Here is a 70,247-nt window from a genome sequence, read left to right on the forward strand (position 1 = left end):
CACTACATTTCGTGGTGACTTGGGCGTTGTCCAGCCCAGGAAGTAGAGGGCGTGTCTTCAGGAGCTACACTCACCTGTTCCTTTGTGATATTACCCCTTTGCCCTGTTTGGGATAGAATGTTCCATGGAAATGTCCTTGGTGTGTCCCCTTCTCTTGCTCTGCCCTTGGGCATGGCCTTCCTGGATGTCAGTCCACCTGCCAACAGCAGACGTCACAAGCGGGACTCAGCCCCCTAAAACCTGACCCCTGGCCCCATTTAAATGGCTTCTCCTCAACAAAAGGGTTCGGTGCTCTCTCTCTCCCCCTCCCTCCCTCTCTCCCTGTCTCCATGGACCCCTAAGGTCAGAGGAGTCATCACAGGACCCAAAGAAAAAGGTCTCTCTGTCTCTTGTGTGATGATTTCGTGCAGCCCGCTCCCCTGGAGTGGCCTGAGTGTCTTAGTTGGGAGAAACAGGGAACACGCCACCCACCTGCAGAGAGGAATGCCGTCCGCCCTGTGTGCCCAACGCCCCTGTGGCCTTGCCTTCGCTCTCACAAGAAAGCAAGCACCATCCGCAAGCAGTCCTGCCAGCTCTCAGAACGGGTCACCTCGTGGGCCCTTCAGTCTTTCAACCTAGGAGGGGAAACTCAGGAAGAGAAACAGCGTGGCCACCCACCCCTGCTAGGTGGTCTTATTCTTGAGAATAACAAACCACCAGGTGCCCTACGTGCTTTGCTGTTGACAAAACAGCTTCCCGTTTCCTCAGTGTGTGACTGTGAGAGAAAGAACTGGAGATTGGACCCAGGGGTGCTCCACTACTGAGCCCCTTCATTATAGGTTTGCAGGTCAGTGAAATGGGGACAGCATCGGATTAGGGAGCAAGCCTGCTGTCTGTCTGGTTCTGTGTTATGGAACCGTGAACTCAAGGGAGGGAATGTGATACCTCGTGTTTCTATAAAGCTTATTATGAGACAAATGGAAAGACCCTGATTCACGTATGCTAGTGTCCCCGTTTGACAGACAGGATCATGGAGCCCTCAAAGAAATTCACCCAATGTAATAAACCTGGCAGGTGAGGACTGGAACCCAGGTCCCCGGAGGCAAAGAAAAAGGAAAGAAAACAGAAGAGAAATAATAGGCTATTCGGCCTTTCCAGCAGTTGATAATTTTAGTATCTGTCCTGAGTAAGCTTGTTTGTTTTGTCTCATTTGCTTTTAGGAAAGAGAAAAAATAAAGAGAATGGGGGAAAAGAAAAGATAATTATAAATTATGAGGGAGGAAGGAAGGGGTCGGGACATCAGATTTAGGAAATGAGTTCCATCTAACAAGCCCAGCCACCCACTTTTCATGCCAGGGGCTGAGGTTTGTGCCAGGGAATACTGAGAAGGTGGTTGCTCTCCGAGAAGTGGCAGAAGCAATTCCGTGGGGAGGTTGGAGGAGAGGGGGAGGCCGGCAGGCCAGCAGGGACGAGGAGTGAGGACAAGGGGACAGAGGCCCCTGAGCCAGGGAAGGTAGCAGGCCTCACCAGGCAGGGCCAGTAGAAAGAGGGGTGCAGAGGAGGGGCGGCAGGTGGACATGAACCTGCTTAGAACCCCTGCAGTGGCGGGGGAGGGCCTGGGCACAAACTGGCTAGAAAATGCAGTTGGACCAACAGACTGATCATGCCCCCTGTCCACCCCCTCCTCTCTCCAGAGTCACAACGAGCAGCTCTCACTTCTGTCCTGCAAAATCAATAGCTTCTCAACACGTAAGTCAGAGCACACAGGCCTCGTCAAGTTCAAGTTGCCCGGCCCCACTCTCAGGAAAAGCCAAAGGGTGGCAGTGGCCTCCCAGGCTCCTCCCAGCCTGGTGACCCTCCTGAGCCCCTCCCACTAACAGTCCTCAGCCTGACCTGGTATGACCCCCATGACCCCCTGGTTCTGCTCAAGTGCTCCAAGCACCCTCCTGCCTGGGGTGCTGAGCACCCTAACGGTGGCCTGCACCCCTCTTCTCCCCTGTGCTCACTCCCCCTCCTCCAGGTCTCCTCTCAAGGTCACCTTCTCAGAGGCACCTCCCGCCACCCCTGCTCCCCTGGACTCCCCACGGGGCTTCTCTGTCCTGTTTGGGCTTGCCCCACTCGCCACCACCTGAGTGCTCTATTTCCCCTCATGTTCGGCATCCCCACCCCTGCTCTGAGGCTCACACGCCGGCCTGGGTCTTCTGTCCATTTTGCTCACTGTGTCCCTAATGCGTGGAAGGTCTTTGTCGCACGTTAGGCATTGGGTTGACTTTATGAATGAATGAAGAGGGTAGACTGCTAATGTCCTCTAGATGCCTCGCTCCTTCTCTCGGGACTCAACCTCTCAACTAGTGGATAAATACATATAAATACAGATGTCCTGTACATTTATCTGTATAGATATATACAGTACACCTTGAATGCAGGCAGTCTCTATCCTTCAAACTTTTTATTCATTGTTTAGGTACCATTTTACAGCACAGATGGTGGGGGAGATTAAAGCCGATCCAGTTAAGAAATGAGGGGAGCAGTGGTCCTCTGAGGGTGAGAGACTGCCCTCCCGTGCCCCAGGCTTTGGTGTGACCATCACTTGATGTGAAGAGGCTGAGACAGATTCAGGAGGTGGTCAGAACTGCAGCCTGATTTGGTGACTTATCAGAGGGCAATGGCAGGCAAGACAGAGACCCTGGCAACATGGGGGTCCCTCCTGACATCACACAGGAAGGGAGGAAGATTTGGGGTTAAACACAGTGAATTGAGTTTGAGGGTTTGTGAGTTCTCCAGGAGGGACCCTCCCACAGACAGTGGGATACAGTGGGGTCCAAGGTCTGGAGAAAATCAGGGACTTGAATATTGAACCTGCTGGTTCCCTCTAGAAAGTGGAGTGTGAGTGAAAAAAACATCATTGGAAAAATCCTCAAGCACTGTCATCAGCTCATGGGGCTCGGACTCCAAGTGGGAGTCCCAAACTGCTCTGGGCTTGCTTTGTCTTAGGGTACAGCCAGAGAAAAAACTAGACTGGACCCAGGGGGAGGTATCCTCCCCAAGTGGGGAAGGAAACCCATTAGTGCATTCCTCACTTCAAAGCAAGGCAAGATGTGGGGCCAGACTTAACTCTGCTGTTGAATCGATTGCAAAGCCCTGAGTCAGGCGGGCAAGCTTGAATCTGTTCTTGTTCACATGGTGCCTGTGTTGTTCCAAGCCTCCCGGCTGGTCCTGTTTGTCCTGTGAGCCTGGCCTATATGAAACCTGCTGACAGCCTTGAAATTAGGTTTGGTTCTGGGTCCTTTCAAAATGGATGCCCTGGGGATATATTTTGGTTTAAACAAATTATTTTCATCAACATGCACTGCAAAAGGGAATCGCCAATTCAAGGCTCTCAGCCCCAAATTCACATTTTCTACTTTTACCTTACATGGGTTATATACGTACATGTCTCCCTCTCCTCTGTTCTGGAAGGACACCAGCCTAGAGCCCAGCCCGGCACCTGGCATAAAAGATACACCATGATCAGCCACTTTGAAATTGGCCAACATGTGAATAGCAGTCCCTGTAGTGGGGGAATGGGAAACATTGTGGCTTCCGTGTTGAAAGGCATTTTACCTACATCATGAGTGGTAAATAACAGGAATCCAATCCACTCCAACCTGTGTTGTGTATCATTGTTAGGAGGTGTGAATCAAGAATCAGTGGATCATTGGGGTGTTTACCCGATTTCCCTGGAGCTGCAGAGTTTTTATTAAATGACAGTTGGTACCTACAGCAGAGTCATCTAGGATCAGGAAACGAAATAAAGTTCTAATTACTTTGATTTTCTTCTAAGAAGAGCACGCTAGGGAAAGGTCTTGGACCGTATAGCTTCAACGAGGTGTGGCATGTGCTTGGGGTGCTCACGGTCTACATTACCCTTGACCCCCATCATCACAGACAATTACAGTTTCCATCACCCTGTGAAATGCTTGTCCCACCACGTGTTTCAGGTTGGAGATTCTCAGTACCGAGCTGAATTCACAAGCTCACATGGATAACAAGACCGAGCACTTCTCAGACACGGTGGCCACGACTCCACATGGGTCTGGTGCTCACTTCTTTAATCTGTGCCACAACCCATGGGCAGGTGCACTGCGTCCCCCCACTTGCAGATGAGAAGACTGGGGACAGAGGAGCTAGGTGGCTTGTCAGCTGTCTGGCTGCAAAGCCTGTGCTCTGGACGGTTCCCAGGCTGCGGGGTCTGGAAGGGGTCCAGAGTGACTCAGGCTCACCTCAGTGACACCACCGATCAGGCTGCCCTGAGGTCACAGCTTCTCCTCCCTCCTCCCAGCCAAGAGATACCATCTCAGACTGGCTTCTTGCTGGATCTAAAGGCACTTTTGACACCTGTCTGTCTGGGATTTAGTAAGCTCCTGAGTCCCCTTTGGAATAAAAATGCACTATTTGAGTTATTAATACCTTGAGGAGGAAGCCCCTCAGCTTAATGCCAGACTAGACACAAATAACTTGTTGAAATACCGAGCTCCTCCCATTGAGTTGCCCAGAAAGTGGGTTCCAAGTGCCATCACTTGCGAGGGGTCCCCTTCTCAACGTGAGACCTTCTGGTGGCAGTTCATCATGGAGGAGACTCCAGCTTGGGAAAGGAGGAATTGAAATTTGGGCCAACTCAGTTTGGTAGAAGAGAAATGAAAACCTTCTTTTCCCTACCTCATTCAACCTGTCCCGCAGAAAGCAGGAACGACAGGCCATGAGCCTTTCTCCTCTTTGGCGAACTCACCACTAGGATTCCTGTGTCCTAAGGAGCTTGCCATCCTCAGGAAAGGAGGCAAACTGGAGAATGCTCCATTCACTCCTCACAGTGGAATTCTGAGCATCTGAACACGAGGCTCCCTACTGTTCCATTGCAAGAGGCCAGTCAATAGTCAGGGTCAGCCAGGTCCTCTGCTACTCTGCAGCCACCATCCCACCCCCCAGCTTCCACCCCAGCTCAGGAGCTGCTGAAGAGCGGGGTCCCTGTCAGCAGGGTCAAGCCGTCACTGTCCCTCCCACCTTCCCTAATTTCCAGTTAGACACCACCTCCTTCCAGCCACTTCTGCTCCTTGGAGAACTGAAGTAAGATGATCTCCTAGGAAACTCCCGACCTATAAAGCTAAGAAGCTGAGGAGGGCCCAAGCCCAACCCAGAGCAGAGGGTGCTCCGTACCCTGCCAACATCCTCCTGAAGCATTAATCCAACCGTGGACAAATGCAGATCTACTTCACCGACAATTCTTTGCTTTATTCACAAAACATGCTCAAGCATGTACTACCCCATGGCCGGTGAGTGCCAGGGCTGGGGACTTGGTGGTAATGTTAGACAGCTCCTCTCCCAGGCCAGCTTCTCCTCCCCCACACCTGAAAGCTGCCATCACTACTGTCCGTTCTGAAAGAGGAGCTGGGTTTAGGTGTTTCCAATGGCTCCTCTGCACCATTAGATCTTGGACCATGGAACAAAACAGGAAATGCGTTGGCCAGGTGCACGGACACAGTTGTAGGACGTGGCTCTGATTAATAACAGTTCTGTGTATCGGATATGTGTGAGCTCATTCTGCCTTAGAAAGTTGATCCCTTGTGCTTCTCTTAAGTAGGTAGGATCAGGTTCACCCGTCAGGTTTCCTTTCAGAACATGCTGTTCTTTCAGACTTGGCCAGGGGCGGCTCACATTCTGGACGTTCTTCTCATGACTGGCGTGTGTTGGGAATGCTGTTAGACTTTCATCTTCTCTCCATTAGTAAAGGCTTCGGCAGATCCAAGTCACAAATAAGGGTGACCTCAATGGATTAGGAAGCCCATATTTTCTGTAGGTGGTTTAAGAGAAATGGAATCTGCATCATTGACCTTCCCTAAGACTACAGAACTGAGAGGTTTCAGGGCTGAAGGCAGACCAAGAAATACCACAGTACATGCAGTACATGGCATATATGTTACCTCCACACAGAGCTAGTCCCAAGCAAATTCCTAAAGCTGGGAGAGCTGGCACTGGAGATCTGACCCTCAGTTTCTCTTTTCTAAACATCCTCCTGCTCAGATTACTAGACAAGAGGAAGAGGATCAGGGGAGTGGGAGAGGATGGCGAGGGAGGGTCGTGGGAGTGGGTATGATCAAGGTATGTTATTCGCATGTACAGACATGCCACAATGAAAGCCATTTTCCTGTGTGATTAAAATGCACCAATAAAAATAAAAATGATTTTAAACAAAATAAAATTCCTCCTGTTCTCAGTCACTCCACCACTGCCTAGATTTCATGGGATGAAATTGGGTTCCAACCATACAACAAAATCCTATGCAGCCGCTAAAAATCACATTGAAGAAAAATATTTAGCAGCCTGCAAAGATGCCCAAGCACTTCCCCAGGCCCCCAATTCTCAACCACAGTGAAAAATTTGCCAAATATTTCGCCCTGGTCACTGTTTCCTGAGCATGTAAACCACACCACTTCCTGCCCCAAGTCAAGGCTCATCAGACTTAGTTCCAAGAACTGGCTCACAAAGAATGAAGCAGACTGTTTCCTGTGCACTCAACCAACAGCAAGGACGTGGACAGTAATAACTCACTCCTCTGGTGAGCCGTGAAACGGGGATTTCCCCAGCCTCAAGACCCAAGCACTTGCTGGAGGTTAAGTATCTGCTGGGAGGTGCCTGTCAGTTGATACGACTTTGGAGCAAGATGTAAACCCCCGGCCCATTGCTTTGGGACAGGAGGACCTTGAACATGTAACTTACCTCCCTAAGGCTCAGTTTTCTGCATTGGTAAAACAGGACCACAGGAGCACGTACCTCACAGGCTCAGTTGGAAGAGTGAATGAAAGGTCTGGAAAGGACTCAGCACAGGGACTGGGGCTGTAGCTCAGGGGCAGAGAACTTGTCTGGCATGGGTGAGGCACTGGGTGGGATCCTTAGCACCACATAAAAATGGAACAGATAAAATAAAGGCATGCTGCCCATCTACAACTAGAAAAACAAGATTTTATATATATAAAAGGACTGAGTATAGTTCTTAGTAATCAGTAGGTTCTTGATGAACTTCAGCTATTATTCCAACTGCTCTATCTCAAATTTATCCTCCACTCTATGCCTAAGGAAAAAGTTAGGGGTGGGGTCCCGGGAACAGGAGTGGGAGAGTCTCATCCTCAGGAGTAGGAGGAGATCACAGGTTCTATGGGGATGAACAGATTCTAGTCAGTCTTAAAAGGAAACCAGGAGTCAAGGGCCATCTTTGTAGGGTCCTCCTAGTTATTTCTGCCCCAGCCTTGCCCCCCATGAAAATCTGCAGGAGAGGTTGTCACTGCCCTGTGGGTCACAGTAGGGAAGTGGGTCCTGGGGACTCCTACTTGATCTGGGAAGGGTCTTCTTTAAGTATAAAGATAGAGGGAGGCAGGGAATGGAAATGGCCCAGAGGAAGAGAGAAAAGCCAGCCCACACCACCACGTTGTGGCCGTGGCAGTAAGATTAGGGCAGTTGGAGACACAAGGCTGGCCCGCAAGGCAGCCTAGGGGACACTTGGCAGGACCTGGTGGGGTCCACAGGCCTTTCCCGTAGGAAAGCCAAGGCTCGCTTGGACTTGGCGCATGTCCTGTTCATCTGAGCTTTACCAAAAAGGCAGATTTAATTCAAGGAAATGAAAATATTTCAAGAGCCCTCGAGAGCCATGAGGCAATGTGGATGAACTGCTTTGAAGGAAAATGCCGTCTGGGCGAGTGGCCAGAGGGCTCACCTGCCTCCCAGGGCTCTCAGCCCAGCCTTTCCATAAAGTCCTGTATATATATATATATAGAGAGAGAGAGATAGATATAGATATAGATAGATAGATAGATAGATATAGAGAGAGATCTTTTAGTTGTTGATAGACCTTTATTTTATTTATTTATATGTAGTGCTGAGAATCAAACCTCACATATGCCAGGCAAGTGCGCTACGGCTGAGCCCCAATCCCTACTTTTTTTTTTTTTAACATTTTTTGTATTTTTAGATGTAAATGGACACAACACAATGCCCTTATTTTCATGTGGCTAAGGATCGAACCCGGGTCCCACCCGTGCTAGGCGAGCTCTCTACCGCTGAGCCCCAATCCCAGCCCCCGATCCCTATTCTTGATGTCACACTTCTCTGGGTCATAAAGATAAGACATTGGTTCATCATGATCAAATTATGTATTTGTTCCAAAAATGGACACAATTCCCCACTCCCAGTTCTGCAAAGCCTCCACAAGGGCCAGCTGAGCCCCCGCGCGGCTCTCACGTGGAGTGACCTGGGGAAACGAGTCAGGTCGAGGTCTGGGGAAGAGGGTGAGTGACAGGCTGCACACCCCCAGGCCTGCTCATTCACTGAACATACAACAAATGTCAATGGCATGTCCAACACGTGCCAAAGAAGACATCAAGGAAAACGGCCCAGGCCCCCACCCAGGAAACCAGAGTCCACGGAGAGGGGACAGCAACCCAAGGGTAATGACAGTACAGTGCTGCCATCGTCAGAGCAGGAAGTGACCAGGCAGGAGGAGAGTTCTGTGGGGTTGGGAGGAGGCTCTGGGCAGGAAGGCAGAGCCACACATGAGCCCCGTGGCCAGGCTGAGGCCACCCCTGCCTGGAGGCCTGGAGACCTCTGCAGCCTCCAGCCTTCTTTACCTCCTCTATTCTCCACCAAGCCTGAGGCCAGCAACAGGCCAGCAGCTCCCTGTCCTGCTCCACAGAGCTCCTGGACCCCTCACCAAGCCCCAGTGGAGCAGGATGCAGGGTCTTGGCCACAGTTCTCAGAAGTTCTGCATCACCAACAGCAGCTGAGATTCCAGAAAGGAGGCGAGACCAGACAGGACACACACGGCTCCCTCCTCCTAATCACCACCTCCCTTCCATGTTGCAGCCCTCCCTGAGCCTCGGCCTCCCTACCAGGTGGGAGCCCTTCCCCGGGCTCTGGCTTCCCTTGGTCCACGTTTGCAGGTCCCCTCACATCAGCCAATTACCTGCTCTAATATTTTCATACCCTAAAACTCCTCTGGAAGGTGGAGATTTCTGTAGTTCCCAGTCAGAAGCTGCAGTTGAAGCCTCAGTGGACCAGCCGAACCTTGCTGAACAAAGGCACCTAGACACCTCCTTGTGGCCGCATCTGCCTCGGGGAGGCACTGAATGCCCCCAAGTAGATGGGAGAGGGCAAGTGGAAAGCAGAGCCCTATTTCCCAAACCTTTCCAGGCAGTGACATCCCGGTGACCTTGCAAGGACAGAGATGTTGCAGTAAATGCCGTGTGTCCAAAGAGACCGTCCACGGGCAGAGAACAAGCCTCGTGCTGACAGGCGGGCTATGGAAGTGGAATCAAGAGCTGCTTCTGTGTATTTCAAAGTCTCTCCGGGGATTTGAGGAGAAGAATGTCAATAGTAAGTAAAGGTGAAATCTTGCGAATCAGCTAGAGCACAAGAAAGTGGGCAAAATGCCCCATGCTGGTGCTGGCTGGCCAGCTCCTACAGGGCCACTCTGTGTGAAGTCATCAGTGAGTGTGTGACCTGGTGCAGTGGCTGCCCGGGCCTTGGCACAGCCCAAGCCGAGTCCTCCCTCCCCTGGCCCCAGCAGTCCCTTGGCTGTCCTGGGAACCCCACAGAGCAGCTTCGCAGCACTCCCTCCCTGCTCAAGCACCCCTCAAGGAGGAGAAGAGCCCCCAGAGCCAGAGAGTGCTGCGACACAGCTCCACTCCTGGCTCCACCCCTGGGGTGGACGGGTTGGGGGAACGGGAGGAGGGTGTCCAGCCTCAAGTCACGGCCAAGACCACTCAGGTAGAAATCAGGCTTGATGGATGGATGGTTTGCTTGTTTGTGTTGAATGTTGACCTTTTCCAGCCAGACAGGCGGGCTGCAGGCTTGGCCTACTTGCAGAGTCCAGCCCAAAGGGACCTGCAGAAAGGTGGTCAGAGGGAAGTCGGCCTGGGCGGCTGGCTCACCTTCAATTCCCCTGCCACATTTGGTCTCTTCCCCGGGAAGGCGCCTCTACAAGGGCAGACAGAGGCACCTTCCGATAGTTGGAGGGTAAGAAGGAGAGATGGTCAACTAGAGAGCAGGGCCAGGGGCACTCACGGCACTATGGAGTCGGCTGTCACTGACACCCCCCAGTGAGGACACAGGTGCTCCACTAACCAGCGTCCCCTGCACAAGACACCGAGGCTCCCCTCAGTGGACCGTTTGGCTACCGCTTCCCTCGATCCTCGGGAACTCGTCCACCATGGTCCGTGCTCAAATCACAACGGCTGCCAATTTACTTACCTTCCCTGACATTCTATACTCCCATCTTGACACCTTGTCTTGACACTGTATCTTTAAGGTAATATTCCTGGTTGCGAAGCCCTGAGTTGTGATTTTTCTATTTTGTTGGTATAAAAATTACCTCATGAATACATGAATACATCTTTGTTTTTTGAACACTATGTAATTCAAAGACACATCCAACACCCCCAAAGAATTTTCTGCTAGTAATTATGCATATCAATCACTGTCTTCAGACTTTTTGATAACTTCCCCATGAGTGAAACATTTGGAGTATCTGCCCAGAAATACGTTTACTTACAACTTTAACACGTAAATCACTGTCCATTCATATAGCAAATATTGCTACAGTTCAGTTTCTTTCTTATCGTAGATGCAAACAGGAGAAGCTGGAATCGTCATGTTTTACTCCTAAACCAGCCTGGATTCCCTTCCAGGAGGCATCCCCGCGCCCGCCTTCAGAGGCTGTAATGTGAAGAAGGGTCCCACGGTGAGGCCATCGTCATCCCCAAAGCAGAGCAACATTGCTCCCACTCAGTGGGACCCTTCCCCAGTCACTATGAGTGTGAGGTCCTCCTAGCTGAGGTCACAGGGCTCTTCAGCTAAATCAAATTGGATGCTAGGCATCCGCGACCTCCAGTCCTCTCCTGGCGCTAATCTGAGCCTCTCCCTCTCCCAGCACGAGCTGTTGTAACTACAGCAAGTTGACTTGTGGTCTACCTGGCTTCCTTGGCTCGCCCCCTGGTGGGAAGGCAAATGGGCAGTGGAATGGTCAAGTTCATGGGAGAAGAGCAGTGCCCACAGCCCAACGGCAGCGTTTAAACCACGGCCGGGGACAGTACAGCTATCACACGTCAGACCACCCACGGAGCCGGATCTGCTGCCCCACCCATCCACATACTGACCGGGCCTGTCTCTTCATGAAAAGACAAGGTGGATGAAAGGCCTGTTTAGATCATAAAAGGAACGAGTAAGTTCCCACGTACCTGTGATCTAGCCTCTTTCTATAAGTTATAGATGCCGGGAAAAAATAGACATGCCCTACATGCTTTTAAGTAGCACTCTTCCTGCTGGGTCTCAGTAAACATTAAATAAAAGATATTCTAAAGCGATCCACCCAGCTGCTCTGACTTAACGCTTCTCAAGTGCAGGGCGTGGAAGAGAACACAAGCAAACAGAGCAAGGCAAGACGCAGAGAGCACGTTGCCAGGCAGGGCGTCTGGCAGCAGCCCTGTGCCCGCGCCACTCCCCTGGAAACCACGTCTTCAACAGGCCTGTATGGGCCCTGTCACCACTCAGTGAACCACCCACACCCCCTGGGCTGGAGATGGGGAGAACGACTGACCTGGGCCTGGCCGAGCTCTACAAGATTGGCAAGCACAGACCTGCCCTCGAAGGGGTTCACCATCTGAGTGGGAAAACTTATGGGGAGGAGACCCTTCCCTGGCTGGCTGCTCCCCACAGGCCTCTTGGGACCTGCTGAGGCAGGGCAGGAGCGCAGCGGCCATCAGCCTTGTGGAGCCATACAAACTGAGTCGCTCCAACATCACAGGGACCTCCCTGTTCTCGTTACTAGGTTATGAAAGAGCTGACACAAACCAAAACCCCCTGTCTGAGCAGGGGCGGAGCCATGTCCCTAGGCACTCAGAGAATCAGACTGTGCAATCTCCATGGTAACCCCTTTCTCAGCTGGTAAAACTAGCATGGTTGAAAGCTTGAGAGCCGTAGGTATGGGCCAGACACTGCAGAGCACTAAGGGATCCCGTGAAACCTGTCATTCAAGCCACACAGGAAGCAGGAACTCCACCGAGTCTTCAAGACCAAGGGAGAAACAGCGCTGGCAGCGGAGGACGTACCGAGCCTCCATCCCTTCCTGGGTCCACTTCCCACACCTGGGCCTGCTTAGCTCAGCCCTCAGCCTTCACAGTAAGCAACGTTAAACACTCCAAAAGTATTTACTAAACACTGCTTGTCACTGTCCTGGGTTCTGGGAACACAGACATGAACAAAGCAGATGAGGCCCCTGCCTTGGTGGCACTTATTGGGCATCTATATGATACAGGTATGATATAGTGGCAGATGTCAAGTACTCCAGGGAATCCTAGGGAGGGTGGCTGGCTGTGGTGACTCGTGCCTGGGGGGCAAGCTGCCACACCCTGAAGAGACCTCTTTTGGGGATGGCAGTCTGAGGCTGAGGGGTGACCTAGCCCACCTGGAACTCTGTGGTGATTCACATCAAATGGGATCAAGGCCCAGAGGTCTGGGCTTGGAGGAGGTGGGAGTCTTGGAGGGAGCACTCAGAGTTCTGGGCCCTTCTCCCACTGACACAGTGAATGCTGAAGGATGGTGGTCTTGTCCAGAGCACATGGGGCCTGCAGTCCTTCTTCAAGCCTGTAAAAAGATACTGAAGCCAGAAAGACCCACCAGTCTCCTCCAAACAACAAAGGAATGAGTAGACTATGACAATTTTCACTACCATCTGTCTTAGGATTATTTTCACAATTTCATAACAAGTTGCCCACTGAAGCACAGGTTTTTCTTAGTCCAAAGAATTCTATAATTTTGCTCTGTTCCGGCACCACCAGAGATTTGCTCTGCAAAGCAACCAAGCTGTCCCTGGCCAAATGCACCATCTAGTGGTCAGTGCTGGAATCACATAACCCCTACCACCTTCAGACAGCTGTCCCTCTGTACCCTTTGGGTCAGTTCAAAGACACCCCGCTGCTGCAGATACCAAAATCCACAGATGCCCAAGTCCTTATGTAAGACAGCACAGTATTTGCACAAAACCCGCACAACTCCCCACATTCTTTAAATCATCTCTAGACTATTTATGACACCTAATACAATGTAAACACTAGGTAAAAAGTTGTTTGACCAGAAAAAAATATTTTTTTCTGCATGTTCAATGCAGTGAAGAACCGTGGACACTGAGAACCAGCAGAGGTTGCCCCTACTGTCTCTTTATCATCTACTTATTTCTCAGAGATGCAACAAAAATGTTTCCTCTCTCAATACCCATATTTTGCCATTAACTCCCTCTTCTGCACTCAATTTTCCCTCAGTTCTCTTGGAAAAACTTAGAAGTTCACACAGAAAAGTCCCACTTAAGACCCAGAGTCCTTTCAGTGGCAGCTGTGTCTCACTGACCCCATCTCCTACCCAGACCCTGAGCCACCCACTCCCTCCCTGGCCTTCTGTGGCTCCTTGAATGTGCCACAGAACAGGGCTGCTCACACTGCCCTCTGCCCAGAGCATCCTTCCACCCCTATCTCTGCATCCACAAGTCCTTCCTTCCTTGGGGAGACAGCCCCTTTAAAGAGAGCTGTTATTGCCATTGTATCCAAATTCTAATGGCTTATTTCAGTTTTTCTCTTCAAAGCACTCATCACTATCTAATATTTTTATTAGTTTATTGTGGGAATACCTCCATAAGAAAGAAAAGTTCTCAAAAGCAGAAACCTTGTCTGTCTCCTGATATATTAAACCACAAGGATCCAAGCCTGCACGTAACAGGAATTCTCTCCATCTTCCCCTGCCCCCAAAATGGAAAATCCATTTTCATAGTCAGTATGCATCGGATCAATACCTTTGAAACAGCAATAACAAGAAAAAGGAAACCTGTTGACTTTCAAGTGAAAATTAGGCTCAACAAAGAGCCAGTAAAGCTCTAAAAATTGCTGAGAATCCTCTTTGAAATTTTCATGTACAACTCTCCTACTTTTTAATTAAATACATTTTCCTCAAAGACTAACATTTAAAATGAACATGGTTTATGTAATTTCATTCTTGTTTTGTTTAATCTTTGCCACTATACCATTACAATCTTCAATCATTGATTTCAAATATATTCTATGTAGCTTCGTTTTGAGTTATACTTTGGCTAGGAACCTAATTGCTGGTAAGTAAGCTATTTCCAAGTGAAAATGGTTTTTCTGAGTTCTAAGCAACCCACTTGCAAAGGACATTTTGAATTATAACCCTTCTGCAAACTAGAGACATTTTTTAGACTGCTTTTAAAAGCTTTAAAAACCCCAGTTAATTTTGCTGTGAACTTTTCCTCTAGACAGCAAAGGATAAAATAAGACACCAAGAGCAAAATCAGCAAGGAGGGGCATACATGGCCCAAATAAGCCCTTAGTTCCGTGCAAAACGGGTTTCAGAGATACCTGCTGATCAGACACTCTGGACAGAGGTGCCCACAGAGGCAAGCCATTCCCATCCTTAGGGACTAAACAGAAAGGCTGTCAGATGCTCAGGCTTCTGCAACGAGGAATTCCATGAGGCATATCGAATGTGACATGCAGCCCAGGATGACCTTGCTGCCAGCCCCGTCACAAAATGCAGGGGCAGGGATTCAACCTGCCGGTGAGTGATGCACCAATTGTTCTGGTTTAAAATAGCCTCCTTTCCACTGTGAAAGTCTGGGCGGGTTACACTCAGTTCTTCTTCTCTTGTCTTCTCAGAGACGCACCAAGATGGGGTCTGCTGTATGGGGGAGATCACAGTGGTGAGTGGAGGGGCCTCGGATCTGCGTGTTCACGTCTCATGAGCCCCTCACGGGTGGCTCTTGTTCACCCTATCAGCTCTTCCTTCCAAGGCCTACAGCCAAAGTCTGCAGTGAGCCAGATTCAGAGTCTGCCTCTCTGCCTTGCCCAGAGCCTGGAGGCCCCTGATGACTTGGCCCCTCACCAGCTCTGCTCGGCCTTTGTGGTCTGCAGTTTGGGATCTGTGATGCTCATATGATCCCTAGTGGCCAAGATGACCTACGTACAGCCTGCACCAGAGGGTGGTTGGGTAACGACGAGGGTGGTCGATAACCCAACCACCTGCTTTTCACTTCAGGCGACAGGGCGAGAGAGAATTTCTGGGTTCCTCTCATTCCATCTGGTACCAGGGCAAGACCTCTGGACGCTACCCTCGGGGTCTCCCCCAACTGCACCTCCAGTTTTCTGTGCTCTGATAAGTCTCACCTATATGAAGCAGGGAGCATCCTCCCAGATCCCAAAAGGAAAATGGGAAAATGCACAGGCTTCCCCTCCATCTGTCTGCAGGAATGGTGACGCAGGACCCCTGCCCCCACATTTCCCCTCTCCTCAGAGTTCCTTAGGACCCCGAGGGTTCAGAAGGAGCCTCCCTGCAGCCAACCTGCCTTCTGGGGCCACAAAACTTCATGCTCCAGTGAACTGCAGAAAGCTGTGTCCCTCTAGCCCACGGAGAACCCGTGACCTCTGTCTCAGTCAGCTTTTTTGCCATGTAACTAAAAGACCCCACCAGCACAATTGTAGAGGAGGAAACGTTCGTTTAGGGCCCCACAGTTTCAGAGGGCTCCGTCCATAGACAGCAGGCTCCATTCCTTGGGGCTCGAGGTGAGGCAGGAAATTTTGGTGGAAGAGTGTGGCAGAGGGAAGCAGCTCACACGATGATTGGGAAAAAGAGCAACACCACTCACCTGATACAAATATGTACCCCAAACCACACCCCCAATGCCCACCTCCAGCCGCATGCCCTGCCTCCAGTTACCACTCAGTTAATCACATCAGGGATTAATTCACTGATTCGCTTGTCCCAATCATTTCTCCTCGGAACCTTCCTGCGCTGTCTCAGAGGTGAGCTTTTGGGGGACACCTCACATCCAAACCATAACAACCTCATTCAACTTTAATGACACTAAAGGGGCTAGAAAGTCTTGAAAACTCCTCTCTCATTCATAAAGCCTGTTTTTTAAAACTATGGGACATTTTAAAAAATAAATAAAAGATTTTTTTTAAATGCTTTCTACCTGGATGTCAAAAGCTGCATTCCCGTTATGAAAACCCTAATCCTCCTGGGGCGAATCAGCGCCTCTAGCAGTGCGGTGGAGACACCTCAGGGAATGCATGGGACCTGCTTTGACAGATTTCAGAACTCAGCTCCCATCCCAGGGCTGTCGCGTGCTTCCCTGACCACGCCCTTGTGCAGGCTCCAAGCAGCACAATGGGCTTGTTACCTGTGAGAAGCTGTCCGGCTGGTGCGGCTCCTGTCCTGGGAGGAGGGAGTGGGGTGAGACCAGGGGGCAGGTCCCTGGCAGAAGAGCTGAGATGCTGATCAGCTCTGCCCTGGACTGCAGAGCTGGCTCTGAGGGACGAGGAAAGTGGGATAGTCCAGGGGAAGAGGGAAGCCCAGGCAAATAAGCATCCCATGCCAAAGCACGGAGACTTCCACGTCTGCCATGTCCAGAGGACTCCACACAGGCCATGCAACTCAGCGCGGGGAGAGGCTGGACACAGGGTTGGACAGCAAAGGTCAGAACATGACTGGTGGCACGGTCAGGAGGGCCAGGAGGGCCGCATGCGTAAGGAGCATCCTCTGGCTTCAAGGTGCAGGGTGGGAGGCTGGAGAGCAGAGGTGTGACTGACTAACTAATGCTGACTGTGTGTGTGATGTCCAAGTGTGTCTCACCCTCACCACTCCCTGGGAGGCAGGTGCCATCAGAGTCCTCCTCTTTTAGAAGGATCCTGAGGTGAAGACAAGCTCAGGAGTCCTCCTCAGGCCCATGACAGGACCAGGCAAGGCGGAGTCTGACTCCAGAGCCCAGGCTCCTGCAGTGGTCCAAGGAAGGTCCATGATGCTGGGATTTTGCTAATGGCACCAAGGATTGTGCTGGGCAGAATAATGCCCCCTCAGCAAAGACGTCCACCTCCTAATCCCCAGAAGCTGTGACGGTGGAGTTTTGTGGCAAAGAGAAGTTAAGATCGCAAATGGAACCCTTCAACTACCTGAAAATAGGGAGATGAAGCTGGACTCTCCGGTGGGCCCAGTGAAATCCCAAAGGTCCTTGAAAGTGGAAGGAGGCAGAATGAAAGATCAGAGGAAGAAATCGATGAGAAAAGCAGAGCCAGGGAGCAGTGACGTTGCTGGCTTAGGGACTGAGGAAGGGGCCGGGAGCCAAGGCACACGGTGGCCTTTAGAAGGTGGGAAAGGCAAAGGCAGGACCCTCTCCCCAGGGCCCAGAAGGAGACACAGCCTGCCACGCCCTTGACCGTGAGCCAGTGAGGCTGGGGTCAACACTGTGGCCCACAGACACAGGACGGTACGTTTGTGCCATCTTCAGCCCCTGTGGTCAGTTATGGTGCAGTCACAGAAAACCAGTTTAGAGATCACTGATTCAAAGCACAGGATTTGGAGATCCCGTAGACGATGGGGGCCCTGCTAGCAGACGGCAGTGGTGCCAGCATGAGGTAAAAGAAGTGGATTCAAAGAGCCTCTAAAGATCCCCCTCAGTTCTCTGAATCTAAAGTCCTGGAGCGGAAACGCGGAGCTGATCCCATGGAGAAGGCTGACCCACCGTGGACTCCTGGCCTTTCTGCCTTTTTATTTGACTTCCCTCCGTCTGTCTGTCTCTTGCATCAGGAATCTTGCCAGAACTCTTGGCATTTTGTTCTTCTCCTTTTTCTCATCCCACGACTACCAGGTTCAGAGCTTCAGTGAGCCAAAGAAGGTCCCCTTCTCCCTCCTCGGCGGCAGCTTCCCATTTTTTCCTCCTGTGTGCGCGCCAGGAGGAGCCGACTGGGGTGCAGACAGGCCTCCAGGGCTCGCGCTCCTGGGAGAGGAGCCCTAGGGTGAAGGGTGGCAGGACTGGAGAGGAGCCGAGGGAGGACGGGTTGCAGGGAGAGAGAGGGCAGATCTGCAGTGGAAGCCCTCTCCCGGCACACCTCCCCTAGCCTTGGCCTTCAATCCTGCTCCCGGTGAGCAGGCTGATTAAAAGTTGGGGTTCAGAGTTATGGACTTCGCTGAGACAGAAGCCAATGGAAGAAACAGAGACGGGCAGAAAGGCAAAGGAAAGAGAGGCTGTGGCGGTGAAACCCCCCATCAGAGTCCCTCCCACTTTACCCCAGGCCCATTTTTCTTCCAGGCTCGTCATTTCCAAATTCCTGAGAAATCCATGAATCTTAAAGTGGCCTCAAGTCCGCTCTTAAGATGACCCTGCATCGATTAACTGGTTGCACTATTAGCTAGATGTTATATTTTTATACTCGATTAAACAAAGGAGATGTGTTTTTAAAAACCTATAATAGGGGCACATTTCAAACGTTACCTATTAGCCAGGCAGAGGAGACAATGTCCACCCAAAGACCCTCAGAAGGACCAGACCATGTAAACAGCGTGTGAGCACCACGCTGGCGCCCCCCCCCCCATTCCTGAGCCTTCCCACGCCCACCCCTCACAGAGTTTCTTGAAAAGGAGAGCCCAAGCCCCGGGGCAGGACCAGGATGCACCCTGGAAGGCCCCACCGGAGCTGCTCCTCCTCAGAGCTCTGCCGCCTGCTTGCTCATAAACCTCAGCGCGCTTGCTTCCTAACACAGCCTGGAATTCTCCGCCAAGGTGAACATCTACCTAGACCGTGTCCAGGAGGACCTCCTCAGACTCCTGTCCTGTGACAAGATGACTCTGGTCAGCTGGGGAAATTGCTGACTTCCTGATAGTTGAGTTTACTTTTGGAGGAAAGGGAGGATTTCATTTAAGAGCAATAGACATCAGTGTAAAGACCACATTCTGGGGAGGAAAGTTCTGTCAGTTCTTCAATTTGGCTGTACATTGTTTTCTATGTACAGAATGACCGCCATCTATTCCAAAAGTATTGATTGAACCAGGTGCTCTAGCAAGGAGCAACATCAAGGACGTGGTCCCTGATCTGTTAGGATTTATAATGTGTTTAGAAAAACAAGACATACAACCTTGAAACACCATAATAATAGCCACAAGATTTTTTTAGTAATTTTCATTCATGATTTCATCTATGGTTAGATTCCAAAAGGCAGGGCTGGGGCTGTAGCTCAGGGGCAGAGCACTTGCCTGGCACATGTGAGGCACTGGGTTTGAGCCTCAGCACTGCATAGTAATAAATAAATAAAATAAAGGCATTGTGTTCATACACAACTACAAAAAATATTTTTTAAAAATTTCCAAAAGGCAGGAAAACAAACAAGTCGGCAGAATTTCAGGGGTGGGAGATGGCAGGTCAGACACGGTCGTGGAAGGCTGTATGGAGGAGGGGGTATCTCAGCCGGGCCATGAAGAGAAGGGCCAGAGAACTGAGAAAGACTTTGAATGTTTGCAAAACTAGAGGAGCAGAATCCTCGCAGGAGGCTGGGAGGACGGTGGACAGTCCAGTGGGGCCAAAGGGAAGACTGAGAGAGGATGGTGCCGGATTGTGAAGACTCCGGGCTTCTCAAAGGGCACTTGCTGAGAGCTTCAGAAGCCGCAGGACCATGGTGCATCCTCCTCAAGAGGCAAGCATCAGCAATTTTCTCGGAGCTTTGGAAAGAAGATTAAGTCTTTTAACTGGTTTTGAATGTTATTTTCAGAGAAATGCAAATATTGGCATATTGTTATGCAAAGGACACACTTGCATGAATTTCTAAGATAAAAATACTTCAAAGAATGTTGTCACTTGCAACCAGGACCTCAGCCCTGAATGGCCTTCTCAGGGGACTCCCTCCTCTCTGCCAACGCCAGTCCACTGATAAGCTCGGGAGTGTATTCCTGTTGTTTCCAGGCTCCCTGCTCCCTGCGCTGCCTGCCCCCCCCCCAGGTTCTTATCTTGTCTCAGTCAGGTTACTGCAGTTGGTTCCAGGCTGCCTTGTCATTTCTCCTCCCTCCCTTTCTCCTGCACCACATCCAAGGTCATCTCTGTAAAAGGAAAATGGAAGGACACTCCTACCTTGCTAAACCCCTCCAGCCTCCCCTCCCCTGCGCTCCAGCGCCACCCCACCCACCCCTGCACACATCCAAGGACCTGGATGGCCCGGGTACATCCTTCTGCACACAGTTCTTGTCCGTCTGACCACCTCATCCTTTGAGAAAACATTTTTTGCGAACATTGTCCCAACAATTCTCTTCATACTATGCAGTTCTTGAACTGAAACCTGAATAAGTTGTCCCAAGGAACTACCTTTTCTTCTATTGCTGGGAAAACTGTTCATGCTCCACATTCTTCAGCCCGGGTTTCTTGAGGATCATCAGGAATCTGCAAACATCTTGTGATAAGTAAATATTTCTAAAGCAATAGAAACTGAACACCATTTTCTTAGATCTTTTTCTTCCACATATCTAATCCTAAAGCACAAATTGCTTAAGATGCATCAAGAAATGTACATTATTGGCTCACTGTGATGAGTTGGGCGTCCTTTAGGTCATAAGGATGAAGATGTGAAGGAGACACAACCTGCTCTGTAGAAGCGACAGTCTTGTCCGTGTCTCCATTCCCAGGGTCATTTCCTAACTAACTACTGGGGAATGGAGATCTCACTCTCGGTTGCAGCAGGAAATGAGCCTGGCAGAGCCCCCAGAGACAGGGCTTCTGGGCAAATCTAACCACACGGAGAGATTCGGCATCGCTGGCCCACAAGGGAAGCTGGTTTCTGATGAAATCATGAGCTAGCAGGCCGCCGGCTTCCCCTTCGTATTCTGCAGCGACCTATTCCACAGGGTCTTTGGGGAGAGGACAGGTGCAGCGGGGTCACTGTGCCCGTGTGAGCTGGTCCACCTCTTCTTCTGGATAGAGACCCTTGAATCGAAGAAACAGACCCCGATACAGTAAGCCACAGTGCCCCCTTTAGCTGGGGCCAGGCACCGTGGTGGTCATCAGCTGTGCCTGGTCATCCTGATCAGCTCAGCGTCTTCCCTCTTCCCCACGTCAACCACCCACCCACCTCTTTAATAACGCTGGCCCGGGAGAACTGTGCCAGTCCTGTTTCTCTCAGGCCTGAGGTAGTAAGCTTCTTTCTTCTTGGCTGTCGTGAAAACCTCCTGCTCCGCGGTGACCAGAACCAGCTTGGCCTCTGGCTCAGATTCGGTCCTCAAGCTCCACGACTCACTCACTGCCTCTCACAATCCAATAGGAGTTTGCCCAAGACGACGTCTTCCCCAATCTCCTTCATCCTGTCTTCTCACAATTTTTAAGCTTCTAAAATCTGCATTTTATCTCAGCCGACTGGATAAAGCTTATAGGGCCCTTGACATAGATCCAAAAATGTTAGCAACCACGGGCAAAACCCAAGTGGAATCAGCGAGCGTCAATCTCTGCGTAGCTAAACAGAGAAGGGAAGGCGCTGTGCGACCCAGATCCGTGCCCCTGTCAGCGCCTGGAGAGTGCACGGAGCATGGGGTTGGTCAGAGCTGGCACATGTCCCCCAAGAGCATCCGCCCCCCAGTCAAGAGGCAGAGGCCCTTCCTCAGTCTCAAGGGAGGTGAGACCTTGTTCTCGTGCTGCCTGAGAATGTCACCCATCCTTGAAGCCAGAGGAGCCCAGGAGGTCCTGACACCCAACACGAATGTCTTCTAGCAGCCCCAAATGAGAACAAAAGAACTCCTGAGCCCTGGTCAGTCTATCAGCTGGCAATAAGGCCCTCGGACTTCTTAACCCTGATGTTGACTCACCAAGGACAGAACAAGATGGCCCTGGGCCCTCCTGATCCTTGGAATTCCCCTCTTTCCTATTTTACTAAAAGCTCCTAAGTTAATTAATTGGTCATATAAATACAACCAAATTCCCCAAGAGGAAAAATAGGTTTAATTCTCTTCCCCAGCAACCAGAGCCGCTCCAGGAACAGCATGGCCTGAGACACAGGGGTCATCTGCCCCCTCCGTCACCCCAGCTCCCACTTGCTGGCCCGACAGGTGCTCCGCTTGGCCTCTGACCTCCTCAGCAAGCCCCTCCCCGGCTCAGGATTCCCTTAACCTCCAGCAGAGCTAGGTAATTCTGCTGCCCAAGACTGGACGAAGGGGTTAATTCTGGACTCACAAATGCTTCTTGGGAACATGATTTTGCCTGAGCAGGCATCACCCTGCATGGCTCCCCCTACCCCGCCGTGGGGGGAACCTCTGTGTGTTCTGCCTCCTGCACAGCAGAGCACCTGGTGGTAAAGAGCTGACCTGGGTTCAGAGCCTGGCTCTCCAACTGACAGCAGAGTAAAATCAAAGTTAGAAGCCTGTCTTATGTAGAGTGTTCCTGTGACATCCCATACACTAGTGCAGAGAGCCGTGCCCAGCACAGAGTACGTCTGTGCCAGCCACCTAAAAACCCAGGTGAGCAAGCCCATCTTTTATTTCTCATTTCCGCCTTATCACCTGAGCAGACAGAGGAGCTAGGAACTTGACAGGTGTGTGATACGTACATACTGACCAAGCAGCTTCTCCAAATAGGCTGCATCCTTCAGAGCTGATTAAAAAAAAAAAATCCTCCCAAGAATTCCCATGGAATGGCCTACTTGTGGCTGCTGCCTGGACCAGGCTGGGAGCACCACCCCTTGCTCTCCTTGGCATCACTGTCCCTTTAAGAGCACCCGCGGCCCTGCAAAGCAGCATGGCAGCAGGATGACTCAGCACCGCCTGCAGCCGGTGCTCTCCCCAGTCCTGGCCTAGTTCCACTGGGGTGGCAGCCAGGCCCTGCGAGGACCCCACAGCATCCATCCTGGGCTGCAGCCTCCCCGCAGCCTCCGCAGCCTGATGCTGATGCGAGTGCAGAAGAGCTGCTTCGTCTCAGCTGCCCTTCAGCCCTGGGCCAGGCCTGTCACTGCAGCCTGGGCAGGGAATCAGAGCACGCTCCTCCCGTCAGTCCTTCTGGACACCGGGCCAGAGTAAATGCAAAGCTGCGCCCCTCGGTGTGAAGAGTGTCCCCTTGATGACCGACCCACCAAACCTGACGTGGGGTGGGAGGATGGGAGCGCGGGGAGCCCCCCATGAGTCCCTTGGTGTTAAATGGGAATCATAGGCTCCGACCATTTTCTGGAGACAATGACCTCCTTGAGCAAACTACATGGAGTTCCAGTGACACCCCCAGCCCCTGGCCTGCATGCAGTGGGTGCTCAAGCAGTGTTTGATGGCTGATGGTTGATGAACAGCCAAAGCCTTTAGGCAGGGGTATAACCCTGACCACCTCCTCCCCTCACCCAGGTCTCCTCTGCCTTCACCTCTAGGTCTCCAGGGCCCTGGGTCTTGGGCAGGGAGGAGGAGCTGGCCCTCTCTCTTTCCACTGGAATTTGGTGTTGAAGATGCTCCCCGAAGCCAGAAGATGCAGGCTGTGAAGAAGGGCACGCTGCGTTCTACCAGCTAGACGAAGGTTGCGGGCACCTGTACCACCCGATGCTCTGGAGGGAAGTGCCAGTTCCCAGGAGGGTGAAGTGGCCTGACCTTTTTCAGTGGGTGTGGTCACTACGAGCCTCTGTGACTGAAACCAAGGGGGTTCCGTGGGCTTGTTCTGTTCTGCTCTAGTCTACCTTTTCTCCCCAGCTCTCTCTTTGGTCACTGCTGCAGCCCAGGCCTAGCCAAAGGCTCCTGGTGCATTCAGGTGAGGGGACAGTTCCACCTGGCAGGCAGTCCTGACCTGATATTTTGCCCTGGTCACTTTGGAGGCTTGCAGACTGCAGAGATCATCCTGCAGGCCTCCCTGTGCAGGAGCAGAGGACAGCCTGTTCCAGGAGAGACGGCGCCACCTGCCGTCCTGAACACTCTCGGCCCGCGATGCCCTGATTTTGAAACCTGCAGGGATGTTTTTTCTAAGCTGCTCTGTGCTTGAGGCTCAGAGCTCCACAGGGAGCAGAGACTGACGTGGGCACCTGTAAAATTGGCACCAACACCACCCGTGACGCCCAGGAAACCCTGGCAGGACCCTCGTGGCCCACCCTCCTCCTTCCATACCGTTGGGTTTTAGAACAGGAAAGGGCCTGAAGGGGCTTGAGGTTCCACTGAGGAGCTGAAGGGAGAGACAGGACCCAGGTGGCACAGAGGCCCAGGCACCCCACAAGCACTTCCCCCAGGGGGAGCAAAGGCGGATGGGATTGGGGCATTTCAGCTCTTTCCCTCTCTGCCTGCAGCAGAAATTTTGCAGCAAAATTTTCTTCTCGGTTGCTTTGTGATCTGCATGCTGGTCCTGGTCACGGTCCTCTCTTTGAGCATGCTTTGCAGCATAGCCATAGACTGAAAAGCCCAGGTCCCCTGGAAGGAGGCCCCAGACCTGCCTGATCCCCGCAGCCGTCCGGAGGGCTGCCTGCCAGTGAGCCCCAGGGGGCTTGGCCCCTCGCCTCGAAGTCTCCCACCAACCTCAGAAATCACATCCACTGCCCTGGCCCTGAAGCTGTCAGCCACCGGCCTCCTGGGGTCCTATTCCAGGAGACCAACATCCCGTCTTATTCTCTGATGCTGCTCCTCCTCCCCCCACCAAAATCACATCAGCTCTTACTGTTCTAAGGTTTTATTTCTGACCCTTATCAATAAATGGATGAGATAGCAAATAACCATGATTTTTCAGTTGACAGTTTCCTGAGATTTCTCTGAAACAGGATAAAAAGGATCCCTCTGTGAACAGAGACCCTGCTTTGCCCCCCTGATGAAGGCCCCGGGAGCGGAGCTTACAGGAGCAAACGCAGCATCCAGGATTCACATGACCTCTCTTTTCTCATCTGCAAAACGGGCACAACAAGGTGCTCCTCACAGGAAAGTCCTCGTCTAATTGAGGATCAAATGAGACAATAGGTTCCGTAAAACGCGTGGGCCGAGGCTGGCGGTCACCATGACATTCACCATCCCACCAGCTGCCTGGACCCCAGGCTGGTCTTGCTTGTCACTTGGTCCCCAGTATTGTCCATGGAAAAACTCAGATCCGCCTTCTGTGGTTCGGTAATTATTTAGTAAGTGCTTTCGTCAACAGGCTGTTGGTGACCAGAGAATATAAAAGACAAAACCCTCAAGGAAATGGAGAGGGGTCCTAAAAACAGACCATGTGTGACAATCTGGGAAAGTGCCAGGAAGTGCCACAAGGAAGATGCGCGGAAAAGACTGGGGGGGTGGGGGAAGGGAGGAAAAGTCCCGCCATCTCATCATTTTACTGCAAAAACAGGTGGACACAGGACAAAACCTGGACTTCCAGGGTGCTCTTAGGCCCCAGCCAGTGCGCTTCGGCCACAGGCCTCTGGGCCACTCCCCTCACCAGAGAGCAGGGCCAGGGCTGTGTCCGGCTGGAGCCAGCCCCCCCCCCCCCCAGGCTCTCCTGCAGGCCCCAGGCTGAGGCTCTGGCCCTCCGCCCACCGACCTTCATGTCACTAGGGTCATAAAGCCTAGAAGTGGTCGTGTTTTTCTGTGCGGCTCCTGCTGGGCTGTCTGCAGGGGCACTGCCTCCCCATCCCTGGTGCGGAGGGCCCTGGGGAAGGCCATGCCTGCTGAGACGGCCATGCCGCCCACAGCGCCTGCCTTCACAGTCCACCACTTTTCTTCTGACAGCCAAGCCAAGGCAGCAGGCTGCCCGTGGGCGTCTGCTGGCCGCACGTTTGGCAGGGAGTCTCGGGGGACGTTCCACCTGGCTCTCGTGCCCAGCCCACCAGGGACCGAGGCGGCAAACCTGCCTGGCAGCTGGCCGTGAGCAGGGCTGGGAGGGTCCTGGAGAGAGGCAGCTGCTGGGAGGTGGGCCTGAGCCTCCTCCCACGACACCCGGCAGGACCCACGCTCCCCCCAACGGGCTGGGAGAGCACTGGCCGAGTGCTGAGCGGCCAGCTGGGCGCCTTGAGGAGCCCTGCAGTGAGGCCTTTCCCAGCAGGCCCTCAGCGCCGCAGTGAGCAAGCCGGGCCAGGTGTCGCCAGAGCAGTGACAACCGAACAACGGCTTCCGTGGACGCCATCACTGAGGAGGGGAAGCGGCTCCTCGTCAGGAAGACGCATGTCACCAGGAACCACATTTTTTTCTACCTTTGACTGTTCCTAGAAAAGGACAACCGCTTAGGCTGGACTCTAGAGGTCCCAGGGGTCCTTTCCAGGTCCTGTAGGCCCCACCCACACTCAGCGTCTCTCTGGGGTGGCATCCCAGCGACCCTGGGGTCAGCTGGGCCTCCCCTCTGTGTGCTCCCTGTGCAGACTGTTGTCAGCTAGAGGTGGGTTCCAACTGTGAAGGTCATGGATGCAGAACCGAGGTTCTGAAGCCTTGCAGGCTACCTCAGCTACCCTGAGTGTGTGTCAGGATTTGGAGATACCTGTCCTGCTCTACTGAACGGGGTGCTGTGCTGGGGGGTAGTTCCCATAAGGCCCCAGGCATTTCCCACCCACCCTGGAGTCAGAGAGCTGCTACTCAGAATGTGATCAGCGGAGACCAGCAGCATCAACACCTAGAGATGGCCTCTCGGCCTCTCAGGGAGCACACCTCAGACCCACTGAATCTTGCTTGAGCCAGATCTCGGGTGAGGGTCTGCACACTCAAGTTTGAAAACCAAGGCTAGGACCTGGGAATCCAAGGTCAGCCAGTAACAGAATGTCCCCTTTATCAGGGTCAGTGACTCCATGCCTGGTCTGCTGGGCAGCAGAACCCAGAGCCATGCAGCAGGACCCTCCAGCCAACTTCAAATCCCCCCTCTGTACCTGGCCCACAGTCACTGCCCGCAGGGGTCCTGGGGTGGTGAAGGACACACACCCCTGTACCAGACTGATGTCTGGGGCCAAACCTCAGACCTGCCACTTCCCAGCAGGGCAGCCAACAGGAAGCCACCCAACCCTCCAACTCCTAGTTTCTGTGTCTGTAAAGTGGAGGATTCTGAAGGGTGCCCCGGGGTCCTTGAAACGCTCCCTGTAGCTCATGACCTTCTCATCCATCTCAGCACACGGGAAGTCGCAGCTGGAAGTGACCTTAGATCACCTGATCCAAACCCCTTTCCTGCTCTTCCCAGTTTACGCATGGAGACCCCATCCAGCCAGGTAACCCCGGAAGGCAGTGCCCCGAGGAGAACCCAGAGCTCTCAGGGCTGAGTCTGCATGCCTCGCACCATAGTCGGGGGTAGGGGGTCACGCGTAGGTTGGTGGCCCAGGAACTCAATCCAAGAGAGAGATTTGCATACCGTAAGGGTAATGGGAGTGCTCTCAGAAATAACACGGTTGTGGGGTGAGAGGGGCAAGACTGGGAAAAGTGAGAAGTTGACCCTTGCAGGAAGCGGGGGCCAAGATGTCCCACAGCGAGGCAAAGCAGCCGGCCTTCTAACTCCACCTTCTAACTCACTGAAGGTGGTTCTGCCAGGCCCCCTTCATGGGAGAGTCACCCTGAGAAAGGGACTCAGATGTGAGTCACCAGCAGCTGGGACAGGCACCCCGGCCCTACCCGGAGATTTGAGCAGACACAGCACCTGGCACCAGGCGCCTTTAGCCCCAGCCAGGTCACCCGCTTCACAGGTAAGGTGGCCCCTTCCGGGAGCAGCTCATCATTCTGGTGCTTTCTTCACCTGGGGAACTTCCAGAAGACGACCTCGTAACTGTGTCTGACCTGTGCCATCAACTGCCACTCACTGTCGCCCTCCCCTACTGTCTGCTCTAGATCCCTTTGACCCACCCCATCCCTGAGGACCCTGGGCCCCAACCACCCCTCCCTCTGGCCTTATCTGCCCTGATCCCCTCACCTCTGACTGGGCAGGAAATTCCAAGAGCTGCCCCAGAGTAGCCCCTGAAGCCAGCCCTGTTCCTTCTGCCCCTTTTACATAGCAAAGTGCTACTTGCTCCTGGTGCCAGGGTCACTGGCTGCCAGCATGATGACCCCTTCCTCCGGTTGCTCTCTTAGGACAAAAGAAAGAAGGAAAAAGAAAGAAAAAAGATGGCGATGGCAGTTCAGAGTCTGATGAAACGTCCACCTCTGGGACCGTCCTCTGGACCCAGCAGGGAGTCCCCACGATTCCACCAGGGAGGCACAGGGAGAGCTGGCGAGCAGGGCTACTGCCACTTTCACCCCATGACGCTGGGATCCCTGAACTCCACTTGGGGGATGGGGTCCCCTGCTGGGGTGGTGCCTGTGGTGTGGACCTCATGGGTCACCCCGATCCTGCCCTGGGGCTGCTCTAAGTCACATGCCCATGACTCAGACACCAAGACGGCTGAAGACAGGCGGAGGCCTGCTGTCTGCGTGGTCACCCAGTGCCTCTGTGGAGGGCTGCTCTCAGGGGAACGGACACTCCACACAGAGACTCAGCCCTTGGCCCTCGCCCCCAAGGCTATCCGTGTCCTCCCCCAGCACCTTACTTCTTTACCTCTCTTTTCTTTCCGGCTCCTGACCGACCACCCAAGCTATCTTCACTCCTCGGGAGCCCGTATATATCTCTGATCTGCTTCTTCCTCTACAGAATGGAAGCTAAGTCTATTGCCCGAAGTTCCACCTGTTGAGAATTCCCCTGTCATGACTCTCTTCAAGGGCCACTCCAGTAGAGATTTAGATCACACAGCTCGTTTTGAAGTTTTCATCTGTGTAGACCAGCTGCTGTGGCCTGGATGTGTCCCCAAGGGAGGTGTTGGGAGGTGGTGGGATCTTCAGGCAGTGAAGCCTAGTGTAAGGAAATTAGGTCATTGGGGGTACTGTCCTGCGAAGGGATTAATGTTGTTCAGAAGGGACCCCAGTTAGCTCCCATGAGAATGGCTGTTAGAGAAAACTGCCCTCCTTGCTCTCTGGTGTCTTGTCTTACCACGTGATCTCTCTGTCTCACACACTACTGCCATGAAGTTATCCACCCTGGTGTCGTACAACCAGAGAGCCCTTGCCAGAGGCAGCACCATGTTGTCTGAAATGTCAGCCTACCAAACTGTGAGCTCAATAAACTTCTTTTCTTTATAAGATTCCCAGCCTGAGGAATATTGTTATAGCCATGGAAAACAGACCAACACACTAGCCCATCTATGAGCCATCCTTGGCCTTTGCCTCCTCCACAGGCTGGTCATGAGAGAGCCTTCACTGCAGTCAGGGTGTCTGTTGAAGGAAAGAAACAGCGGTGACCCAAGGGTCTGAGCTGCTTGTGGCCTCCTTGTGACCTCCAGCCCTGCTGGAGCTTGATGAGCCATTTGCATCATACAGATAGAATTCAGCTCAGGGTGGGCAACTCCCACCAGCCACAGGCTGTTCCTGAAGAGGACTCAGCTTGAGTTACCAGCAGCCAGCAGGGCTGTCGGGGAACTGAGTACTTTGACCCTAAAGGAGGAATCTGAAAGGGCCCTCCAGGGTGCACTCTGAATGGGCCCTGTCCAGTAAGAGCCCATGGCACCCCTGGAATCCCAGCACCTGGGAGGCCAGGCAGAAGAATAGCTGGCACTCAGGAGTTTCAGACCAGCCCGGGCAACACAGGGAGGTCCAGTCTCAAGGAAAAAGAAATATATATTGTGAGCCACACATGTAACCTAAAATGTTCCAGTAACCACATTACAAACACTGAAAAGAAACAGGTAGAATCAATATTAATACTGTGTCTTGTTTAGCTCAGTAGACCCAAGACATCAACTCGGCCTGTGATCAGTGCTTCTCAACCATGGAGATATCTTCCATTGTTGGGGTTTGTCTGTGGGTTGGTTTTCCTTGCTGAGTCTCTGAGATCCCGCGGGTGTTCCGCTTCAAGCACATCTCAATCTGCACAAGCCATTTTGCAAGTGTTCAAGAGCCACTGTTCTGGAAACCACGGCTGTAGGCAGAACCCAGGCCTGGGAGGGTCCTCGCCTTGACAGGGCCCCAAGACACCCCTGTGCCACAGCTTCACAGGTGCCACCACTGCTTGCTGAGAAGGTTCGATTTGAAAGGAAAGAGCAATGGTGGGCAGATGCTCAGCTCCCTCTGCATCTACCCTGTAATTTAATGCTAAATCCAGCTTTGGTTTCTGTGGCAACCAAAGGAACCAGTTCTCCCCGGCTCAGCTCATCGCCCCTGTTGGGTTGCTAAATGCCGGTGCCTGCAATGCACTCCGCATCCCAAATACCTCAGCTCTGAGGCTCCCAGAAGCCCTGGATTCTGAGCTCCATACACAGGCACAGGATGGAGTGTGGGAGCTTCTCATCCCAGAAAATGCAGGAAAGGCGGGATTAGGGAGGCTCCATCTGTGGAGATCTTTAGAAGTGGGACAGATCCTCCCTGGCCTGGGGAGACTCACCAGGGCTTCGTGGAGCAAACGGGAGCCTTAGACTTGAGGCAGCGCTGCCAACCCAGGAAGCCTGTGGAGACTGACTGTCCCAGGGCAGTCAGGAGCTGGGCTGCTTTGGTTGGGATTGGGAACCACAGACTGAAATCCTGGCTCCAGCACTGCAGTAGACCTGGGAAGAGCGTCCTTGTCTCCAGGCCCAGAGACAGAACCATCCTTCAAACCCTGGGCTATCCCGGCCAAGGCCCCCGGACTGGAGCAAGTGGTCCAGGGACCTAAAGGACGTCCGCCTCTCCCTGTTCAGCGTGGTGAGGTGCAGAACAGGACCCTGGCTCCAGGGACCTCTCCAGCCTCGAGTGGGCCCAGTCCCCACATTCCCTGGCCCCCACTGCGGCTGTCTCAGGCCTCCCTGGGTGCCACAGCTTTCCCACCACCCACCCCTGCCTGCCTGGCCCCTGCCCGCCCTTCAGTTCTCAGCCCAGGAGCCCTTCTCCGGGTTCCTCAGCCAGATGAGGTCTGGATGCGTGAGCACTCTCCATCCCTGGACACACTCTGCCATCACTGCAGACCCACCTGTGTGGGCATGACCGCTCGAGTGGCCGCCAGCTCTCCAGTGAACACTGAGCTCTCAGGAGCAGAAATAATTCCTGATTTTGCTCAGCCTTTCATCCCAATGCCTGCTACAGTGCTTGACAGAAAGTAAAACTCTCAATAAATATTTGTGGCATGAATGAATAAATAAATAAATGAATCTCAAGTGACAGCTCCTGACAAATGGCAGAGTTTCCACGGAACTCTCTGTTGAAAGACCTCTGAAGCCCAGGGACTGTGCTCAGCTCAGAGAAGGTCATAATTATGGCAGCACAGCCCTGGGATAGGAGCAGCAGCCTGGATCCTCAGGACTGCCCTCTGTACCCCAGGGTCAGGTTTTCTTAGACTCTAGGCAGCTTCCTTGGATTGGCTCAGTACAGGATTGAAATCCTCAAGGGGGGGGGGGGGGTCCTCTGAGCATGTGCACTGTCAAGTTCTGAAGCAGAATATCTTCTCTTCAGGGGCCTCCAAGGAGATCAGGGCGACAGCACCCAACATTTACAGAATATGCTACCAACATCTGCAGCCAGGTTGCTGAGGCCACAGGTCCCCAGACTCACAGGACAGGGCCAACCCAGCCAAGAGCAGAAGACAGGCCAGCCCAGGGCCTGGCCCATGGGCTCCCTCCCTGCCCTCCGCCTGCCCAGGGACAGATCCGACATGGCAGCCCACACAGACCTGTGTCTGCTCCAACTGCTGACCCAGAATCACACGTCATTTGGCTCAGGACTGGTGAAGGGGAAACCAGGGCCTAAGGACAGTGGCTGTTCGTGACAAGGAGCATTGAGCCATGCTCCTTCTTCCTTCCTTTTCTTACAGTCCCTTTGGTCACCCCGGGTGGCTCAGTCTTGGGCTTCTGGGCTGCCCTGTGAATGCCAGCCACTGCCTGGGCCGCACAGTGCCCAGCCCTCTCTGAGCAAGGCCCCAGGCCTCTCCCTCCCTTCTCTCAGCCACTCCTCTGGCTCGGGCTCTCCTGCGGCCAGCAGTGTTGTGAGGGCAGTTCTCTGGCTTCACGGACAAGTGAGCCCTTTCGTACTGTGACAGCCACGCGGCATGTGGTCTGTTGTCAGAGGGAATTTTAAATGCACACAATTTTTAAAAATAAACCATGGCATGCTGCCTGTCAGACATGACCTGGCCTGGGCACCTCCCTTTACAAGTCTCTCATCCTGGGAATTCATCCACCCCTCCAACCCCCAGGAAGTCCATGGCAAATCAGCCCAGGTTTCGGGTCTGGGAAGAATTGGAACGTGGACCTGGGCTGTAAATGCCGCGTGAACCTGCTCTTGTTGGTTCTCTGCCGCCCCATCTCACTGCAGTGGTCCTTCCAGGACGAAGCGCATCAGTCCAGAGACCTCAGGAGAAGAGGGTGGCAACACCGCTGGGCAGCTGCGCCCTCAGACACAAGGAGGAGACCCAGAGCAGGCTGAGGGGGGTGCTTTATCAGCGCTTCCAGGTTGACCAGCTGCCTGACCCGAGCACAAGTCTCCAAGCTGGACAATAGGCTTCTCAGCTCAGGCTGGACACTCCCAACTTGCACTCATGAGGCTGAGGTTTGCCAGTCTCTCATTTCTACCAGGGTTCTAGGTGCTTGCTCCAAAATCATGTCAAAGTTATAGGGAAAACGCTCCACACCTGGCACATTCTGCAAAAGTCTGCACAGTATAGCAAAGGCTGGTTGGGCTTTGAAGTCAGAAGGGCCTGGGTCTGAATTCTGGCCGTCTTCATGCTCCTTCCGCTCTAAGCTAGCAACAGTACTCTCCCTGGTCCAATTACAGTGAAGGTCAACGTGGTGCAAGACCTAGCGCCCGGCACAAAAGAAAGATAAAAACAATCATAAATACTAACTTTTCTTGCCCTTACCAGTTCTTCTAAGTTCACTTAATTCAGATGAGACTGCGTCTTCAGCTGCTTTTCGAGGTACAGAATCCCGAGGTCAGAACGTCAGTCTGCTTGGCTCCGCAGCACAGACAGTGTCTGGAGGGCGTCTGGAGCTGTGCACATTTCCAAGCTTCAGAACCCAGGGTCTGTTGTGTGTCAGGGTCGCTTTTGCATGCAATTAGAAGGCCTGCAGGGGCCCTGAGCTAAATAGCTCTGCACACTTACTAACAGACCCTCACGGTGCTGGGCACAGGGTGGGGGTTCCATAGTCAGCTCGTGTTGCTGGACAGGGGCTCTGCCTTCCTCTGGTGAGGGCTGTGAAGGGTCCTCAGCTGGCCAGTTTTCATCTGTCCCAGTGACACCCACCTGGCAGACTGTTAGGCAAGCTACCAGGGCCACATGGGTTGGTCAGCCCTTCACTACAACTCACTCCCATTCTGCAGGTGCAAGGCCTGACACATGGCCCCAAGAGAAGAGGACCTCCACTAGCCGCGCTCCTCTGTAGAGCAAAGACACTACTTGTGCCCCTTTCATTGACCCTTCACAGCTGTGTTAGGAGGTATCACCATTTTCCAGATAAGGAAAGTGAAGCCGTAGGCAGGTAAAGCAGCTCTGCCAAGGTCACAGATGTAAGAGGCGGAGCCAGGAGATGGGGTGACTCACACCAAGGGAAAAGGAGAGGGAGGAGGCCTGGACTCTACCACTAAGTAAGTAACTGAGTAAGCCAACACGGCAGCTGGGCCCACTCCAGCCCAGCGAGCCCCTGCAGGACGCCCAGGGCCCTCGTGGGCGCAGCGGAGTGGACAGGCCCTCTGCTCCACAGGGCACCTCAGTGCTCCAGGCTCTTTGCTGCTACCCGCTCCTCGCCTGCAGAGCTCAGGGCTGCCAGGCTCCTCCCTGCAGGCAGGAAGGATTGGCTGCTGGAGGTGCCCTCACCTGCACCTGTCCGGATGCAGGGCTCCCAGGCCGCCTCTCACCACTCACGTCCTGGCGGCTCTTTCCCACGCTGGGTCTTTCCACACGGCCCTTCCCTCTCAGTTTTCTGCACAGTAGGGTGTTTCCTGCTCTTACTCCCAAACTTTCTTCTTTGCCACCATGGAGCTGCTGGGCTCAGAGTTCAGGGGACAGGCCGCAGCCCTTGGTTCACGGGTAAGACGAGGCTGGGAAAGAGGTTTTCTGGGTGACTTGTCTTCAAGGGTCAATGTGCAGAGCAGGCATGAGGAAAAACACCTGCCAAGGTCATTATTTCTAAAAGGCTTTAGACAGGGATGAGGACAGACAGAGATGAGAGCGTGGCCTCAGAGGCCGCCTAGGCCAACCCTGGCCTCTCCTGAGTCCGGCATGTGGGCCTCAGCTGTGTTTTGACTCGTCCCTTTCTCCAGTGTCCTTCCCTCACTGCCCGTCTATGGGCCCGTCCTTCTTTCTCGGATTCTGGCTCCTGCATCCTCATCCAGAACCTCCCCGCAGCCTCCGCCCCCTGCAGCCCTGGTGAGCTGTTACCCCTTGCCACTCTGACCCGCCTGCAGCTGCAGCCGGAGCCCACAGGCCCCTGCTCCCACCTGACTTGGAGCAGGCTCAGGACCTGACACACTGCGCTTTGCCCTGGGCGCTTGCTTGCTCCACCCACTCTGCCTGGCAGATAGCACCCACTCTGCCTGGTAGACACCACCCGAGCCTGCAACCCAGTTTCCCCGTCACCTGTCCCGTGGACACTTCTAGCTCCAGCTGTGGCCCTCTCTGGCAACCTCACCCTAAACACACTCACACACACACACACACACACACACACACACTCACACACTCACAGTCACACACACCACAGTCACATGCACTTACTCTTACACACACTGTCATTCGCACGCACTTGGTCATCCCCCTCACCTTCTCTGTGTCCAGGTCACTGTTTGTCTTGATGAGATTTCCCTGTAGGGCAGAAATAATCAGCTTGTCTCTGTGCATCTCTTCACCCCCTAGCATCTGATAACATGGCCCATACCTTGTTTATCTTTGTCTCCCACACAGGGATTTGGACATAAGAAGTGCCAATTAATAGTCATCAAATTGATCATCAGCATCAAAAACAAATACAAGCTGGGAACAGTGGCACAGGCCTGTAACCCCAGAGCCTCGGGAGGCTGAGAGAGAGGACTGTGAGTTCAAAGCCAGCCTCAGCAACAGCAAAGTGCTAAGCAACTCAGTGAGACCCTGTCTCTAAATAAAATACAAAATAGACCTGGGGATATGGCTCAGTGGTCGAGTGTCCCTGAGTTCAATCCCCAATACCTCAAAAAACAAATCCAAATGGTAAGTAAAAATCTGGACATCGCCTTTCCCGCAGCCGTTCTGTAATCACATGATTTCTCTAACTTCATCAAGGACTGAATGCAGTCCTGGTGGAACTACGTGTCTCGGCTGTCCTGTGTGTGCGTGAGTCCTTCCTGGCTGACAGCTTCCTGGAACCCAAATTGCAAGTGCAGCTGGAATCAGGGTGTCTGATGAGAGGCAGCTGTCACTTCTCAATCTGCCATTTCCACAAACACTGCCCCAAAGTTCTGAACCTGCTCATCAGAGAGAGCTGATTCGTGGGATCTAAAATAGAAATTCTGGATGTAGAACAGTTCTGCTGAGGAAAATAGACACAGAAAAGAGGGTGTAGCTCTTCGGGGCCTTCCTTAGGAGGCCAAATCAGGCACAGAGCCTGGGGGCCCCGGGGGCCCAGTGGGATAAGGGGAGGGAGATGAGGGTCCAGGTGGAGCCCCCTCAGTCCTGAGTCCTTGCTGAAGCACACAACTCTCGCCTGTTCAGAGACATTGTGTCCTGGGTCACAAGTGTTGGGATGGAAGCCCAAACCAAGCCTCAGGGACCAGAACTGTGAAGCCCTGCCTAGGACCTGCAGAGCACTTTGTGACTTGGTCACCACAACCACTAGGTGGACCCCTGGCCTGCAGCCTCCTGGGCACACTTCATTCCTGAGCCTTCCTCTCTCATGTAGCAACCTCCCGACCCCTGGCTGCCTCCAGTTGGCTGTTTTTGGTACCAGGGATTGGATCCAAGGGTGCTGAACCACGAGCCACACCCACAGGCCCTCTTGACTGTTGTTGTTGCTGTTGTTTTGAGGCAGGACCTCGATAAGTTGCCCAATCTGTCCTGGAAACTGCCCTCCTCCTGCTCAGCCTCCTGAGTGGCTGGGATCGCAGGTGTGGCCACCACCAGTGGACTCTCAACCACGAGGTCCACTTGCCTTCCCTTTGTTGGCCCCTGGCCTCTCGGCGCCTCCCAGGTTGGGATTCCTCAGGGCTCGCGTCCAGAGGGCCTTCACTTCCCCATCTCTGAACCTTCACGGCACCGCTCCCACCCCACCCCACCCCACCCCACCAGGACCCATGGTTCTCCACGTTGAGCCAGATCCCTCCTCGCCCTGCATCCCTGGACCCTGCCAACCCTGACTCCTGTGAGATTCCCACAGCGTCTCAAATCAGCCTGGACCAAAACCAAACTGCCCTCCATTTCCCAATCCCCCGACGGGGAAGAACAGAAGAGGCAAGACGTGTGGCTTCGTCTAGTGTCTCCCAACTTCTGCGGGGTGCCCTCCAGGTGTGACACACCTGGGTGGGCGAGTAGCCCGGGAGCCACCATGGCCCCAGCTTCTTCCTGCTACTCCCCGTGGCAGGCTAGCACCACCCTCCTCAGGTCACTCAGCTCTCCATACACCTCCCCGCACCAGGCCTTTCGCCTGCTGTTCCACTGCCAGAAAGCTCTTCCTTGCCTCCGCCTGCCTCCTGGACCTTGGGTGCACTGTCACTCTCTGGGCGAAGCCATGTGTGACGCTGTTGGGGTCCAATCTCCCTAAAACTGCTAGACTTAGTTTCCGACTTTGCTTTGTTGAGCGGGGTTTGACTGCTCTGTGCCTCACTGTATCCTAGGCCCCACGGCTACCCCCCCCCCACGCCACGCCCGTCGGTAGAAAGCAGAGCCACGTCCGCATGTCACACCCTGCCGTATGATGAGCACCCACCATCGTCCCTGCTATGCAACTCGCTGTCACACAAGAACTTGTCTATTGACAAATAAGCAAACAAGTGCCGGGGTTGCCGAGAACCTCGTGCACCTGCTGGAGGGCTTCCCCAGACCCGCCTCATCACCTGGAGCTGCCTGCCATGTCCTTCTGTGGTTCAAACACTACCCACAGCAAGGTGAGGAATAAGGGAATCTACCTTCTTGTTTTGCATATTTAAAAAATAAAGAGTATTCTAGGAGTTTTGGGGGTAGGGTTAGGGTTAGGAGGAGGTGGCCACAGAAGAGTTTGATAACAAAGGCAAAAAAACAGAACTGTGGGAAGCCATATAGGAACAATGGGTTTGTTTGAGCCCACCTACGGCAGGGGGGCTGCCTTTCTGTGACACGCCCTGGTTGGAGAAAGCCCAGGTCATGCGGGTGCCCTGCCTCAGCTCACAGCCTGAGGAAAAACGCAGCCGAGGTGGGCGTAACCTGCCAAGCACGGAATAACAGATTTACTACCAGACCCTCCCACACTGAAACCTCACCCCTGCCTTCGAGGTACCTCCCCTTAAATGGAGAACTGGGGCCTCTTTCAGTTGTTCAGTTCCGTTCCTATCAGGGCTGGAAGACCCATCAGGTGACCCGCTTTTTAAATCCGATCTCTGGCCTTGTCTTTCTTGTTATTTCAGACTTTTTATTTTCCTAGGCGGCTCACACCTCCTACAAGGAATCTGTCCTGCCAGGGTCACCTCAGCACACACAACACCATCCCAGCACTGAGAAATGGCTGTGGAGATCTGTGGTCCTGGAGCCACGCTAAAAAAAAAAAACATTTAAAAACCACCACCTAATTCTTCAGGACAGTGTTTCCCAGCCCTGATCAACTCTCTAAAACCAGTTCCCAAAGAGCCAATTCCACAGACAGACTTGGGCAAACTGGTCCTCCTTGTCTCTCCAAGTGGCATCCCTGCACTATCATCATCCAAAATGATTAAAAACGCTGCCCCAGACCAGGGACCCCGAACCTGAAACCCAAAGGCAATTCTCCTGTCAGCCGAAGTTTGAAGCAGGAGCAGGTCCTAGAGAGCAGACCACATGACCTGCCCTCACCTGCTCAGGGCCACCCCAGGCAACAATCAGAACCTGCCAAACACCGCGGTGAAAACCTCACTCCCCGGAAAGCGCAGGGTCCTGCTTTCTGCATCTATAGGAATAAATCTGCTTTAGCAAAAAGGTCATTTGGTGCCAAGGAAGGTGGGGAAAACACTCTCTCTTTGGACCTGAGCACAGGGCACTGTTGCTACAACTCTCCAGCCAGGGCCGGGTCCAGGACTGACCTGGGAGTGGGGCCGGCAGCAGGCAGAGCTGTGCAAGGTTTTGGCATCTAGGAGTTGAAGAGGCTGCAGCCAGGGACAGCCTCTAGGCCTGGGCTCTGAGCCTCCACGTGCACAGAGACGGTTAGGAGAAGGGCAGAGACCAGAGAACTGTTTTATATGGAAGGTAACTGAAAATCCTTATTCTACAATGAATTCCTGTGTCCCCTCTATTTTCGTCACTCTAGGTGACGGCCCATGGAGCACAGTTCTCTGCAATGCACCCCTCAGTGCAGATGGAAGATTGCCCACCTGGAGGTCAATGGTGGTAATACCAACAGATGCTCCTGTGGCATGGTCACTATAAACCAGGGACTCTCTGATCGCTGGTACAATTCCCGCAACATTCAAGAAGAGTAGGTGGGATTCTTAACATGACACAGAATACAAACTTTGACTTGAAATGCTTCATAATTTCCCCAAGGCCCTGCAGCTGGGATCCGAATGCAGCCCTGTGCCTATCCCCGAAGCCAGGATAGGGCCAGGAGAATCTTGGGCAAGGTAATGACCACGGTATCCTACCCTCCCCCACAGCCACCTCCCAGGGCTCGAAGTCCTGCTTCCCTCCCGCCCCCACCCTAGGCCTCCTGAGCCTTGTCCTGCCAAGATCAAGCCACAGTCCCACGTCTTGGCTCTCCTCAATAGCGAGAATCCACAGGTCTTTGGGACTTTTTCTCTGGGTCCCTGTTTTTGATCTTCTCTGTGTGGGGGTTTTCCTTGTTTTCCTTGCATGTTGAGATCTCACACTTCACGTCCAGGTGGCTTCCTTTCAGACTGTACTCTGAGGGACATGGTGACCTCTGTAACCAAGATAGACATATGCAAGCATCCACTTTTTAAAGAAGCACTGTATGTGTCTCAAATACAAGTAAAAAGTCTTTGCACCGGGCGCTTATAACAGGCAGGTCAGCACTAGGGAGGCGTGAGGCAGGAGCATGGCCCCTGGGGGGTTCCATCTCAGGAGGGTCTACGCAAGACGCACGTGACTGACACCAGGAAATGGAGAGCAAGAGTCTCCCAGAGTGGAGTCGAGGTCTCCACTGCTCTCACTGCAGCTGCACTCCCAGCCCACCTGAATGCACCCAGCTCCCGCGGCAAGGTGTTGGCAGTGTGTACACTGTGACGCGATCGCCGCGATCCAGCTAATGAGCAGACGCATCCCATAACTGCACGCAGGGCCACTGTGTGTGGGTGTGGGGCAGGCGGTCAGATTTAAGGTCCACCCTCCCGTTATGAAGCAGAGTAAGCTGTCGTGCCTCGGAACGTCAGACTTTATCCCCCCAGCTAGCTGTGACTTGGTACCACTACCAGCAGGCCCCTGGCCCCACCCCGCCCGTCCACACCCCGTCCGTCCACACCCTCCTGGCTCCAGCCTCTGGTGACCACAGGCTACTTCCACGAGTGGACCTTTGTAGATTCTGTGTATAAGAGAAGTCACATGGTATTGCCTCTGTCCTGGCTTGTTTCATGATGCAATGTACCAAATGTTTCAAAATAGCCAAAAGAGGGGGTTCTAAACGTCGTCACCACCAAGGAGTGATACATATTTGAGGTGATAGACACTAATCTGATTTGATCATCCCACAACATACTTATGTCAAAATATCTCTTTGTACTCCATCAACATATGCAATTAATTGTCAATTAAAAATGAAACTAAAAAAAAAAAACTACCCTCTCAGCAAATTACAAGTCGACAATGTGGTACTGTTAACTATCACCCTCATGCTGCAAGTCAGCTCTCCGGCAGTTCTTCATCTTGTCTAACCACAACTTTGCATTCTCTGGCCAAGGGGGGACAACCTCTCCCATTCCCCCTCCCCTGCCCCTCTATCACAGGGCTCCTCCCTTCTATTTTAGAGTCCACGTCTAAAGGAGGGTTTCAGCCTCTGTGCATCACCCTGGACAGATGTCACTAGTCGTTGTGAGCGCAGGCGGGAATGCCCTGGGAAGAGGGCAGGGCGGCTCCTCAACCCATCCCTGAACTGGTGCGGGACACCACTCGGTGAAGCTGAGGGCAGCCTGCGTGTTGAGTGGCCGACCCACTACAGAACCTCGGATCTGCAGCAGACCAGCCCCCGGGGTGGGCTGCGACCGGGAAGCAGGAGCTCGCGGATGAGGGACTTCCACGGGCATCTTGTTTGAATAACCCAGTGTTGAGAGGCTGTTGGAACCACGGGGAGCCCGCACATAGGCCTGGGTCTGATGATGGGAAAACACTTATTTTGTCAGATTCAATGCTTTTGTAGTTAAAGGGGAATGTGTTCTTTTATAAAGATTTATGCTTAATATTTAATTAAAATAATATTCTAATTCACTTCAAATTCTTTAGCAAAAAAAGATTAATAGAGAAAAATATTAACAATTGTTAAATCTAGGTGTTGGATACATAGGGGTTAATTTTACTGTTCTCTTTCTACTTTTCAAGTTTAAAATGTTAATAAGGATTTTTTAAGAGTTTTGGTTAACAAGGCATAAAAAGTAATCTAATATTTATGTGCTACAGTCTTTACAGAGCCTTTCTCTTTTATTATCTTGTTTCATTAAAAATGATAACAAGTGAAATATTGACCCCATTGTATATATGAGGATCATGAATCTCAAACATAAAAGTGCAGGTTTAAACCTTTAGTTAGATGAATCTCTGCCTTTGGCTACGAAGGCATCTCTAGAGCTGGAGAAGGAAATCATTTCTACATAAACCCTGTCCTTTCTGGTGTGGATGGAATGGTAGTGACACTGAAAAGCTCTAAGGTCCACTGTCCCTTTCAGATGGTTCCTCTTAGCACGTTTCCCTGAATAGGAATATTCTAGCAAGTCACATGACTTTTTGGTTTCCTAGTCGACATTAAATTTGTGTTCATGATATATTGTCGCCTGTTGTACACAATAACATTATGTCTAAAAATTGTGCACACCTTAATTTAAAAGTACTTTATTGCTAAAAGAGAGAGAGAGAGAGAGAGAGAGAGAGAGAGAGAGAGAGAGGGCACTAATCATCTGAGCTGTTGGGAAATGGTGTTCATAGACTTGCTCAATGCAGGGTTTCCACACACCTTTAATTTTAAAAAAATGAACATTTTTGTGAATTGCAATAAAGCCAGTCAAAGTAAAATGAGGGATGTCTGTATTAGTAACACAGGAAAGTAAAACAGGCCTAGAGAACTCTTTGCAAGGTGTCTGCCCCAGGAGTTGGACCTGATTTTTAATCCAGCAGGTCTTACCTCCAAGTCCCTGTCAATCAGAGACTGTTGGGGTGGGCAACGTCTACGGTACTGAAAAAGGACTTCAGAGGTTTTCTTCCTCCCTTGATGATCACTGAACTCCTTTAAAGAATGATGCCTCGGCTGAGGGCTTGCGCCTCTCTCAAAATGAAGCATAAAGCAGAGACAAACTCTTGAAGGGCTCATCAGACACTCCCCTGCAGTGGGAAGGGTTGCAGACACTGGCACGGGTTTTCACAGACGGGCAGCAGGGCAACAAGATGCTGATGCCCCACTGTGGGGAGAGACGGGCAGGCAGGGGGCAGGCAGACATTGGATGAGGATTTTGAGGTTCATACTTTTCCCAAAGGTCCACGTGAAGGATGATACATTTCTTTATGATCTTTGCTTTTCTTCACTAACCTAGGCCCCTTTGAAGACTTCATTCAATTGTACAGTATCGAACTTTGCTATGAACTGTGTCATCCAAAATTCATATGTTGAAGTCCTGATCCCAGTACTTCAGGATGTGACTATATTTGGGGATAAAATCTTTTAAAAGATAATTAAGATTAATTAAGGCTGAGCCTCGTGTCCTTGAGCTGGAGAGTAGGATTCATGCCAGAGGCGTAGGATGATCAACGTGTAAATCAATAAAAGGCCCGGCTCCTCAGGAGAGTGAGGGACTCCCACAATGGAGGGGATGAGGGAAGCTGGTGTCCCTCCACCCAGGATGCACTGGACCACACCCAGGGGTGGGTGCAGGAAGGGGGCAGCAGGGTGCAGCATTCTGTGCGTGAGCCACGGGCTAAACGACCTCTGCAGAGCTGGCAATGGCTTAGTGTCACCTTGCAAGTGTCCATGCTGGCCACAGGCTGGGCCTGACACTTGCCAGTGGGTGAGATGAACATTCATCACGCTCATGGGTGACTGGGTCAGAGGGAGGCCACCGCAGGATGGGAGGTGCACACACAGGCCCCTCAGGCAGCACTGTGGGGTGCACCAGGGGCCAGAGGAAGACTGACCGGCTGGGGCGGATCCTCATCAGGCCCAGGAGGCGAGGGGGGCGGGGGAGCCAGCTCCCAGGTCTCTTCCCTGAGGCACCAGTCCCCTCCAGAGGGCTCCGCCTTCCTGACCAGAGTCCTCCTACGGCTCCCCTCCAAGTGCCATCACATTGGTCAGGATTTCAACCTGAGAACTTAACCTGAGAATTTGGGGGCACACAGTGAGTACATTGCTCTGTGAAACTAACAAACAATACGGACTGAAATGGGGAACATCCAAAAATACGTAAGTGCCCAGTGCAGAGGGACTGGACATGGCCCTTGGGGACAAGAGAAGAAGCACCCTCCGTGTCTGAAGATGCGAGAGGGTGCGAGACAGAGGGGCGGCCACGCTGTGAGGATGGAGGGTGAAGGTGTGGTGGGGGACACATCTCCCGGGGGGCTGAGAAAGGGTGAGAGTGCCGGGGGCAAGCCTGGACACCAGGTGAGGGGAGGACAGCTCAGAGTGCAGCCCCGCCACAGTGAGGACACTGTCCCCCTGACAACCGCGGAGGACGGGGGCAGGAGCCTCTGCAGGCTGATGAGCTTCACCGAGGCAGCAAAGCGTCCTCGACAGCACGTCAACTTTTAAAGTGGTTCAGATTCCGTGTTGTACAATGGAGTCCAGTGCGTTATTCACAAAGTGTGCCCAGAAAGATCAGAAAGACCTCAGTGTTCCCAGCAGTGTCTCCAGGGGTGGATTAAGAGCAGTAGAATTTCCTTCTTTTACATATCCCTTACTTTCCCAATCTTCTATAATAAACATGTATCATTTTTAAAATCAGGAAAAGAATTTGAGAGAACAGGTGGAGGTGTTGTGCTCAGAAAGGAACAAAGCCACACTGGGCGCGGTGGCGCTCACCTGTATCCCACTGACTCGGGAGGCTGAGGCAGGAAGATCCCAAGTTCAAAGCCAGCCCCAGCAACTTGGCAAGACCCTGTCTCTAAATAAATAGACTAAAAGGGCTGGGATGTGGCTCAGTGGTTAAGTGCCCCTCGTTCAATCCCCAGTTTAAAAAAAAAAAAAAGGAATAAAGCCTTTTCTTCATCTCAGACATCAGAAAGGAAAGGAGGAATGTGTACAAAAAAATGCTTGGAGGAAGAAAAGTAGGTCTGAGAAGGAACTCACGTCAGGCCAACGTCTCCTCCACCACCTCAAGTCAACAGTCCTCAAAAGCATTTCCAAATGGAGGCAATTTTCCCCCTGGACATTTTACTTTTTGTTCATTTTAGCACCTGTTACAAGAGAAATGTCAGGAGGATCATGCTGAAATCACCTGCAGCCCAACTTTTCTCCAGACTTCACAAAAATCACTGGGAGTCCGAGAGCCCTGAAGGGCAGCATGGGACAGGCTCACTCCCAGCGGCCAGCCCTCAGCCACCAGCCACCAAAGCATTCACCTGCAAATTCAGCAACCAGCAGCCAGTGACTGGGTGGCCAGCCAGTGCCCGAGCAATCCCTCAGAAAACACAAAGATGATCTTTGACGTCAGAGAGGCAGCAATACCCCGGTGACTGGAACACGGGAGTGACTGCAGCGCGTCACAGCTCTGCCCAGGGGACTGTCCCTGCCAGAGCTGGATGGTGTCCTCCATCCTGGGAACCCCAACTTCCTCTTCAAAGAGTCATTCGGGACTTCAATGCCCCCATTTTTTAAATACTCATTTTTTAGTTGTAGTTGGACACAATACCTTTATTTTATTTGTTTTTACGTGGTGCTGAGCATTGAACCCAGGGCCTCGCACGTGCCTGGCGAGCACTCTACCGCTGAGCCACAACCCCAGCCCATGAATGCCCCCATTTTACAGATAAGGAAACTGAGGTCCAGAGAGACAATGATGTCCCTGATGTTCCACCTGGTCGGTGACACAGTCCAGGAGTGACACAGTCCAGGCCAGCAGAGGGCCCTCCTCACCACCCACCTGTGCTTGGGAAGATGCTCTCAGAACGGCTGCACCACACAGTGTCCAGTGAACTCCGTGAAGGGCCCCTGGGACTTGGGCCAAGTGTGTTCCCAGGGGGAGCAGGACAAGAGGAAAGGTACTGCCACGGGAGCCCTTGTCCTGGAACACGTGGCAAAGCCTCCTGGTCAATTCTCTCTAAAACCCAGTGCACCTTGAGCCTGTACTGTCTCAAGAATTACCATCTAATCACCACCTGTTTTACAAGATGACACAGTGCCAGCTTCCTCACCAACCCGCAGTGTGAGCCAGAAAGACTACAGGTCCCTGGACAACAAGGGTGCAGGGGAGCAGCCTGCCCAGCAAGGCCCCGCGCCAGCTCACGTTTGCTTTGCCAAAAGGATGAGGGAAGAGAACAGGCACCGAGCAACACAGAGGGCCCAGAGGCCGAGCTCAGCACCAGGCAGCAGTATCAAGGAGAGCGGTCACAGGCTAGTGACAAAGGTGTGCCACTGCCTAGCGGAGCCCAGTTTCCTTTAGAGCAAACAGGGGTTAGTGCTTTCTTCCTTACAAGATTGTCCTGACAATAAGAGGAGGTCATGTTCTCAAGCACTTAGCCCAGAGTTACGCGGTAAACATATGTATTAGGACATATGTTAACAGTCGATAACAGATGGTCACCAGTATGATAACGGACGGCAATATTATGGCATTAGGAAGACAGGGACACGGGTTAGAGATTTTAAATTTTAAATGATTTTAGTCCTTCCAGAGGAGACCTTTTGTTTCAAAAAAATAATAAGAAGAAAACCAATCAACCAGAATGACATTTCCAAATATCAGAGAGAGATTTTGTGGGTCCATCTAAACACCAACATCAGTGACATCAGTGTTGAATGGGGTCCCCAATTAGCGGGACTGGGTGCATTTTCCGTCTGAGTGGCCCCTGTTTCTGCTCCTCTGCAGACAGGAGGAAAGGGCTCTACTGAGGCAGCTGCCTGGACATAATGGGCACCTTGCCCGGGCATGGAGACCACACTGACCACAGAGGGCAGGTCCTGCTCCCTGACAGCTTTTCTTAACCGTACAAAAGAGGCCCCAGAGGGTGGAGCTTGCCTTGCTCTTTGGACATGCGACAGAGTCAAGTCTGCCACCCTTTCTCCACCAAGCACATCAGTATGCTCAGCAGCAGCCTCTCCTGCGGGCGTCTGCGCCCCACCTCTACGGCAGCTGTCTCAGACACTGCAGCAAGGCTCCGCATTGCCCAGGCACCAGAACTTTCTCGGCTGCAGGGGAGAAAGCACTTTAGAAAATGGCCTATTTTTCACAGCTGACATGACTGCCACTTAGAAGATCATTGAGGTCGGAGGTGAGTGGTAAAATGGAGTGGAAAATCAAGGTATTTCCTACAAAAGGCAGTCCAAAATATCCTGAGGTATGCTGTTATGGATTAGCAATCAAACTGCTGATCCCCCCGTCACCCCCACGTTCACACCCACACCAGCTGTGCACTGGGGGGTCTATAAGATGCCGGGGAACAGATGAGGGAGACATGGCCCCTGCCCTCCACCAATCCAGTCTGGGGCCAGAGGCACACACATGAAGAAACATCACAGCTCAGGGCTTCAGAAATGCAGAAGATGGAGTAGAAAAAAAAGACATGAACGTTTTTAGTCAAATGTGAGTACGCTTGATTCCCAGCCTGCTGCCTCTCCCACACACACCTGTCGTCACCATCACAGGACGTGAGAGGACATCCATCTTTAAAGGCCAGGGAAGAGCATGTGGCCTGGCCTCTCATCTGCAGAAGAGAAGGCAGTCTGCGTGGGACCCTGAGGCCGCTGAGGTACAAGGCAGTGCCCAGGACCTGGCTTGTGACCTGGAGTGTTCCCAGGACACCAAATGCTGGCCCAGGACATCCCTGACTACAGATCTGGAAGACCTCCCAGTCTCGGCCCATGTATTGGGCTATATTTTCCCATTTACCCAACTCACCAAGGGCAAGACAACGCCCACTGCCCACGCTCAAGTCCCAGGGCAGGAGGACGCCCGCTGTGCCGTCAGAAGAGCCTCACGCCTCTCCTGACCCCAGCCCTGGGCTGCTTGGGCTTCCTTCCTCTGAGGTCAGGTGAACAGAATTGGTCTCCTCACGATTCTCAGGCAGTACCTTCTAAGGTCAATATCCATACCCTTCTTGGTCTAGTAAGGCCATTCCTGAAGGTTCCGTGTCCACCATGAGCACGCACCTTGCAAATCTCCACATGCAAGCAGCATGGTGGACCACGAGGCCAGCACCACAGGTCTGGGATCCATTGCTTGTTAATAGGAGGACACTCTGTCAGGGCAGCTTCCAGCCGTGGGTGAGAGCCCAGGGACACTGCGGCAGACCCACCATGGGAAACATGGCCCTCTGCTGTCTGTTCTGCCGGAGGACACATGGCCTTCCACACTCCTCAGGCTGCACAGCAGTCCCCCCACCCAGCACCCCTCCCTCCTGCCTTCCCTGGAGGGGGAACCTGCAGTTCATCAGCAACTCCCCCAGCTTTCCCACCCCTCCCCATTTTCTCTGCCTCTCTCTCTTCTTGCACACTTATCCCTTCTCAGGATCTTCTTCTTGGAGGTTAACGCTGGTCCACCGGTCAGCACTACAGATCCATTCTCACAGCACCTTACATCTCAGCCCTTTGGACTTTACGGTCTGAGATGGGAGGTGCTGGCCTTTATTTCCATAAGGCAAGCTCACTGTCTCTCAGTCCTGTCCTGTGTGTGGACTCCTCACCTACCCCCAGGGAGCCCCTTCAACCTGCAGAGCAGACCCCAGAACCCTGCTGGACCCAGTGACCTATCACAATATGTGACAGATAAGAAAATGGGATGCACAGAGTCTCCTGGCCCTGGCAGGGAGAGGTTTGCAACAGAGTCTGGTCTGAAATTCACCATCATCCTCACAGAGAGAAAAGAACAGAAAACACAGCAGAGCCACAGAAAGCTGGGTAAATCTGCAGTGGAGAAGCAGCAGCTGAGCCGCACCCTCTGGTCCAAGAGTCGGGAGCTGCCCTGACAGAGGACACCCACTGGCTCCATCTTCAGGCCCACTGGGGAATGCAGCAGACACAGATCGGAGAAGAAAATGTTCCTCCCCCAGTCTCCTGCCTGGGACTTACGTCATTACTTTCAAACCGATTCTGAACTCCAGAACCAACCCAACCCTGCCGTGGAGAGAATACACTTACTGAAAGTTAGGGAAGATATTTAGAATAAGTTTTTGTTCAAGAAACTTAATCCCACTAAGGCTACCCTCTCTGGGTGGAAGGATGTAAAGTGACTTCTAATTAGTAAAGTTGTTTTTTATTAACCTGGACCTCTTTTCCTTTATACCACAGCCTGGTGCCCTCTACCAGGTGCCCTGGAGACACCTGCGTGGGTGCACAGGGTGGAAACTGACCTCTTCACCCTGGTGACACCCTAGTGCCTTCCATTTTGAGGACCCAGCTTCTGACTGACCTGCTCTGGTCCCCTGCTCCCACCATGTCCTCAGGAGCCCGATGAGGTGACTACCCATCGCCATTCCTCGCAGGCTATGTCAGAGATACTGGGAGGGATGTGCCTAACTGTGTGACTCATGTCTGGGTTCAGCAGAGGTTGTTATGAATTGAAAAAAGCCATGCATATAGATGAGACTAGAAAGAAAAAAATTAGTGAAAATAATTCCGCAAATATGATGGGATTAGAGATCTGTGAGAAGTCTGAAATTTAATGCATGAATGATTATGAAATCAAACACAGATTAACTGATAAAATAAAAATTCATCATGAGCAATGGCTTTGCTCTTCTTCTGAGCCAAGACCAAGCCAGGAGATCAAAGTCCCAAATCTTATTTCTGCCTCCAAGGTCACCTTGCCCCTCCAAGGTCTCCTCCCACTTTGCCCCTTCCTTTCTCTCCCCATCCCTTTCTTTCCTCATAGTTGAGATCATCCCTGGGAAACTGGAGAGGCTGAGGTCTGACGTGAGGGGGTCCTGGCTATTCATTTCTCTGGAATCTTCTTCCCACCGCCTTAAAGTCTCCACTCAAAGGTCAACTTCTCATTGAGGTCTTCCCTGACCGACCCCCCATTGGAATCTGAAACCCACCCCTCCCAGCACTCTGCACCCGCCTCTCAGCTCCCCGGGATTGGGGATCGGGGTCGTGGCCTGGCATTCCATCTTGTTAGCACTTGGATGGCTTTGAGGAGAGGGTCCCCAGGTGTTTTAGTTACCTCTAGCAGTGCAGGCTGGCCCAGCTGTCTGGCCTATCATTATCAGAGCTAGAATTCCTTCCTGCTGACCAGTCTGTGGAGTTTTTTGTAGAGAAATGAACGCCTGACTTAATTTACACTGTTACTTTAGGATTTGTCACCTGCAGCCAAATTGAACTCTAACAACGGCATACTTATCACATAGGCTAGCTCCGTCCCCCAACTCCTCTGCATATGAGAGGGCCACCTACAGAGGGCCACCTACAGAAAACCACAGCACACCTGGTTTGGACCACAAAGAGGAAGGAAATTAAAGACAAAGACTTCGATTTGCTGCAGAAAATTGAGGGAAATTATATTTTAAGTCATATTTGATTTTTTTTTAATTCCATGGGTGATTTACTTCTTCAGACGAAGGACAGTGGTGTTTATCTGTGGGAAGCTGGACTGAGAAATCCAGAGGGGAGAGCCCGTAGACCCTGGGTACCAGTGGTTGGGGGGAAATCAGAGGCAGAAAGACCAGAGGAGAAAGTAGAGAAGGTCAAGGTTGGAGACGGCACAGCAGAGTGACCACCCACCCACCTCCCAGCCCACCTGTCTTCCCACTCCTCGGCAGCAACAAGATCTTTGCCCCTCTTTGCCCCTCTCTCCAAGCCTGTCATACCAATCCCCCTATCCACTCTCAAGAGGGCAATGAAAATGGAGACCCCCAGATGGGAACCCCCTCAACTCCCAGGGTCCCCAGTGACAAACGTCTCCCCTCGAGGTCCCCTGCCCTCTCCTGTACCTCACTGAAAGGGCTTCTCCTCTCAGGATGAAACTGAGTTGGAGACAAAACCCGCTTCTGTACTTGGCAGGTGGGGCCTGGGTATCTGCTGGGCTTTGCAGCTGAGTGTCCACAGCTGACCACAGCAGGGGACATCCCTACAATCCGATCAGCAAGCTGGCTTCCCTCCACTTCCATGGAGTGGCCTGGGGCAGCTCTGTGTCTCTAAATGGCCGGCGATGCCCTCCAGTGTGGCCACAGGACCCAGCCGCTCACCACCAACTTCTTTCTGGGTCTCATCTCACAAAACCCAGAGAATGAAATCCACAGGATTCGGAAGGTGGCCATGGGGGCGAGGAGGCCGGGAAGGCAGAGCCTTCGTCAGCTTTCTGTCACTGGGACAAAGTGCTAGAGGAGGACAGGTTCATGGGAAGAAAGACGGATTGGGTTCCGGAGGCACGTGGGTGGTCACTGAGCCCCACGGCCTCATGCTGGGGGCATCATGGAATGGAGCTCAGTGGCTCACCTCACTGGGGCCGGAAACAGGGGCAGGGCCTGGGGACCAAGGGCACCCTCAGGACACACCCACAAGCACCTGCTTCCTCCAGCTCAGCCCCACTTCCTGTGTCCACCACCTCCCAATAGCCTAGCAGACCATGCATCCATAAGTGGACTGATCCATCCTCGAGGTCAGAGCTCTCATGATCTACTCGCCCCCCAAGACCCACCTCGGAACCCTGCTGCACTGGCGGCCACACCTTCAACACGTGGCTGTTTGGGGAACATTTCTGATCCAGACCATAACAGCATCCTTATGAAAGGGTCCTCAGAGAGCTGCCTACCCTCCTCCATCACATGAGGACCACCTTGAAGACACAGTCTATGAAGCAGGAAGCGAGCCCTCAGTGACAGGCCGCCTTGCTCATGGACTGTCCAGCTCCAGGACTGTGAGAAGTAGGTCTTTTGTTTATCAGCTGCCAGTCTTAGGCATTTTGTCATAGCAGCCAAACAGGCAAGATACGCACTCACAGTGACGCTCCCCAGGCCCAGACTCAAATATCCCAACACCTGCTGCTCATGCCCACCTGTGTTCCTCGGAGGTACCTTAATTACAAATGTCCTCCTGGACTTGACATCTTCACAACTCCCTAAATCTTGACCTCCTACTATTCCCCCTCTCTGCAAATGTTCATAAAATATCTGCAGTCATATGAAGCAGAAGCCAACCTTCTGTCTTGACATCTGCTCCTTGGCACCTGCTTCTGATCTTCTCCACACTGTGCCTCCGTCGCCTGCCTCTACTCCTTTGCCACCACCAACAGCTGGCCGAACCGTAGACATGTAACCCATGCCCCATCCAACCCATTTCTCTACAGAAGCGAGCAGATTATTATAAAAATGCAAATCTAAATCTATCACTCCCTTGCTAAAAATGTTCAATGACTTCCCAGTGATCTGGGAAGAACACTCACCGTCCTTAGAAGAGTAGAGTAGCAGCAATCCTATTTTGGACCATACCCCACACACGCTTTTCTCTTTTGCCTCACCCAAAAAAGTAAATTTCTCCCTAGATGGCTATAGGCGGCCATCTGCTCAGGCGAAGATGAAGATCGTAAAGAAAAAATGCAAAGTGGCTGGGGAGGAAGGGTTCAGATTTTTTACTTTGAAAATGGGGCTTTGCAGCAAGCCACGGGCAAGCAGGACAGGGGTTTCAGGCTCTCTTCATCCTTTCTATTGGATTAAACCAGAACCAAGTCTGGCTGCCCAGAATACAGGGTTCCCTGGCGCATCCTCTCCCATGGGCTCTGTTCTGTGGTGGGAAACAGAAGGCCCAGACCACCTTCCTCAGCTTCTGTAAGGTCCCATAAACAGTGAGCACCAGCTGACAGCCAACGGCTTGCAGGACTCACAGGAGCAGGGATCAGAAGACCAAGCTTCCTGGGCTCCAGGCCGACACTCAGACAAAGGCCACGGCAGCCACGTGGCAGAGGTAGAGCAAGAGCCGAGGCAAGGTGGTCCTGGGGCAGCAGCTGGCCCTGACCAACTTGAGAAGAGAGGCAGAGAAGCAGGTCCCAAGGGCACAAGCAGCAGACCACAGCCACCAACACCAGCAGCACAACCGTGGCCAGGAAGACCAGGACACTGCTGCGAGACCAAGGTCAAAGCAGTCCAGGCTGCAGGGCTCCCCTCACCTGACCCTTTGACATGTGGCTCCTGAGCAGATAACCAGTGGCTCACCACCCTGCTCAGGAGGACAGGGGCACATGGGGAGGATGGGCAGGAGGGGGAAAGGCACAGACGGGAAGGGACCACGTGCTCCCCCACTGGGCCAACCTGCCACTGGCCTGGAGACCCCCCCACGGCATCCTGTGCCACTTGGCAGACCCTGGGGCTCCTTCCCTGTCCCAGCTCAGCTGAGCCCTGCTTCTCAGGAGCACCGTCCCCTCCATCCAGTCCCTCTGCCTAGAGCTCCTCCCTGTCACCCCCCCCCCGCCGTCCTGCTGACCCCCTTTCCCTCCCTGGTCCCACCTGCCACCCCTGGCTCAGAGCTCCTGCCTCATGGTCTCAGCTCCCTGCCCTCCAGCCCTCCTGCCCATTGGCAAAGCCCCCCGGCCTGTGTGCCCGCGGGTTCTGCCTTCCCCGAGGAGCACAGCCCAGTGCGGGCACGGCCCTTTGCTTCTGGAAACACTCCCAGGTCTGAGCGCACAGGCACCGAACGCATCTCTGCTGAATGAGGAACCAAGTGAATAAAGACGTGATCTGTAAACGCGTTCAAAACCCGAGGGGGCCACTGGGTGAGAGCGGCACCTGCCGCCCCTGGGCAAGCCAGCGTCGTGGGGCGAGCGCCACCGGGCGCAGTACAAAGGCGGCCTGCCCTTGGCAGAGGGTTGGAGCCCCACCCAACAGTCCTGCCCACAGGAGGTTCATGCTTCCGTACCTGAGTGTTCAGAGAGCTGGAGGGTGCGCCCTGGGCCGCACAGCTTCTCAGACCAGGAGGTGCCCGAGGCAGGCTGGTCCCCAACATGCCAGCAACCAGGAGGACACTATGTGCTGGGCGGGACACAGGGAGTGGGCACAGCCTGACTCTGGTGGCTTTGGGGCTGGCGTTCCCAAGGCAGAGTGGCAGTGAGGCCAGACAGAGCGAGCACCAGTTGGAAAGACGTCACAGGCCTGAGCCACGGGGCTCACAGAAAGGCACCTGGCCGCCCAGGGACCCAAGGGTGAGCTCCTGGGGCAGCTGCACCCTGTCCTCTCCCGGGCTCCAGCACCTGCTCCCCCAGAAGTGTGGTCAGCTTGACGGACTCCTTCTGACTGTCAGCTACCACCCAGGACCACGTCAGCACACGTGGACACCTGCCACCCAGAAGTAAGGGTGAGGCGCCAACCTCCATCAGCTGCCAGGGTGCTCAGAGTGGGGGTGCCCTGTGTGATGAGGGGCATTGTGTGTGTGTGCCCATGTGTGGTGTGTGGGCATGGTGTGTGTCACGTATAATGTGTGGTAAGCAGGGTGTGTGCCGTGTACTGTGTGTATGTGGTATGTATTGTGTGTTGATTGTTGTGTGTACATGCGTGGGGTGTGTGTATGTATGTATGTGCACATGTGTGTGGTGGGGAGGATTGGTGTATGTGTGTCATGTATGGTGTGTGGCATGTAGTGTGTGTGCCACATGTGATGTGTAATGTGTCGTGTGCATACGCACATGTGTGGGCTGCACGTGACAGATGGGATTGGGAGCTTGGCACTCACATCCAACATGATTTTTCAAGTCAGGACGGGCAACAGCACGGTGCTGGGCAAAGGACATCACCTTTGGCAGAGGTGCCACCTGCGCCCCACTGCCTGGCCCCTCAGAGGGCTAATTCAAGATCTGCTTCCTTTGGGTCTTGAGGTCACAGGCCTAGTCCTTCATTAACTAAAAGGCCGTGGGAGGGGAGCTGTCCTAAGAGAGGATCATGATGGGTCCCTAAGAAGGGCCTGGAAAACCTGACCCAGCTGTCCCTGGGGGAGCACACTGCAGGCCACTGACACAGAGGCTGAGCTTAGGTCAGGTTCAGTGAGGGGGAGCTGCTGCAGGACCTGAAGGAGGTCACGGGGCTCCACAGTGTGGAGCCCGTGCAGCGTGGAGCCCGTGCAGCGTGGGGCCTGTGCAGTGTGGGGCCCGTGCAGCCTGGAACCTGTGCAGCGTGGAGCCTGTGCAGTGTGGGGCCCGTGCAGCCTGGAACCTGTGCAGCGTGGAGCCTGTGCAGTGTGGAGTCCGTGCAGCCTGGAGCCTGTGCAGCATGGAGCCTGTGCAGTGTGGCCATCGCTGAGACCGTCCCCACAGAGCCCCCCCCACAACCTGCAGTCACGGGCACCCAAGACCCAGAGAGCAAAGAGCGGCAGGTCCCATCATAGACGATGGGGGGAGGGGGCCTGTGGCACCATCCCAGAGAGCACAGGACACATGGGCGGCCAACAGCGTTAAGGGACCTGGGGACATGGGTGTGCAGAAGGCAGTGAAGGATGGAGGTGGGGGAGAGGGAGAGGGCGGCCGAGCATCCGGAAAATTACTGCAGTCTCAGGGCTTTGGCTGCTTCAAAGCCAGGATGAGTCATCGGCTGGTTGCCTAGGCAACGGCTATTTTCCTCCCGCTGCTGATCAATCTCGTCTGCACAAATGTCCCATGAAACTGTGAGCTGTGAAGATAATAGACCCGAGTCACTGCACACTCTGCCAAACGAGGGCTGTTACCAGTGCTCTGAGCCAGACCCTGTGCCCAGCCCCTCCCCACCCGGCTCCCACACTAACAGCCACACTCGCACCGGGACCAGGGGCAGGGGCAGGACAGGACAGTGGGAGCTGGTCACCTCTGCCTCACCCCACTGTGACCCTGGGGACCCTAGCTGCCTGACTTTGGTGTGTCCTGGTTGAAGAGTGGGCATTTCTCAGAGCAGAGATGGGTGCTGGATGATGGAGAGCCAGAGGGCGGTGAGTGCAAATCCCGTGAGCTGTGCAGAGCGGCCACTGTCTCAGGCCCTCCTGAACAGGGTGCTGCCCCCTTTGTCTCCCTGGGCTCCCTCCTGGCCTCGCTCCACAGCCCTTTGGCTCAGGGCAGGGCTGGTCCTCCCAGCATCTGTCTCTTCACTCGACACACGAAATGCGCTCTCGTAGGGTCTTCTCCCTTAATTCTCAGGCACCTCCGGGGTGGACTGGTCCGCTCCCGGCTGTCTCCGCGTCTCCTAGCCTTCCTCGTGCCACAGGCACGTGCTCAGTAAGAGTTTGCTGAATTAATACATGAAGGATGGCCATCCTTGCCCACCACCTCTAAGGCCACCCTAAAAGAAATTCACTCAATATGACCAACCCCCTCTGAAAGGGCCACACCCTTCCTGAAGGAACTTCTATACTGTAGACAGGTCAGTACCTCCGTATGATGAATCCAAACACTGTCACGATTTTGTGTCTCCCTCCTGGCTCCACTGTTCAGGGCTTGAGGAACTTGGGGAGGGTCTTACACACAGAAGGGTCGAGTCTCCTGTGCACGTGGTTGCCCCTCACACCCAGCCATCACGCCCATGCATGTGCTGCTCTCACGAGGTCCCCAGCACAGCAGCCTGCCACCCACACACTCTCATGTGTCACCCCTGTGACCACCCAGGTGGAAATATGTCACTCCTCCCATTCTACAGCTGATGGACCTGGGACTGAGAGGTGGGACCATGTGCCCAGGCAGCAGGGCCTGGGTCTGAGTCCCAGCCACCACCCAATACTGCCTTAGGTTGCCACCCCTCACTCATCCCTGGAGCCTGCTAGGTGGCATCTCCAGCCACTTCCTCTCCTGCAAGCAGCCCAGATGGCCACGGCAGCCTGGGGCGTCTGGCACTTGTCCTGTGCCCTCCTGTTTCCCTGTCTCCACTGCGTCACAGCGTCTGGGATGATCAGGCCCGTCTGAGAAGAGACCACACTGCGTCCTCCACACATTGCAGATGGAGGACATGAGAAGGGAAAAGCTTGCGCGACTCTCCAGAAGCTTCTAGCACATCAGACAAGGGCCTTGTGCCTTGGTGCTCAGATGCCTCTGCCACACCAGCCCACGCGGTCTCTGGAAAAGAGCATCCCAGGTGCTCACAGTGCTGCCGGCCCCAAGCCCTGAGTGTACCCTAACTGGGCTCCAGGCCACCTCTCTCCAGAGCTGTCCCTAGGAGGCTGCAAGCTGGGAGAGTTGATGCCCCTGTCATCTAACTGCAGGCAGAGCCTCCCAGGGGGCCTCCAGGCCTCCCCACAACCTGCAGTCACAAGCACCCGAGACCCAGAGGAAACCCGAACACCCAGGAAGAATCCCAGTGCCACAGCTTAATTGGAAAAGGTGTCGGACGTGTGTGACAAGTGCAGCCTCGCTCCTTCCTTGCCGAGCCCCAGCCTTCGTCCACTCCTGCCCACACGCCTTCCCCTCCAAACCGAGTGACACTGCGTTACAGCCTTGAAGAGAAAAGGCTCCAACCGCAGCTTTGGGGACGTGGTTCTGAGACCTGGTTCCGAGACTCCTGTTTCTGATCCCTACCCACTGCCTCCTGTGGGCTGGATGGGAATGAGCGCAAGACACGATTATAAAGTTTGACCAACGTCTTATGAGATGTCATGGCTGCCAGGCAGCAGCAAGTCTCACAAAGGAGGCCATGGATGATCACCAGGTGCCCGTCTTACCCGGAGGAGTGTCCCCAGTGAGTCCACATGCTGGCCCGAGCCCCGCCTTTTCCTCAGCGTGGTTCAACTCTGTGGCCTGTGGGACAACTGTCATGCCCACGGGAAAGCCGACCGTGTCCTCCCATGTCGGAGCCTCGGGTCTGCCTGTTTGCATGGGAGGACAGCTGGAGGGAGGACCTGCCACACCCAGGACAGCACCAGCGGCTTCCCAGACACACACACCTGCACCTGCTGCCCGCACGTGGGTGTGACAGCAGCTGTGGACTCCTGTTCTCCCTCGCACAGGTGACGGAACAGAGGCTCACAGAAGTTGGAAGACATGCCTAGGGACACAGGACGCCCAGTAAGAGTGACCCAAACCACAACAGGAGCTGCGCGTCATGCTGAGAAGCTGGCCCGTGTCATACAAGGCTCGTGTCAGCACAGGTGACTTTGTCCTGTGACTCTGTTGAGTGCTGACACCATGCAACCAGAGAAAGCCACGTCACGTCCTTAATGACTTTCTCTCTCCCACTTAAGACCGGCGACGACATTGTTCATCTCGATTTTGTTTGGGCCAAAATCCATTCCCTGTACATGCACACGATTTACCACTTAACCCCTCAAAGTCACCATGCTGTGGCTCGAAATTGTTTACCCATCAAGGCAGAAATCTCTTTTAGGTCTTTAGCCACCCATCCCCTTACTTAGGAGGGCAGGAGGTGCTGATCCTCAGGAATGGCTCACTGTGACCGCCTTCATCCCAGCACGACACGTACAGCCATTTTGGGTGTGGGAACAAGTTATTCCTTTCCGTGGTCTTCACGTCTCCCCAGGACAGCTTGAAAACTCTTCACCTGATCTATATCACAACCTGAGTAAGCTGAGGCCCTAGAAGGTCCGAGGTCCGAGGTCCCTGCGGGGCCACACACAGACCCCCCAGTGCCTTCTCTGAGGCCCTCTCAGAGCTGCAGCAGCTGCCTGCTCCCCGGCGCTCTGGCTGCTGGGACAATACACCCCTTGGAGACCATCCAGCCACCTGACCCTGAGGAACATGTCTCACCGTGACCCTGAACAACGGCCGAGTGCCTTCTCTGTCTTGTCTTCTCTGCCCACTTCCCAGCTGGAAACAGAATGTGGGATTGGAATTGCAGATGGCCCAGGAGGGCTAGGCCAGCAGCCACTGGTAAACCCTGAGGCTCGGCTGCGTTGGCTTCTCCTCTGCCCCTCCTCCACGTACAGGCTCCTTCATCACTGGAAGCAGGGTTTGCAGGGCTCTGTGGGGCCGAGTGCCAGGCCCTGAGCCTTGCAGAGAAGACCAGTGCCCAGCCAGCCCTCGGGGCATCTGTTGGGCTCTGTGACTGTGGCTGGAGGAGCATGGATAAGACCAAATCTCTTAGGCAGTTCTGTCTTAGCTCTCAAACCCAACCTGTCTCAGGAGCCCCGTGTGCCCCACATGCCTTCATCCCCGTGCCTCCAGACTAAGATAAGAGCTGGCAGAATCAGGGAAGGGCCGATCTGTAAATGCAATGACTAGGAGGCAAGCAGGGCCAGTCCTGGCCAATTCTACACTCCCCCTTTTCTTTCCACTCCAGGACCACCTATCCAACATCCCACATCTGACATCCACCTCTCTCCAGCTCTCATTCTCCCTCTCTCACCATAGTTCTGTCTAGCGCTACCAAAGATGCATGCTGTGTGTGTTTAGCCAAGTTTCTTAACTTCTCTGAACCCGCATGTCTGCATGCATAACAACATCACCTTACAGAACTGTTTGAAAATTAAATGAGGCAGTGAATAAAAGGTACCATCACATTGCCTGGTACCAAACAGTTCTCCACCTATGTTGGCTGATGTTATTCCATTATAATTGTTAACCCTTCCTTTAATAATAATACCTTTCCCTGACGGTTTTGCATTCAATGGAGACATAGAGCTTTTAAATCTAAGTGATTCTGTCACCTGAGGAGGTGCAACGAGTCCAGGGAGAGAGGGACCTCAACTCAGACCCAGGGGGTTCTTGATAAACATCACAGAAATTGACTTAAGGATGCAAAAGTAAGAGGCACAGAGAGAAACCCCTTTAGGAAAGCAGAGATGCACTCAAGGGTCAGTGGGCTCTGTCAGAGTGGAAAGCTGTGGGGTCCAGCAAGGAATGCACAGTTAGGGGAGAGCACCGGCACTCTGAGAGTGAGCAGCAGCAGCCCAGGGGGCTGGGCATCCGTGTTTAGAGGGACAGTGGCAGAGGGCAGGCTGGAGTCAGGCTCCAGTGCTCAATTCTGCGCTTGCGCCTTGCTGGGGCCTCGTGGTTTGCTGGCTAGGACCTGGCCACAGAGGGCGCCATTGCTCAGGACTTGCTTGTTGTAAGATCAACATCTGGCTTGTTGGTGAGGTTTGCTGCATTCCAACAGTTCAAGCTCGCTGCTTTTTCCCTAGGTGCTGGGACCTTTTGAGGCTCAGTATGTCGTTCTTTCTCTGTAACCCCAGATTCCTGTCTCCATCAGATTACTAATAGTGGGGCTTCAGACCAGAGCAGTAGTAGACAGGGTTCCGCTGGGGCTCACACAAGCTCATGTGCAGTGCTGAGCCTCCTTCCCATGGGATCACATCTGCACTCTGCACTGGGGGTCCACGTGGCTCTGCTGCTCAGGAATGAGGAGAGGATGTCACACACCACAGCTCAGAGGCAGACCCTGCCAGGACAGGGCCGTGAGGCTCGTGGGCACTCAGGGCAGCTGCCACATCCAGACAGCCTCTCTGCTGCCAATGGCTCTGAGCTGGCTCTGTCTTCAAGTCCAGCGTGGCCCAAGAGCAGCAGCCCAGGCCCCCCTGAAGTTCATCTCCAGGAGCAGAGCAGACCGCCCAGCTGCCAGCACAGCCCACCCGCTCCTGGAGCAGCAGCCTCCGCCTTCTAACTACCTCCCAGATGTCCCCTCCATCCCCTCCTCCTCTCCTGGTAGCTCTGCCTGCCCCTGGGAGAATGATAAGCAGCTCATATTTACTAATCGCTTGTTATGTGCCACAATATATACCTAGATTCTTGTGGCATGGCATTTCTCATTTAAACTCAAAATAACCTACGAGGTAGAATTAAAGGATGCTCAGAGAAATGAACTTGACCAGAACTGGGTCCTCCCGTCCAGCTGAGCCTCCTTCCCCGCTGCCCTCTCACCAGGCCTGTCAATACCGGCAACTACAGCATCTCTGCCAGGCTCTCCCCTGCAGCTCCCCCACCATTCACTTAGAAGAATTCCTCCCTAAAACGTGCACCCCACACTCACCTCCTGAAACCCTTCAACCCTTCTATTAGGTCCACATAAAGTCAGGCTGGACTCACCCACCAGCTCCCCACCCTCTGCCCCGGCTTGCCCAGGAGGCTGCTCACCACTCAAGCTCCCGGCTGCGCACCCGCCCTTCCCTGAGTGACGCGGTTCCGGTCTCTTCCAGGCCAGCGTCTGCTCCTATTGAAGACACAGCTTTGTGAACCCCCAAGCTCCTGTGGCCCTTCTCTGTCCTTCCTGCTGTGCCCAACAACCTCTCCCATTCTTGTCACTGACCTTTACTACACCAAATTGTGTGCAATTACTTGTTGGGGACAGCCACCCTGTAAGTCAGGGGCTGTAACTCACTTTTCACCTCTTAGTTCCAATTCATACCACAGGGCCTGGAGCAGGTAGCTTATTGAATGTACATTGCACGGATGGACGAAAGAGTCGTTTATTCCCTGGGTTAGTTCATCACCTACTATGTACCAAGCTCTGTGCTGAAGACTGGGGAAGCAAAGATGTGTAAGAGAAACCCTGGCAGAGCCCTTGCTTATGGTCTAATACTTACATAATCAAGGGCTTTTAGTGCTTTTTCTTTTGACTCCCTTCCCAGAAAGCAAACTGAACTACAGAGCTTGCAAAATACCAACTAATTTCATCTGGATACGACTGCCATTCATTTAGCTGCTATGCTGCATTAAAAAAAAAAAAGAAAGAAAGAAAGAAAAACTCAATTGTCAGGTCAAAAATCACAGCTTGCAAAAATAACCAAAGATAGATTGCCTGCAGCTCCCTCGGGGTCCTAAATCCATCATGACGTTAGTTCATTAAGTTCTATGAATTCAATTAACTTTCCTGATTAATCATGGATTAATTAACCAAACTACGCTGACTAGAAAGTATTGGGCTCAAGGTGCTCACCACGTTGGGCTCTCATTTCACTAGATCCAAATTGGAATCTTTGCTGTCTGCTTGCTCTGAATCATCCCAACACTCCGTAACATGCAGCTGAGCTCTCACATTATTTTCTACATAAATGGCTTTATTTCACAAGATGGAAGTGAGTAACAGAAGCCCCCTCCAGGCACCTCCTAGACCCCACAAACAACTGCACTGTGCTCTCCAGAACCCAGAGCTGACCCCAAAGTACAGCTGGCAAGAGCCAGAGGTCATTTCTAAGACCCTCCCTGTGCCAAGGAGGGAAAAGAGGCCCCAACAAGGGCATGACTTGCCCACGATCAGTGGACTGAAGCAGGATTTTCAAACCGTTGATGGTAAGAGCAGCAGAAGAGCTGCCTTTCTTATATCTGCTGACTTGAGGCCACGGGCTGAGAAGCCAAGGGTCAGAGCTCCAGGACTGAGCAGCCCAGGCTGAGGGAGCACACACTCCCACAGAAGAAAAGGAGGGGACGCAGCTCCCTGGCCGCTCTGCAGACAGCTGCAGGTTTGAGAGCAGCAGCAGAACCGGGAGGAGCCTAAGGCAAGGCTGAGGTGTTGGAAGTCTCCCAGCTCCACAGAGACTGCGTGGCCTTCAGGACTCTCCAAGAAGATGCTGGGACACAGCTGAGACTCGGCGGGGACCCCTGGCGCTCATTTCTTATTGCAACAAGTTGCTACAAATTAAAAAGGTAAAATGACGCAGGTTTAGTGTCACACAGCTGTGCAGGTCAGAGGTCTGACGAGGGCTACTGAGCTCAAGTCCAGGTGCGGGCAGGGCTGCTCACCTCCAGAGGCTCCAGGGGGACCTGTGCCTGCCTTCACCAGGTCACGGAAGCTGTAGGCATCCCCTGGTCTCCTCCTCCACCTTTGGGTCAAGTCCCCTTACCATACACCTCTCGGACTTCCTTTCCTGCCTCCCTCTTCCTCTTTTAGGACCCTGTGGTCTCACTGGGACCACCCAGAACATCCAAAGTAATCTTTTGTTTTATTTTAATTTTATAGTTGTAGATGGACAGCTTGCCTTTGTGTGCTTAGTTTTTTATGTGGTGCTAAGGATGGAACCCCGAGCCTCACACAGGCCAGGCAAGCGCTCTGCCACTGAGCTACAGCCCCAGCTCCCAGAGTGATCTCTTCAGGTCAGCTGACGAGCCACTGTCATTCAGTCTGCAACTTCTGACCCCCTTTGCATGTAGCGGGGCCCATTCCCAGGTTCTGGACATGGGGACATGGACATCTCTGGGGAACCGTTAGGTGGCTCGTGTGCCCTGGAAGGGCCAACTCCAGGAAGTAAAAGAAATCAGACTCCTCACAAAACGGAAATGCGGCTCCGAATCATCTCAGTCCAACAAGACTAAGACCACAGCCTGCCCGGAGCAGATTCAGGTTCTCTCTGGAGACAGTTAACATCATCCAGAGCTTTTATAACTTCTCATGTAAAATTATCAAGGAAAACAAAACGATTATCAGGCACATCAATGTACAAGACCAAATGACCACGGCTTCCTTCTGTCCCTCCCCGGCAATGTGAGCCTGACAACAGGGACCCCTCCCGGCCACTTCATCCCAGAGCTCGTCCAGCTGTGTGCCCGGGCTCCTGGGACCTCTGCAGGTGCTTGTGGAGCAAATGAGTCTGGGGTCCCTCAAGGCTGCACCACTGAGAAAGAGCCCCAGGAGCTGCCTTGAGCAGAGGCCGAGTGAACCTCAAACTCCCTCAGTTGTCACCCCCCATCCAGGCCACTCGAGGCAAGCTGGCCCCAAACAACAATGAGATTAAGGAGAAGGAGAGGGGGAAAGGGGGAGAGGAGGAGAGGAGAGGAGGAGAGGAGAGGAGAGGAGAGGAGGGAGAGGAGAGGAGGGGAGGAGGGGAGGAGGGAAGGGGAGGAGAGGAGGAGAGGAGAGGAGGAGAGGAGAGGAGGAGAGGAGAGGAGGAGAGGAGGAGGGGAGAGGAGGAGGGGAGAGGAGGAGAGGAGGAGAGGAGGAGAGGAGGAGAGGAGGAGAGGAGAGGAGGAGAGGAGAGGAGAGGAGAGGAGGGAGAGGAGAGGAGAGGAGAGGAAGAGAGGAGAGGAGGGGAGGAGGGGAGGAGGGAAGGGGAGGAGAGGAGGAGAGGAGAGGAGGAGAGGAGAGGAGGAGAGGAGAGGAGGAGAGGAGGAGGGGAGAGGAGGAGGGGAGAGGAGGAGAGGAGGAGAGGAGGAGAGGAGGAGAGGAGGAGAGGAGAGGAGGAGAGGAGAGGAGGAGAGGAGGAGAGGAGGAGAGGAGAGGAGGAGGGGAGAGGAGGGGAGGAGAGGAGGGGAGGAGGGGAGGAAGGGAGGAGAGGAGGGGAGGAGAGGAGGAAGGGAGGAGAGGAAGGGAGGAGGGGAGGAGGGGAGGGGAGGGGAGGAGGGGAGGAGAGGAGGAGGGGAGGGGAGGAGGAGAGGAGGGGAGGAGAGGAGGGGAGGAGGGGAGAGGAGGGGAGGAGAGGAGGAGAGGAGGGGAGGAGAGGAGGAGAGGAGGGGAGGAGGGGAGGAGGGGAGGACAGGAGGAGAGGAGGGGAGGAGGGGAAGAGAGGAGGGGAGGGGAGGGGAGGAGGGGAGGAGGGGAGGAGAGGAGGGGAGGGGAGGGGAGGAGGGGAGGAGGGGAGGAGGGGAGGGGAGGAGGAGAGGAGGGGAGGAGAGGAGGGGAGGAGGGGAGAGGAGGAGGGGAGAGGAGGGGAGGAAAGGAGGAGAGGAGGGGAGGAGAGGAGGAGAGGAGGGGAGGAGAGGAGGAGAGGACGGGAGGAGGGGAGGAGGGGAGGGGAGGAGGGGAGGAGAGGAGGAGAGGAGGGGAGGAGGAGAGGAGGGGAGGAGGGGAGGAGGGGAGGAGGGAAGGAGGGGAAGAGAGGAGGGGAGGGGAGGGGAGGAGGGGAGGAGGGGAGGGGAGGAGAGGAGGAGAGGAGGAGAGAGGAGAGGGGGAGAGGGAGAGAAGGAGAGAGGAGGAGAGGGGGAGAGGGGGAGAGGAGGAGAGGAGGAGAGGAGGAGAGGGGGAGAGGGAGAGAGGAGGAGAGGGGGAGAGGGGGAGAGGGGGAGAGGGGGAGAGGGGGAGAGGAGGAGAAGAGGAGAGGGGGAGAGGGGGAGAGGGGGAGAGGAGGAGAAGAGGAGAGGGGGAGAGGGGGAGAGGAGGAGAAGAGGAGAGGGGGAAAGGGAGAGAGGAGGAGAGGGGGAGAGGGGGAGAGGGGGAGAGGGGGAGAGGAGGAGAAGAGGAGAGGGGGAAAGGGAGAGAGGAGGAGAGGGGAGAGGGGGAGAGGGGGAGAGGGGGAGAGGAGGAGAAGAGGAGAGGGGGAAAGGGAGAGAGGAGGAGAGGGGGAGAGGGGGAGAGGGGGAGAGGAGGAGAAGAGGAGAGGGGGAAAGGGAGAGAGGAGGAGAGGGGGAGAGGGGGAGAGGGGGAGAGGGGGAGAGGAGGAGAGAGAGGAGGACAGGGGGAGAGTGGGAGAGAGAGGAGGAGAGGAGGACAGGAGGAGAGGGAAAGGAAACCAATGCTGTGAGGCGGCCTGCAGCTCGTAGCAGAAGGCGGCGGGAGCTGAGGGTTGGCGAGAGCTGAGGGAGGACGCAGGGCTGGGCTGGCGCTGGGTCCTGCGGTGGAGCCATAGAGAATGCGGTCCCTCTGCTCTTACCCTCCTGGGATTCTTCTGATGACTCTGCTGGGCTTGACTCTTCCCTCCCAGGAGAACTGCTGAGACAGGAGAGAAGCAGGGGCGGGGGCACGTCACCTCTGCCCTCTGCAGGTTCCGTCCCTGGCAGGTTGGCAGGAGCGGAGGCTGCGTGCCCACCTGAACAGGAGAGGAGCAGGGACCCCCGCGACCTTGGGAAGCTCATGTGCACCTCTCCATGGGCGAGCGAGAGGCGAGTGGGGGATGGCGGCAACTTAGCCGGCGGCTTTGACAGGGTGAGGGCGGAAGGACAGACAAGGCCTGGGACCCAGCCTGCCCAGGCGGCGCTGTGGGCTTGACTCGCGGCCTCCTCTGCCAGTCCATCCTCCCCGTCCGGAGGGGCTGCCCCTCAGCAGGGCAGGAGAACCTCGGGACAGCCCTGCCTGTGCTGGAGAGGCCAGGGACAGCGAGGAGACCCAGATTCGAGGCTGTGTCTCTAGTTCAGAGCACTGAGCATGTCACAGTGCCACTTTGCTCTCTGAGCCCCCGACCGAGCATGGCCAGGCCTGCTGCAGGCTGAAGGGGAGGCCGGGGCCTCTGCCTCTCCTCTCGGTGGACGAAGATCACGCTCCCGTCGTGAGGGCGCCACCGGCAGAGCATTGTTTCTAGTGTGCAAAGGCTTGGCCTGTGCCAAAGTCGGTCCTGGACTAGGGACATCTTAAGGACGACTCTAAAGAGGAGAAACCGCCTTCCTTTATTCGCGCAGCTGACTGGTCAACAGTGTGCTGAGCCGTCCCTAGAGCGCCCCCAGCAGACACTGCTGCCATCTTGTCAAGACCCTGAAGCTCAGCGATGAGGTCCTGTGGGCCAGGGTCACACAGCCAGGCCGTGGCGCACCCGGGGTTGGTGTGGAGCACTCCCTGTGGGTCTGTGGGTCTGGCTGCCCACCAGGGCCCAGTCCCAGCCCCTGACTCCTGGGAGCCGCTTCCCAGGTGGAATCCACACTTCTCAGCAGCTCGGAACATGGGAAGAGGCACCCTCCTGAAGGCTGGGCACTCAGTGGGGGCTTTCCCCTGCTCCACCACCCTGGCACTTAGTGGTGCCAGCTCAATCCTTCCAGAACCCTCCAGGGCTAGAGTGGGAGTCCCAGGCATGGACAACATAGTTCAGCGACACTCTTCTAGTGGCACGGGGCAGTGGAGAGCCTGAGGGCAGACAGCAGTCCCCTGTTCCTGGGACACAGGTCTTGAGTGGAAGGGAAACATCCCTGTCCCCACACAGCCCTCAGGGCCCAGCACCGTCCACCCTGCCAGCTGTCTCCTCCTACAGAGGGCATGAGCACGGCATAGTATCTCCTTATAGCCGGTGGCTTTTTTGGGATGAAATTCATTTTTAGCTCTTTGTCATTAAAGAAGAGAACCCTGGAATCAGTGTATGCGCCCACAGTGCTGGGATCAGGTGACGTTGCCAGGGAAACGCAGCTGCCTCCACGTCACCGTCACCGTCACCGAGGGAGCACACCTCCGCAGGAAAGAGGCGGCCTCGGTGCCGTGGGCCTGGCTTTGTCAGACTTATTGATTCGCTGGCTTCTCCAGATCTGCAGCGTGGCCTCCCCCGCCTCATCCCCACAGAGGGGAGGCTGCCCCAGTGAACGCGCCTCCTCCCGTCACCCAGCATCCATCACCCAGCATCGTCACCCAGCATCGGGCAGCCATGAATGCTCCCCAGCCTCCGAATTTACCTGTGACTTTGTCCTGAGATTCCAGGAAAGAAAATGGATCGGAGAGGGAGGCTGGGGAGGATTCTGTGTCACACTCTGTGTCTCTCTGGCCACCCTTCTTCCCACCCACCCTCCTGAAGCGGCAGTTAGCTGCTCAGCGGCTAGTCATGCACCACCAGAGGATGCTGCAGCCCATAACCAGCTGTCCACACAGTAGGGGGTCCCACACAATCCCGTGTGACGCCACAGTGCACTCTGTGATGCTCCCACAACCACGGACTTCCCTGCCGTGTCCCTGCCAGGTGGCTCATGACTATATGGGGATCCCCAAGCCCCTGCCAGTCTCAGCTGACGCGAGTGCCCCTTCCATCATGGAGAGCTCTGACTCACCAGCCAACCCCATTCCCCAGCAACCCCTTTATATTTCTCTCATGGTAACAAAACACTTGAGGCAACTTTTTAAAAAGAACATTTCGATTAAGCTCAAAATTTGGGAGACTCCATTGGTTGGAGACTCCGTGAGGAGCTCTTGTGGGAGCAAGCGGTCACATCTCAAACCAGAGATGAAAGAAACCGGCAGAGTTCCCAAGCCCCGGTGAGGGCTCACCCTAGTGGCTAGGCCCCAACCCGTCACACAGCATCCTTTGGGCCAAGCCTTTAATGAATGCACTTTGGAGGGCTCTGCCCATAGTCAAACCTGTGTCCAGGCCCATGTGGCCAGTTCCCACAATAGAAGGGAGCAGGACGTGGGTTGTTTACAGGGCACAAGGAGGCCACTGCCACCTCTGTCCCCTCCTCTGGCCTAGGGTTGACTCGGCAGGGCAGGAAGATGGAAGGGGCCTGGGTCCCTAAGGCACCACCTCTCTGGGTCCCTAAGGCACACAGTCCTCTCTGCTTTTTGAGTCAGAAATAAGCCTCTCCTGTGCAGGCAGCTGACATTTCCAGGTGTCTCTGTGGTAGCAGTGGTACTGGCCTATGTGGCCTGACCCCCAGCAAAGTCAGGCCACGATTTAGGTTCCAGAGGCCAGCACGGCTGGAAACAGAAGGAGACACCACCCGTCGATCTGAACAAAAACGTCTCGACCAAAATGAGACGAGATAAGTAAGGTCCCTCAGCGTGGCTGGTTTTGTCAAGAATTTTCTCAAGAATTCATGACACTTGTGTTGGTCAGCTTTTGTTGTGACCAAAGTACTTGACAAGAGCAAGGTAAGGAAGGAGACGTTTATTTTGGCTCACAGTTTCAGAGGTCTCGGCTGGGCCATTACCTGGGCCAAGACCAGGCAGACCCCACGGCAGAAGGACGTGGTGGAGGAAAGCTGCCCAGTTCATGGCACTCGAGAAGCAGGGAGAGAAAGAGCCAGGGACCAAATATATTCCCAAAAGCACACCCCAGGGCCTCCCTCCCCGGGCCCTCCTACCTTTCCACAGCTACTACCCAGTAGTGCATTCAAATCATAATCCACCAAGTGGATTAATCCACTGATCAGATTACAGCTCTCATAATCTAATTGTTTCACCTCTGAACATTCCTGCACTAATGCAGGAGCTCTCCAGGGACACCCCACATCCAAACCTAGCAACACATACAAAAACGACTGAGTCACTGAGCCAAGAGATTTTGGTCTCAAAGGTGGAATATGTTCAAACAAGCTTTGTCAAGGGGAAACACACCAAGGTGGCTGAGAAAGCAGCGAGAGCCAGGGTCGCACATGGGTCTACAAATGATGCTGTAAGATAAGTTATCAGTGATAGTCGATTCTCCTTTTGCAACTCTAATATATTTCAAAGCCATGCCGTTTAATGCTGTTCTGTTCTGTTTTGTTTTTTGCTGGGTGCAGAGACACATACCTGTAATTCCAGAGGGTTCAGGAGGCTGAGGCAGCAGGATCACAAGTTCAAAGCCAGCCTCGGCAACTTAGCGAGGCCCTTAAACAACTTAGTGTGACCCTGTCTCAAAATTAAAAAATAAAAAGGGGTGGAGATGTAGCTCAGTGGTTAAACATCCCTGACTTATATCCCTGGTACCAAAAAAAATAAAAATAAAGTAATAAAATGTTGTTTGTTAAAGTAGTCCACCCAGCTCAAGTCCTTACATTGCTGTGTGCCCTAATTAAATATGAAAAGGCATTTTCCAACTTGTAAGGGAAATAAACCTCAGAAGTGGACAAACTGGAGGTTTGGAACAGCACCTATAAAGGACCTAACAAGGGACCAAGAGACCCCTCCCTAAGCCATATGACCAATTGGTCATAACATTGCTTTCAGGCATGGAGTCAAGGGCCACTGGTTTGCTATGACAGTCTTTCATTAAACTAGGAGGTGACGTAGGAGGGCTACAGATCCATTTCTTAACTCCTAGGAATCCTGCTTCTCCCTACCCAGCACAACCATTGTTGCATTACCAAAAAACCATCAATTTAGCTTTAAGTTATTTGATTTTGAAAAGCTCAGCCAATTTGACTGCTTTTAAGGTATCTTTGGTATCCCCAATATTTCTAAAGAACCAAAGCTACATTGGTCAGGAAGAAATGTCCCAAACATTTTCATAAAGTGCATCTTACTACATGCCAGTATTAAATTAACTACTATTGTGCTCCCCATCCCTTTCTACCATAAAGAAGTTGATAAATGGCATTTCCAGAAACAGAACTTCCCAGTGCCCTTTACCTCCCCCCCCCCCACCACACACATTCTATCAGCTCCTATCCTTACCCCCGACCTTCACATTAATAAATGCCTCTGACTGAGGCCACCTGGGCCATGGAAGGAGGCAGTAGGGTCACATTATCAACTCTTATCTTGCTACTTCATCTGCTAAGTGCTGTAAAAGGAAATTAATCAGATGCAGTTCTCGCTCTCCTGATGGCTACCAATCAAGCAGGAAAAACCCTACACTTACACACAAGAGTGGAGATGTGATGTGATGTGGAGATGTGAGACCCCAGAGAGAACTAACCTGGAGGGCAGGGGACCAGGGTGAGAAACTGCAGCTCAATTTTTTGCTAGTTAGTTGCATAATACAACTGAGTTCATTCAGAATAAACACATAAACGCACCCTTTATAATGCAGTGAAGCAGCGTTTACAATCACGTGCTGCTGCGGAGTAGGGCTTCTACACTGGAGGAGGCCTTGCCAGTCGGGTGAGCACAGGACTGAGTCCAAAGACTGGGCCTGGTCACTGCAGCGTAGCTGTGTGTCTCCTTTTCCTCTCCCTGCACTGAGGGGGATCCCAAAAGCCATGGCTACCTCGGGACTTTGGGAGGAGCTGGTAGGAGCTGGTGGGCACTTACCACTGAGTGTCCAGTGGAGTGACTTGGCTGAGGAGCACCCTGTCCAGAGCCAGTGCTGACCCAACTTGGAAACCTCAAAGGAGTGGAGGCAAGAGGCCAGAATGTGAGGGCCTTGAGAGCTGATGCAGAGGGACAAGGCTGATAAGTGTGCCTCTTGCCACCGGGGTGGGCGGGGGTCCACTCCTAATCACTGTGTACTGTACAGTTATTTTGACAATTTTCTGGAAAAAATATTGGGAAATTACCTTAGGTGGCTGAGAAGCCTGAGATAGGGTGAGGTGAGCAAGCCAAGCCCCCAGGCAAGGCCCAAGGACAGACCCATGGCCAAGCCCCCAATCAAGGCCCAAGGACAGACCCATGGCCAAGCCCCCAGTCAAGGTCCAAGGACAGACCCATGGCCAAGCCCCCAGTCAAGGTCCAAGGACAGACCCATGGCCAAGCCCCCAGTCAAGGTCCAAGGACAGACCCATGGCCAAGCCCCCAGGCAAGGCTCAGACCTAGACCCAGGGGGGCTGCCTGGACCCAACACCTCCATTGTGCTGTTTGGCAGCCGTTGCCCAAGTCTGCCCCTCCACCTGACCTCTTACCAGTGAGCTCTGCAGTCCCTCTAGAAACCCCTGGTGAGCCGGGGTGGTAAGCCAGGGGGCCGGCCTCCTTTCTCCCAGCCCCCTCTCCACCCTACTTCTGAGGGAGTCCACTCTCCTCCCATGCTGGAGCCTGGAGCCCTGAGGTCAGGCCGTCCTTCATCTCTCCTCCCTTCTGCTTGCCCGGCACCATGCCCTCTCCTTGGACAGGAGAGGCTCCCAGGCCTCCTCCCCCACCTTCCACACCCCTCGGGGCCTTGCAGAACTGTTGTGCACAATTGTGTTGGGATTCCTTAAAGCTGGGTGCAAAAGGCAGGGAACCTTGTGATGGGTAAATCTTCAGTGGAATCCACACCCTCTGCTGTGGTTACAAGTCAGGCTCTAAGCCCACTGCCGCTCAATTAGTATTTTAAGCAAACAAGCACATTCATTGATCAGCATCCTCCAGGACAGGAGCCAAGGGGAAGCCGCACCTGGTGCTTCCTGCCTCTGCGCACTGCTGTGGTCGACACAGCCCTTGAAATTCACTTTCTGCTTCTCTCTGTACCCCACAGCGCCCCACGCGGTGGTTTCCCTGGAGACCATGCTTCTTCCCTAACTGCAGGCTGCCTGAGTTCTTTCCCCTCATTTTCACTAAATCATGAGGAACGAGAATCAAACATCTCTCACCACCATCTTGTAAAAGGTGAAAGCTTGGCGCTCCTCTTCTGAGAGAGAAGGCGTGCCCCGCTCTGCGCAGGCTGCAGGTGGGCTGATCAGCACTGGAGAGCGGGTCTGGGGTCCTAAGAAACAAGGGGGTGTTCCCAGCGGCTTGAGGGGAGGCTTCTCTGTGCAGGAACAAGGGCGTTCACTATTCCCTCAATACCCTTCTCAGTTTATTCATCAGATTGATACGAAGCAACAGGAATCTCACTGTCTGGGAGCAGAGCACTGGTGGGTATTAAGGAGTAACTTTGATGTGTCTCTTTCATCAGTTAAATGTTTTGGAAGGAGGGAAGGGGGTGAGCCCAGTGGTCTCCCAGAAGGTTCCGTCCTCCTCCTGG

At 53.7% G+C, this 70,247-nt stretch overlaps 3 long non-coding RNA genes across 9 annotated transcripts in view; all 3 read right to left on the minus strand.

The window, feature by feature from the left end:
* LOC308651589 overlaps positions 1 to 4,937 on the minus strand; it is a 9,366-nt gene extending 4,429 nt beyond the window's left edge. Inside the window, exons 1-4 of one of the 4 annotated variants that reach the window (XR_014022615.1) lie at positions 4,748 to 4,937; positions 3,412 to 3,466; positions 472 to 3,282; positions 75 to 196 (exon numbers count right to left, since the gene is read on the minus strand). This is a non-coding gene — a long non-coding RNA (uncharacterized lncRNA). Of the gene's footprint in view, positions 1 to 74; positions 197 to 471; positions 3,467 to 3,586; positions 3,713 to 4,677 lie in introns of those variants that run through there. The other 3 variants (XR_014022616.1, XR_014022617.1, XR_014022618.1) reach the window with 3 other exon arrangements.
* A 26,715-nt stretch (positions 4,938 to 31,652) lies between these two features.
* On the minus strand, positions 31,653 to 35,054 carry LOC308651359. 4 transcript variants are annotated; one of them, XR_014022528.1, is made up of 4 exons: positions 34,614 to 35,054; positions 34,499 to 34,540; positions 33,554 to 33,777; positions 31,653 to 32,537 (listed from the first exon to the last, which is right to left on the minus strand). It is a non-coding gene; the product is annotated as an uncharacterized lncRNA (long non-coding RNA). The 4 variants fall into 4 exon arrangements; XR_014022529.1 differs by having other exon boundaries at positions 33,554 to 33,873; XR_014022530.1 differs by having other exon boundaries at positions 34,499 to 35,054.
* Positions 35,055 to 50,924: 15,870 nt separating this feature from the next.
* LOC308651936 lies at positions 50,925 to 56,778 on the minus strand. The gene is made up of 3 exons (XR_014022693.1): positions 56,510 to 56,778; positions 56,046 to 56,146; positions 50,925 to 53,815 (listed from the first exon to the last, which is right to left on the minus strand). It is a non-coding gene; the product is annotated as an uncharacterized lncRNA (long non-coding RNA).
* Positions 56,779 to 70,247: the final 13,469 nt, after the last annotated feature.

This window comes from Spermophilus citellus (genome assembly GCF_964194105.1).
Source record: "Spermophilus citellus genome assembly, chromosome: 6".
NCBI lineage: Eukaryota > Metazoa > Chordata > Mammalia > Rodentia > Sciuridae > Spermophilus > Spermophilus citellus.